Here is a 72,089-nt window from a genome sequence, read left to right on the forward strand (position 1 = left end):
GATGAACAGGGAAAATGCCAATCATTCACACAACAGTGGAGGATGGGGTAAAACCAAAGTAGGAGAAGGAGTGGAATTAGCACACACCGAAAACCTAGCAATAGTCTAAGATAATGTATGTATGTAAGAGTAGAGAATGGCATGTTCAAAAAGGATCAAGCACAATGGGAAATCAGCTACAAGCAGGCCACATAAATTAGGGAAAAACTCGGTGGTCACTTATGTGTAACATGACCAAACAGAGGAGACTATCAACATGGTTTTCCTGTGCAAAGTAGTGCTGCATATACATACAAAATAGGAATCTGTTGATGTTGGATCTGTCCAAGGATTTAAAAAGAAGTAATACCTAGTTTGCCTAATTTGTACAAATTTCTAACCTTTGACATATCCCAGTTTCAGTAGTGAAAGTACTGAGGTTTGAGTCTCCACTGACAGCTGAAGGAAAATTGTTGCATTTTGAAGCAGTTTTTCTTTAGGACTGAGCAAAGGCAATATTGCCTTCGGAAAGTTGCATATGTACATCACCGTTTCCGTTCTCGATAAGAGTCATCACCCAGAATCTAACCAATACAATTGAAATATCTCGAGGGACAGCGGATAGGACTATATTTACTGCTGTTACCTTCCACAGAGAATACAAGTAATTGATGTTGTTAGTCCTGGATGTACCAATTATCCTAAAGGTGCACACAGTTTTACCGGACGTAACTATAGCCTTTGTGTGTAACAATGATAGGGACATGTCATGCTCTGTGTGGAGTGTGGCAGTTGTCAGGCATGTTGACCATTACTTAGTAACATCCTCGACAAGGTAGTTGTTTGTACAAATAACCGTCGCCATTAGTGAGTCAAGAAACGTTCAAGAGCCTGTCGGAGAATTGGTTAAACATTGAGACTGAAGGTTTCTGTTCTCAGTGAGCAGATCCTATCCCTTGTGGTTTGGAAATTCAGAATTTGTTTCTTTTTGCTGTGCTGATGGATGGGGACACACGTGGCTATAGATAGGATGTCTTTGTGTTTTCTAAACACACCACAGTTCCTTTTCCCTGACTTTCTTTTTTCTCACGGTCTCTGAAAAGGTGATATGTGTGGGACTGCCTGCGTACAGGTGCAGATCAGATACTGAGGAAGAAGGAAAACCATTTCTTTCTTTCTTTCTTTTTTTTCCTTTTGTATTGTTTGGACTAAAAAAGAAAAGTTTTGTTTTTTTCTCAAAAGAGTTTAGAGTTTTTCTTAGTTAAATAACTCAAGCTTTGCTGAGAACTAAAGTGTGAGAAAGTAAGTCAAGCGAATAATTAGGAAAATTGTAAATATGCAAAACTATACGTTGGCAGAATGAAACTCAATTTTATGATCTGCATAGAACTCGAAGAATGAATGAATGCATTTAATGAGCTTGATGAAGTTCTAAAAATTGCAAACCAACATGTAAACTCTGAGCTTTCATTAACAATGCAGTGAGGGTATCAAAAATACAATGTGGGAACGGTTGTCAGAGTAGGTTTTATTCATCCAGTGTTTGGACATAAAGGGTTACAGTATACTGGATGTCCGGCCAGGGCCAAACAGCAATTACAATAAAATACAAATGATAGATACATATGCAAAGAACTGAAAAATGCAGGCTACTTTTCAAAACTTCAAGAAACCACAACTGATATACACTGTGTATATTCTCTTTAATGAACAATGTCAATGACAGACATGTTATGTATGGGTATACACATAAGGATCAATAAGGAAAAAAAGTCAAATTCCTCAAAAGAAAATATATCAAACTATAAAGCTTTATTAAAGGGAATCGGTCAGCAAGTTTTTAGTATGTAATCTGAGGACATCATGAGCTAGAAGCTGAGACACAGATTTCAGGGATGTGTCACTTATTAGGCTTTGTGCTGTTTCCATCCAATGAATGTTTTATTTTATCACCAGGAGATTATCACTACCCAGACTGATGCTTGCTTGAGCCCTGGTCCGACCACTCTCTCTAATAAACAGATGTCAATAAACAATGTACACAGAGAGCCGTGGTGTTGGCGGGGTTAGCTTTCTCAGCTCTGCTGCATGCTACATCTAATTCACTTGTTTCCAAGAGTCTGTATGAGACATAACAGTAATAACAATTCTAATAATGTATACAAATTCACAAGGACTTTTCTAACAAAAATGTCATTATACCAAGGTACCGTAATTAATAAGATTTATGTTCTGTTCACAAGCTTGTGTCCTCAGGCCACTTTTGATTTAAAGGGAAACTGTCACCAGGTTTTTGCTACCTTATTTGAGAGAAGCATGATGTGGAGGCAGAGACCCTGATCTCAGCGATGTGTCAATTAGTTTACTGGGTGCAGCAGTTGTGACACAATCAGAGACGGTTATCCTCATTATCGATTTTTTTTTTTCAACGTGTTTATTAAAAAACAGGTTTGAAATGTATTTTTATTAAAACTGCTCTCTGACCTAAAAAAGAAAGTCATTTTACTGTTTGATGCTCATTACCTAGACTACTGCACGCTGCTGCAGGCTATCAGAGGTGACCGGTTTCCTAGGCAAGGAGCTCAGAGATAGCATGCTCTTCACATCTTGCTCTAGCTGACTGCTCCTAGCTGTAGGAGGCACAGCACAGGCGGCACCTATCTAATGAGCCCAAGTATTGCTGGGGCTTGTGTCCCTCCAGTCAGTTTTTATTGTGTTTCTTCTGGAACCATACTAACTAGATGTAACTAATTTCTACTGGATCCATTGCAGGGATTCCTCCATACTTACATCTCCAGCAGTCAATCCCTGCCTGCCTGATGTAGGTTTATCTGATTAGACCTTTGTGTTTATAGTGAAATTCAGTTTTTGACCTTGACCTGTTTTCTGATTATTCATCTGCCTGACGACTGCCATATATTTGGACAATGTGCTTTGATGAGGCTTCCTTACCACACTTTGCCAGCATTGGAGCACACGCAGTGCTGGCCAGTGATGTGACCATAGCTGTCCTAACTGTCTATCAAGCTGGAGCACACCACATCCCGGTAGACGTTAAGAAAACCTGTTTCAGTCTCTTTAGAATATACTTCCTTGTGTTAAGGAAAATTGATGCATTTTAATGGCATGTTCATACTGCAGGGTTATGTGCATGAGCCCTTCAAATTACATTTTTTTCAATCATTATCTTAGGCTACTTTCACACTAGTCCGTCGGTACGGGCCATCGCAAACCGTCAGCCCGACGTACCAATGAACAGTGTGTTAATGTAGCACAACGTGGGCAGCGGATGCAGTTTTACAACACATCCGCTGCCCACTGTGAGTATCGGGGAGGAGGGGGCGGAGTTTCGGCCGCGCATGCTTGGTCGGAAATGGCGGGCTCGACGCACAAAAAAACGTTACATGGAACGTTTTTTGTGCCGAGTGTCTGCCAAAACATGACGCATCCGTCGCACGACGGATGCGACATATGGCCATACATCACAATGCGTCGGCTAATGCAAGTCTATGGAGACAAAAACGCATCCTGCGGGCACATTTGCAGCATGCGTTTTTTCTCCAAAACGACGCATTGCGACGTACAGCAAACAACGCTAGTGTGAAAGTAGCTTTACTGGCAATATTATGCACATGAGGTAGGTAAACACGAGGATAAAGGATTTAACTAAGAAAAAACTGCACAAACTCTACCCAATTCCTGTACATACTTTAGTATCCATTGACGCAAGCCCTAGCGGCTTCAGTGCAGCCTGAATAAATCCTGAAGGTGAAACTAGAGAAGACAACTAGGACCTGGGTCCCTAAAAGGCCGGCGAGCAGGGCCGGCATCACCACCCTTCGCACCCGGACAAGTGCCGGAGCCCTGGACAGACAGATGGGACCCACTCGCAGTTAGGGACACCACCAAGCTATGGGGTCTTTGAGCCGGGGAGTCTTGGTGGCAGCGCTGGCACCAGGCCCTCTCCACCTTGCACCTTAAACTCTTTAAAATATTCACCTCTTCCCCGCTGCTTCACTCTCCTCCTGACTTTCTGTGACATCTCAGTGCTGAGGGTGCGATGATGTCACTACAGCGCACCCTCTGGGTTGAGAGTCAGAAGACGCTGAGGATACAGGGTTAGTGGAGACTGGAGCAGAGGGGAACAGGGGAGAGGTGAGTATTTTTTTTTTTTTAATGAATGGAGCATTATATGAGGCCTATTATACTCTATGGAGCAATATATAGGACCCATTATACTGAATGTAGCACCATGTGGGGCCATTATACTGTATAAAGTAATATATGGGGCCATTATTGTGTACAGAGTAATATATAGGGGCTTTTTATACTGTATGGAGCAATATAAGGGGCCATTATACAGTATGGAGTAATATATGGGGCATTATACTGTATGGAGTAATATATGGGGCCCATTGTACTGTATGGAGCAATGTATGGGGCTATTATACTGTATAGAGTAATACATGGGGGCATTATAATTTATGGAGCAATATATGGGGCCCAATATACTGAACGTAGCACTATGTGGAGCCATTAGACTGTATGGAGTAATACATGGAGCCCATTATACTGTAGGGAGTAACATACAAGGCCCAATATACTGTATGGAGTAATATATGGGGCCCATTATACTGTATGGAGCTTAATATTGGGCCATTATACTGTATGGAGCACTATGTGGTGTTCATAATACTGTATGGAGCGCTATGTGGTGCTTATAACACTGTATGGAGGACTATACTGTGCATTCTAAAATTATAGGTCTGCAGTCACTCTGTGTGCTGTGCGCTGCGAGGATTCACCGATTTCTGAGCTACTGTAAAATATACAATAGATATCACTCAAAGATTAAAAAATCCAAAAAATACATGAATCCAAAGAAGAATGGAAGTACAAGACCGAGAAGTAAAATTAAGATATTTTATTCACAATAAGTTAAAATAAAAAATCATCAGTGTACATAAGGGACTCAAAGAGGGCAAAGTAAGCTCCAAGCAACCCATGGCATAGGTAGTGATAACAACCATATGCAAAATCCAAAATGCCAAGTGGTTTCAATACATATTACACACGGTGAAACAGCAGGCTCTGGATTATGAGGAATAGGTTTCACAGTAAATACACAAACTGCCTATAAAATAAAAACAGGGAACAGGGGAGAGGTGAGTATTTGATTTCCGCTCCAGAGAGATGACAGCAATGTCGGGTATTACCATGCAAGACTCGGACGTATTTCTCGCATGTGTTATCCCGGCCTTAGACTACAGGTGAAATCTCCAAAGATCTCTTTCCATGTTATGGGGAACAGTATGTCTAATCTGAAAGATAATAATAATCACAATATACAGCCAAAAAAAATTTAGAATAAAAGACAAGCAGCCTTTCCAAATCTCATAGACAAGACATTGCATGTGTTAGGAAATGTGTACTTTGTTCTAACAAACTAATAATATTTAATCATGAAAAAGATCAATTAACTCTCCTTACGTCAAAGTGTGATTAATATCCAAGGTACTCCCACAACTTAAACTCAAGAAAAGAACACAACGTTTCTTATTGCTTGGTACTAGTATTTCTACATCTGCAACTAATATTCAAGATACCGTACTCAAGTGAGGATCTAGATATACAACTTGGCAATAAGACATTTTTATGCAATGTTCTTTCTTGTAATTAACTGTTGAAGTTCTCTGATAGTAAGGCCGGGGTCAGCTGAGCATTTGAAAAATTGTCAGATTTTCATCCAGAAATTATTTTCATCCATATTATCATCTGTGTGCCATAATGCGTCTGTATTTTAGTATCCGTGTTATATCTGTTTTCATAAATCAACATTTTAAAATATTCATTATCAAATAAAGTTTCCTTGGTTAATAATGTCAATGTGTCCATAAAAATCTGATTCAATATGTTCCTCATGGGATCCATTTTTTTTTGTTTTTTGTATACTCATAAACCTGAATGGGCAGGGAAGAGAATAGTGCATGATGTGATTTTTCTGAAACGGACACTGTGTACTTGTTCCAAAACTGTCAACTGAACAGCCCTATTGATTATCACTGGTGTGACGCTAGTCACAACTCACGGACAGGCCGTGAGTCAGAGAAGTCAGACGTTCTGGGGTCAATACCAAAAGACCACATAGTACACCAAGGGAAAATACAAAGAAGTCGTAAGTCAGCTGACACACCAGGATCAGAATACCAGAGAATTAGGGGCTAAGCAAACGGGCAATAACAAACGGGTAGTCAGAACACAGCCGAAAGGTCAGCAGCAGAATATCAGATGCAAAGGGGCAATAATAAATGGGTAATTAGAAAGCGGTCCAAAGGTCAGCAGCAGAATAACAGATGCAAAGGGGCAATAACAAACGAGTAGTCAGGGCACAGTCTAAAGGTCAGCAACAGAAGATCAGAACTTACAGCACAGGGATCAGGCAAACACACACCAGAGAGCACAAGCTTAGAACACTCTTTTGACTGGCAGTGATCTGGGCCAGACAGCTCACCTAAATAGCAGGACAATTACCAAGAACAGGGAACACATTAAGCACATTCATTCTTAAGCACCATTATTTTTTATACGAAGAACAGTTCTTTTTACAAAAGTGGGGCACCGCTATGGGGACACGGTTTGCCCCTAGCTATGCAAACCTGTATGTAGCCAAGTGGGAGGAGTCTAAAATTTTTGTAAGTGGAAAACTGCATGAAAAGTTGGTATTCTGGCGTTGGTTTATCGATGATGTTTTATTTATCTGGGAAGGATCACAATACGACCTTGAAGTATTCATATCTAGTTTGAATGTAAATGAATATGGACTTGAGTTTACTCCAACTACAAGCACCACGAATGTAAACTTCCTGGACCTTAACATCTATATAGATGGCAATCAGCTGTGCACAAAGTGCCATCGTAAAGAAGTGGATGCCAATAGTTACATCCATATAACTAGTTGTCATCTTCCCGTGTGGCTCACCAATATCCCTAGGAGTCAATTTACACGGATTAAGCGTAATTGCACTAAAGAAGAGGATTACTATGTGGAGGCAGAATTCTTGTCACAACAGTTTTTGGATAAAGGTTACCCGAAACATCTAGTGGATCAAGCAAGACGGGATATGGAACATGTACCAAGAAATGAGTTAGTACATCCCGAAAAGATAATTGACACTCATGAAAACAATATCAGGGAACAAATTAATAAACTTCCACTCATATCTCAGTTCCATACAGGCTACAAACAGTTTAGGAGAATAATAGCCAAACATTGGGCAGTACTACAAGGGGACAAAACGGTGGGAGAATATTTGCCCAATGTCCCAAGGTTTATCTATAAAAAAGCCCAATCTTTAGGCCATATTATAGCTCCAACTACTAAACTAGCAATTATTGATGGGAACCAGAAACCCAAGACTTCCCTACCACCGAATGCGGGTTTCGTGCCTTGTGGAAGCTGCTTTAGCTGTATTAACACTAATTTTAAGAAAGTACTACAGACTTCATTTAAAGATGCCAGCGGAAAAAAAGGAATTTATGATTAGGGATAGGATTTCTTGCTTCTCTAAAGGGGTCATCTATGTGATCCGATGTCCATGTGATAAATTGTATGTAGGGCGTACCAAACGGAGTCTTAGGGCATGTGTCCACATTCAGGATTGCATCAGGATTTGGTCAGGATTTTATGTCAGTATTTGTAAGCCAAAACCAGGAGTGGGTGATAAATGCAGAAGTGGTGCACATGTTTCTATTATACTTTTCCTCTATTTGTTCCACTCCTGGTTTTGGCTTACAAATACTGATGTAAAATCCTGACCAAATCCTGATGCAATCCTGAACGTGGACACATACCCTTATGACCCGACTGAAAGAGCATATGAAGAATATTCAGAAAGGTCACTTAGGACATCCCCTATCCCGGCATTTTTTAATTAAACATAATAAATCCACTAAGGGAATATTTTTCGCTGGCATTCTACGTGTCCATCAGAACCCTAAGGGTGGGGATTATATTAAAAGCATGTCCAGGGTGGAGACACAATGGATATTCACCCTGGATAGTCTGGCCCCAAAGGGTTTGAACCATGAGGTGGAAATATTCGCCTTCTAAATAGTATTAAGGTGAATCGTTAATCAGATAGAATACTGGCAAAATAGGGTATTGGAGAGATGCCAATAGATAATACAAACTCGAGGATATGGCTCCTCTTTGGAGGCGATATTGTAGAGTGATTTTTTAAATATATTGTGTGAGTACATTTTAATATATGTCACTTAGTACTGTAGTGTTTTTTATTGTAATGTATTTATTGCTTAGGATCACTGAGAGTTTTTCAAATTGGTTTTATGAGTGTCATTGACACTGGAATAATTTTAAATGCGCTCTAATGCGGTTCTTGCAGATATATATATATATATATATATATTTTATATTTTTTATTTGTTAATAAAGTTAAGGTTTTAATATATGTATTCAGGTAGTTTGGGGTTTTTATGCAGCATACTGAGGGAGCCATCTGCAGCCTATTCCAATACAGGGAAAGGGATCCATATATACTGTACTCTGCGCTGCACTCTGTGAATACACAGTATTGGTGTGGCTGTTTCCAAGAGAGCTGGGACACCTGGGGATAAGGAGGGGGTGGTGCGCTGCACTCTGTGAATGCACAGTATTGGTGTGGCTGTCTCCAAGAGAGCTGGGAAACCTGGGGTTAAGGAGGGGGTGGTGCGCAGTAATGGCCAGACAGTATATAAGATAGGGTGAGCTAAGGGAGCGGTAACCCTGAAGAAGAAGAGCGTTGCTCTTTGAAACGCGTTGGTTGAATCCTCTCCCCCTTTTTGAGCGATCCAGCGCTCCTTACGATTAGTGACATCACTAGGTAGGAGGAGCTTATCGGCCATTGCTGTTTTGGTCTGCGGTATCCAGGGAACGCTACCGGCCGGGGCTTCCCTGGTTTACGCTGCATAGCATCATTTGACACGCACCACGCCGGAGCCCTTGATGGTCTATACCGGGCAGAAGGACTCCCACTTGCACTCAGCACGGACCCGCACGTAGCTGTGACAGTCTCATAATAGGTAAGCTGAAGACATTGGCACCTAATTTATTGTGAGATAGACTGTGCTGCTAGTGCGGCGCTGTAGTGGTGAGGGGAGTATCTGTTTCTGGTTCAGGGAGCCTCTGGTGATGTGTATCTACGGGGAGGTTTTGTTTGCTCTTTGTTTTTAAGCTGTTCATTTTGTACTATGTGATATTGGTTTCTGTATTTTTAAGCGCGGCATCTACTTGTTTATAAAGAACAGGGAACAGCTGTTGAAATCTCGGCACCTCCCATTCAGATAGGTCAACCGAGCTGTCAATCAAAGCACTGACAGCTCAGCACACCACAGGATAGGGTGACAGAGCTGTCCATCACTGAGTCCCAGACACTCTGAGCAGAGAAATAGTGACAGTACCCCCTCTTCAAGGAGGGGTCACAGGACCCCAAAGTTTCCCAGGAAACCTACAATGAAAATCTCCAACCAATCTCCAGTGAACAAGATATAGGAGAGAATTTTATTTTAGACCCTCCGAGAATCCACGATCCTCTGCACCTCGTACTCCAAACCTTCATCAACAGAGACTGGAAGAGAAGGAGAAGAGATAGACAACACAGAAAGAACAGACTTCTTAAACAGGGATTTGTGAAAAACATTGGTGACAGGATGGGACTGTGGAAGCTTTAATCTAAAGGCAATTGGATTTACAACCTCATGAATCTCGTAAAGGACAATGAATTTCGGACTCAACTTTGACGAAGGTACTTTTAGCCTAATATTCTTGGACGATAACCATAATTTTTCCCCAACTTTGAAAGTGGAACCCCCCCCGAACATTTCCTATCAGCCTTACGTGTTTGTCAAAACTGGGGCACTACCAATATTCCTTTGAACCTGCCTCCAAACATCCTCAAGTTTCTGAATGGTCACCACCACTGCAGGGCATCCAGAACTCATCCTAGAGAATTCACTAAAATGAGGATGAAAACCATAATTACAAAAGAAAGGAGAGGTTCCAGTGGACTGATTTACCCGACTGTTAAAGAGAACCTGTCACCTGAATTTGGCCGGACAGGTTTGCGGTCATATGGGCGGGGTAATCGGGTGTTTGATTCACCCTTTCCTTTCCTGCTGGCCGCAATATTAGGTTGAAGTTCATGCTGTGTCCTCCCTAGTACACGCCTGCGCAAGGCAAGATTGCCTTGCGCAGGTGTGTACTACAGGGGACACAGCATGAACTTCAACCCAATATTGCGGCCAGCATGCAGCCAGCAGGTAAGGAAAGGGTGAATCAAACACCCGATTACCCCGCTCATATGACCGCAAACCTGTCCCGCCAAATTCAGGTGAAAGGTTCCCTTTAAAGACAAACTCAGCAAGAGGCAAAAATGAGGACCAGTCCTCCTGCTGAGTCACCACAAAACATCTTAAAATTTGTTAGATGCCACTGGCGCCTGCCTGCTGCAGGTGATTTTTTTTAATCAATATATATAATATTCATTATGTAAAAAAAGAGACAGGACATTGAGGGATCAGTGACTTGTCAGAAGCCATACAGATGGACAGCTAAGCAGAGCACCACATAAAGACCCCCCCCCCACAAGCCCACCCCAAACCACAAGCATATCATAAACTCAAAACTGAAAATAAAGATTAAACAACAACCACAAGACGGATTGCATTAACCAAGGTATCATTTTAAACAGTATTACGGCGCAGACCTGACACTGTAAGTTAACTCAGCACAATCCTGCTGACGGGTTTCCTTTAATTAGTATGGAACACATTTTGACTCGCCTCACTTGTGATTAATTGTCAGTGCCCATGTGATATGAATTAGCCAATGAATGATGACTTCAGTGTTTTAAAAAGCCACATGGTAGGCTCTGTTCCTTTGTCACAATGGTGAAGACAAGGGAGCTGTCTGAGGACATCAGAACTGCTATTATTAGCAAACACAAGACTTCCAAAGGGTTTAAGGCCATCTCTAAAGACTTTGGTATCCCAGTTTTCACGCTGCACAATGTTATTAAGAAGTTTGCCCAGCATATAACCGTCAAGAACTTCCCTGGACGTGGGGGAAAGAGGAAAATTGACAAGAGATGTCTTCAAAGGTTGGTGCGAATGGTGGAAAAAACACCACGTCAAACATTCAAAGACCTGAAGGCCAACCTGGAACAGTCTGGACTCATGGTTTCAACCATTACCATACGTCACACACTAAACCAAGCAGAGCTTTATGGGCGAAGGCCAAGGAAGAAACCATTACTAAAGAAAGGACATAAAAAGGAACAACTGATCTTTGCCAAAATGTTCCTTGACAAAGCACAATCCTTTTGGGGAAATATTCTGTGGACAAAAATAGAGCATTTTGGAAATGCTAAGCAACCGTTTGTTTAGAGGCGCAATTAAGCTTATAAGGAAAAGAACACCCTACCAACAGTTAAGCATAGTGGAGGATCCATAATGCTGATGGGTTGCTTTGCTGCATCTGGTACTGGAGGCCTTGAGCATATCACAGGAATCATGAAATGAGAGAATTATCAAGAGATTTTAAAGCAAAATGTCCTAGCCAGTGTAAGAAAACTTGGTTTGAGTCGAAGATCATGGGTCCTCCAGCAAGACAATGACCCAAATCACACATCCAAAAGTACACCAGAATTACTGAAAAAGAAAAAATGGACTTTTAAAATGGCCAGCAATGAGTCTTGACCTCAATCCCATTGAAAATCTTTTGGGTGAGGTGAAACCTGCCATTGGAAAAAAGAACCCTGCAAACATTCAAGAGCTTGAACAAAGTGCGAAGGAAGAGTGGGAGAAAATACCAGCTGAGAAGTTCAAGAACCTTGTTGATGGCTACAAGAAATGTTTTGAGGCTGTTATCAATGCTAAAGGGCGTGCAACCAAATATTAAATAGGAGTGCCTTTATTGCTGCACATGCTGTTTATTCTGTTTCTTCTTTGAAATTGCAACAAAGTTAAAAAACAATGTTTTATTGTTGTATTACTTTGGACCACTAATTAAAAAATCCTGAGGCTATAACTTTGATACATTTCCATTTATTTCTGAAGATATTGTACAGTCTATAAAAAAAATGAACAGGTGTCAATAAAGGAGAGCAGCACTGTACTTGGTCTATACCATCGGGAGGGTAAAATCAAGCCGCAAGTGAATAAGGTAGAGACGATCCAGAATTGGCCCAACCCGGCTCCAAGAAACAGATTAGGGTGTTTCTGGAAATTGTGAGATATTACTGACGATTCATTACGATTTTTACCAATTAGCCGCCCCCTGACTGATCTTATGGGCACGAAGACGGTGATGGCCAAATGGTCTTCTGAAGCGGAGATGGCATTCCAAGGGTTGAATCTCGTCCAATGCAAACAGCTGGTCTTGGTCACACCTGACTTGAGTTAGGAGTTGATGGCCCAGACGGACGACTCAGAGGTCGACTTGGTAGCCATGTTATCTCAGGAAATCGATGGGGATGAACATTCAGTCTTATATCTGAGTAGAAAACTGGTAAACATATGCATATACAGTGGGGCAAAAAAGTATTTAGTCAGTCAGCAATAGTGCAAGTTCCACCACTTAAAAAGATGAGAGGCGTCTGTAATTTACATCATAGGTAGACCTCAACTATGGGAGACAAACTGAGAAAAAAAAATCCAGAAAATCACATTGTCTGTTTTTTTAACATTTTATTTGCATATTATGGTGGAAAATAAGCATTTGGTCAGAAACAAACAATCAAGATTTCTGGCTCTCACAGACCTGTAACTTCTTCTTTAAGAGTCTCCTCTTTCCTCCACTCATTACCTGTAGTAATGGCACCTGCTTAAACTTGTTATCAATATAAAAAGACACCTGTGCACACCCTCAAACAGTCTGACTCCAAACTCCACTATGGTGAAGACCAAAGAGCTGTCAAAGGACACCAGAAACAAAATTGTAGCCCTGCACCAGGCTGGGAAGACTGAATCTGCAAAAGCCAACCAGCTTGGAGTGAAGAAATCAACAGTGGGAGCAATAATTAGAAAATGGAAGACATACAAGACCACTGATAATCTCCCTCGATCTGGGGCTCCACGCAAAATCCCACCCCGTGGGGTCAGAATGATCACAAGAACGGTGAGCAAAAATCCCAGAACCACACGGGGGGACCTAGTGAATGAACTGCAGAGAGCTGGGACCAATGTAACAAGGCCTACCATAAGTAACACACTACGCCACCATGGACTCAGATCCTGCAGTGCCAGACGTGTCCCACTGCTTAAGGCAGTACATGTCCGGGCACATCTGAAGTTTGCTAGAGAGCATTTGGATGATCCAGAGGAGTTTTGGGAGAATGTCCTATGGTCTGATGAAACCAAACTGGAACTGTTTGGTAGAAACACAACTTGTCGTGTTTGGAGGAAAAAGAATACTGAGTTGCATCCATCAAACACCATACCTACTGTAAAGCATGGTGGTGGAAACATCATGCTTTGGGGCTGTTTCTCTGCAAAGGGGCCAGGACGACTGATCCGGGTACATGAAAGAATGAATGGGGCCATATATCGTGAGATTTTGAGTGCAAACCTCCTTCCATCAGCAAGGGCATTGAAGATGAAACGTGGCTGGGTCTTTCAACATGACAATGATCCAAAGCACACCGCCAGGGCAACGAAGGAGTGGCTTCGTAAGAAGCATTTCAAGGTCCTGGAGTGGCCTAGCCAGTCTCCAGATCTCAACCCTATAGAAAACCATTGGAGGGAGTTGAAAGTCTGTGTTGCCAAGCGAAAAGCCAAAAACATCACTGCTCTAGAGGAGATCTGCATGGAGGAATGGGCCAACATACCAACAACAGTGTGTGGCAACCTTGTGAAGACTTACAGAAAACGTTTGACCTCTGTCATTGCCAACAAAGGATATATTACAAAGTATTGAGATGAAATTTTGTTTCTGACCAAATACTTATTTTCCACCATAATATGCAAATAAAATGTTAAAAAAACAGACAATGTGATTTTCTGGATTTTTTTTTCTCAGTTTGTCTCCCATAGTTGAGGTCTACCCATGATGTAAATTACAGACGCCTCTCATCTTTTTAAGTGGTGGAACTTGCACTATTGCTGACTGACTAAATACTTTTTTGCCCCACTGTATACAGTAGGTATGGAAAGTATTCAGACCCCATTAAATATTTCACTCTTTGTTTCATTTCAGCCATTTGGTAAATTCTAAAAAGTTAATTTTTTTCTCATTAATGTACACTCTGAATCCCATTGACTGAAAAAAACAGAAATGTAGAAATGTTTGCAAATTTATTAAAAAAGAAAAACTGAAATATTTCAAACCCTTTGCTCAGACAATCATATGTAAGTCACATGCTGTCCAATTTCTTGTGATCCTCCTTGAGATGGTTATACTCCTTCATTGGAGTCCAGCTGTATTTAATTAAACTGATTGGACTTGATTTGGAAAGGCACACACCCAGGGGTGGATTAAGGGTAGCCAGGGCCCCGGGCTGTTCACACACTGTGGGCCCCCCCCCCCGGTCATGTGACGGGGGTCATGTGACGGGGGTCACGTGAGGGGGGTCACGTGACGGGGTCATGATATACCCGAACCAGATTATTCCAGAAAAAGGGCCGGGCCCTACTCTACTGTAACCTAGGAAATATTTGTTAAAATCTGCAATACAATTTAGGTATATCTTGACCAATAATATCACATACAAGGAACAAATACCACCGCACCATGACCAGACCACAAATTACAACCACAGTGATCGAATAATAGCACATACAAGGGACAAATACCACCGCACCATTTCCAGACCACATATTACCATACCTCCCAACTTTTGAAGTTGGGAAAGAGGGACAAAGTTTGCGTTGCGCGCCGCAGCAAATTTTAGAACACACCTCTGACCACACCCATTCACTAGTCACACCCATATCCATGTCTCAACCACACCCATTTAGTACTGCTGATCACAATGTTCATAAAGAATAATTATAAAAAAAAAATATGGCCACACAGTGCTCGATACTGTATAATGGCCACACAGTGCTCCATACTGTATAACGACCCCACATGACCACATGATGCTCAATACTGTATAATGGCCACACATGATGTTCAATACTGTATAATGACCCCACATGATGCTCAATACTGTATAATGGCCACACATGATGCTCCATACTGTATAATGGCCACACATGATGCTCCATACTGTATAATGGCCCCACATGATGCTCAATACTGTATAATGACCCCACGTGATGCTCAATACTGTATAATGGCCCCACATGATGCTCAATACTGTATAATGACCCCACATGATGCTCAATACTGTATAATGGCCACACATGATGCTCAATACTGTATAATGACCCCACATGATGCTCAATACTGTATAATGGCCCCACATGATGCTCAATACTGTATGATGACCCCACATGATGCTCAATACTGTATAATGGCCACACATGATGCTCAATACTGTATAATGACCCCACATGATGCTCAATACTGTATAATGGCCCCACATGATGCTCAATACTGTATAATGACCCCACATGATGCTCAATACTGTATAATGGCCACACATGATGCTCCATACTGTGTAATGGCCACACATGATGCTCCATACTGTATAATGGCCCCACGTGATGCTCAATACTGTATAATGACCCCACGTGATGCTCAATAATGTATAAGTGCCCCACATGATGCTCAATACTGTATAATGACCCCACATGATGCTCAATACTATATAATGGCCCCACATGATGCTCAATACTGTATAATGACCCCACATGATGCTCAATACTGTATAATGGCCCCACATGATGCTCAATACTGTATAATGACCCCACATGATGCTCAATACTGTATAATGGCCACACATGATGCTCCATACTGTATAGTGACTGCACATGATGCTCCATACTGTATAATGACCGCACATGATGCTCAATACTGTATAATGGCCACACATGATGCTCCATACTGTATAATGGCCACACATGATGCTCCATACTGTATAATGACCGCACATGATGCTCTATACTGTATAATGACCACACATGATGCTCCATATTGTATAATGACCGCACATGATGCTCCATAATGGCCACACATGATGCTCCATACTGTATAATGACCGCATATGATGCTCCATACTGTATAATAGCCGCACATGATGCTCCATACTGTATAATGACTGCACATGATGCTCCATACTGTATGACAGCACATGATGCTCCATACTGTATAATGACTGCACATGATGCTCCATACTGTATGACAGCACATGATGCTCCATACTGTTTAATGACAGCACATGATGCTCCATACTGTATAATGGCCACACATGATGCTCCATACTGTATAATGACCGCACATGATGCTCTATACTGTATAATGGCCACACATGATGCTCCATACTTTATAATGACCTCACATGAGGCTCCATACTGTATAATGGCCACACATGATGCTCCATACTGTATAATAGCCGCACATGATGCTCCATACTGTATAATGACCGCACATGATGCTCCATACTGTATAATGGCCACACATGATGCTCCATACTGTATAATGACCGCACATGATGTTCCATACTGTATAATAGCCGCACATGATGCTCGATACTGTATAATGACCGCACATGAGGCTCCATACTTTATAATGACCGCACATGAGGCTCCATACTGTATAATGACCGCACATGATGTTCCATACTGTATAATAGCCGCACATGATGCTCCATACTGTATAATGACTGCACATCATGCTCCATACTGTATAATGACCGCACATGATGCTCCATACTGTATAATGACCGCACATGATGCTCCATACTGTATAATGACCACACATGATGCTCCATAGTGTATAATGACCGCACATGATGCTCCATACTGTATAATGACCGCACATGATGCTCCATAGTGTATAATGACCGCACATGATGCTCCATACTGTATAATGACCGCACATGATGCTCCATACTGTATAATGACCACACATGATGCTCCATAGTGTATAATGACCGCACATGATGCTCCATACTGTATAATGGCCGCACATGATGCTCCATACTGTATAATGGCCACACATGATTCTCCATACTGTATAATGACCGCACATGATGCTCCATACTGTATAATGACCGCACATGATGCTCCATACTGTATAATGGCCACACATGATTCTCCATACTGTATAATGACCGCACATGATGCTCAATAATACTGTATAATGACCACACATGATGCTCCTTACTGTATATTGGCCGCACATGATAATGGCCACACATAGCTACTCCTACACACGCGGCTGCGCTCCGTAAACTTTGCATACACGGCTCCGCTCCGTACACACGGCTCCACTCCATACATCTCATACACACACGGCTCCGCTCCGTACACATTCAGCTCCGCTCCATACACCTCATACACGGCTCTGCTCCATACACCTCATACACACACGGCTCTGCTCCATACACCTCATACACGGCTCCGCTCCATACACCTCATACACACACCGCTCCGCTCCATACACATTGCACACACTGCTCCGCATACCTTGCACACACACAGCTCCGCTGCGTACACCTCATACACATATGGCTCCTCTCCATACATCTCGTACACACACGGCACTACTCCGTACACCTCATACACACGTGGCTGTGCTCCGTACACCTCGTACACACGCGGCAGTGCTCCGTACACCTCGTACACACGACTACGCTCCGTACACCTCGTACACACGCGGCTGTGCTCCGTACACCTCGTACACATGGCTCCGTACACCTCTTACACACGACTCCGCTCCGTACACCTTGTACACATGCGGCTGTGCTCCGTACACCTTGTACACACGCGGCTGCGCTCCGTACACCTCGTACACACGCGGCTGTGCTCCGTACACCTCGTACACACGCGGCTGTGCTCCGTACACCTCGTACACATGGCTCCGTACACCTCTTACACACGACTCCGCTCCGTACACCTTGTACACATGCGGCTGTGCTCCGTACACCTTTGTCACATGGCTCCGTACACCTCTTACACACGACTCCGCTCCGTACACCTCGTACACACGCGGCTGTGCTCCGTACACCTCGTACACATGGCTCCGTACACCTCTTACACACGGCTCCGCTCCGTACACCTTGTACACATGCGGCTGTGCTCCGTACACCTTTGTCACATGGCTCCGTACACCTCTTACACACGACTCCGCTCCGTACACCTCGTACACACGCGGCTGCGCTCCGTACACCTCGTACACACGCGGCTGTGCTCCATACACCTCGTACACACACGGCTGTGCTCCGTACACCTCGTACACACGACTCCACTCCGTACACCTTTCACATGCTGCTCCGCTCCGTACACCTCATACACACGCGGCAGTGCTCCGTACACATCGTACACACGGCTCCGCTCCGTACACCTCATACACACGCTGCTCTGCTCCGTACACCTCATACACACGCGGCAGTGCTCCGTACACCTCATACACACGGCTCCGCTCCGTACACCTCATACACACGCTGCTCTGCTCCGTACACCTCATACACACGCGGCTGCGCTCCGTACACCTCATACACACGACTCCACTCCGTACACCTTTCACATGCTGCTCCGCTCCGTACACCTCATACACACGCGGCTCCACTCCGTACACCTCGTACACACGGCTCCGCTCCGTACACCTTTCACATGCTGCTCCGCTCCGTACACCTCATACACACGCGGCTCCACTCCGTACACCTCGTACACACGACTCCACTCCGTACACCTTTCACATGCTGCTCCGCTCCGTACACCTCATACACACGCGGCTGTGCTCCGTACACATCGTACACACGGCTCCGCTCCGTACACCTCGTACACACGCGGCTGGGCTCCGTACAACTCGTACACACGCGGCTGTGCTCCGCACACCTCGTACACACGCGGCAGTGCTCCGTACACATTGTACACACGGCTCCGCTCCGTACACACGCGGCTGGGCTCCGTACACCTCGTACACACGCGGCTGTGCTCCGTACACCTCGTACACACGCGGCTGTGCTCCATACACCTCGTACACACGCGGCTGTGCTCCGTACACCTTGTACACACGACTCCGCTCCGTACACCTCGTACACACGTGGCTGCGCTCCGTACACCTCATACACACGCTGCTCTGCTCCGTACACCTCGTACACACGCTGCTCTGCTCCGTACACCTCGTACACACGCGGCTGCGCTCCGTACACCTCATGCACACGGCTCCGTACACATCGTACACACACGACTCCGCTCCATAGACCTTTCACACGCTGCTCTGATCCATACACCTCGTACACACACGGCTCTGCTACATCCACCCTGTAAACACCTCCTGACCTCACACATACACTGCCTTACCTTCCTGCGGCGCCATGGCAACCAGCAAAGTCCTGTACACGGAGGTCCTCCTCCCGATCATGTGACCCCTGACTCCTCCCATCCTGTGACCTCATCACAGGTCCTGTGCACAGAGCAGCCATTATGTGGTGTGCTGCTGTGCAGGGACTCGGAGCTCTCAGCTGACCGGCTGATACACGCACCTCCCAACCAATGCGGGCCCCCTCTCTCTGCCCACCGGGTCCGGGGGCACACAAATGCCGGCGGGCATTCAGACAATTAGTGGAGGGTCAATCTGTGCGGTAGCCCAGGGCCCCCCAGACCACTGGAGCTGGAGCATATGCAGAGCTGTATATACTTATGTTTACCAACTCCCACTAGAGTATTTACTATTGTCATTGTATGCCATGGCAGATATTGGTCAGTCTCTTGTGATACGGGTTTTAATGTGGGTGTGCAGCAGCAGTTGAACCTATATTTGTATTGTTACTACTCATTGCTGCAGTCCATTCACTACTAATATGCAGTTTCACCTGTCTTTCACTAGGGGGACTTGTCAGGGAGTCACAAAAACATTGAACTTTAGGAAGGCAAAGTTTGAACAGCTTAGAGATGCCCTTAATCTGGTAGACTGGGACAATATCCTCAGAAATGAGAATACAGATAATAAATGGGAAATGTTTAAGAACATCCTAAATAGGCAGTGTAAGCGGTTTATACCTTGTGGGAATAAAAGGACTAGAAATAGGAAAAACCCAATGTGGCTAAACAAAGAAGTAAGACAGGCAATTAACAGTAAAAAGAAAGCATTTGCACTACTAAAGCAGGATGGCACCATTGAAGCTCTAAAAAACTATAGGGAGAAAAATACTTTATCTAAAAAACTAATTAAAGCTGCCAAAAAGGAAACAGAGAAGCACATTGCTAAGGAGAGTAAAACTAATCCCAAACTGTTCTTCAACTATATCAATAGTAAAAGAATAAAAACTGAAAATGTAGGCCCCTTAAAAAATAGTGAGGAAAAAATGGTTGTAGATGACGAGGAAAAAGCTAACATATTAAACACCTTCTTCTCCACGGTATTCACGGTGGAAAATGAAATGCTAGGTGAAATCCCAAGAAACAATGAAAACCCTATATTAAGGGTCACCAATCTAACCCAAGAAGAGGTGCGAAACCGGCTAAATAAGATTAAAATAGATAAATCTCCGGGTCCGGATGGCATACACCCACGAGTACTAAGAGAACTAAGTAATGTAATAGATAAACCATTATTTCTTATTTTTAGTGACTCTATAGCGACAGGGTCTGTTCCGCAGGACTGGCGCATAGCAAATGTGGTGCCAATATTCAAAAAGGGCTCTAAAAGTGAACCTGGAAATTATAGGCCAGTAAGTCTAATCTCTATTGTTGGTAAAATATTTGAAGGGTTTCTGAGGGATGTTATTCTGGATTATCTCAATGAGAATAACTGTTTAACTCCATATCAGCATGGGTTTATGAGAAATCGCTCCTGTCAAACCAATCTAATCAGTTTTTATGAAGAGGTAAGCTATAGACTGGACCACGGTGAGTCATTGGACGTGGTATATCTCGATTTTTCCAAAGCGTTTGATACCGTGCCGCACAAGAGGTTGGTACACAAAATGAGAATGCTTGGTCTGGGGGAAAATGTGTGTAAATGGGTTAGTAACTGGCTTAGTGATAGAAAGCAGAGGGTGGTTATAAATGGTATAGTCTCTAACTGGGTCGCTGTGACCAGTGGGGTACCGCAGGGGTCAGTATTGGGACCTGTTCTCTTCAACATATTCATTAATGATCTGGTAGAAGGTTTACACAGTAAAATATCGATATTTGCAGATGATACAAAACTATGTAAAGCAGTTAATACAAGAGAAGATAGTATTCTGCTACAGATGGATCTGGATAAGTTGGAAACTTGGGCTGAAAGGTGGCAGATGAGGTTTAACAATGATAAATGTAAGGTTATACACATGGGAAGAGGGAATCAATATCACCATTACACACTGAACGGGAAACCACTGGGTAAATCTGACAGGGAGAAGGACTTGGGGATCCTAGTTAATGATAAACTTACCTGGAGCAGCCAGTGCCAGGCAGCAGCTGCCAAGGCAAACAGGATCATGGGGTGCATTAAAAGAGGTCTGGATACACATGATGAGAGCATTATACTGCCTCTGTACAAATCCCTATTTAGACCGCACATGGAGTACTGTGTCCAGTTTTGGGCACCGGTGCTCAGGAAGGATATAATGGAACTAGAGAGAGTACAAAGGAGGGCAACAAAATTAATAAAGGGGATGGGAGAACTACAATACCCAGATAGATTAGCGAAATTAGGATTATTTAGTCTAGAAAAAAGACGACTGAGGGGCGATCTAATAACCATGTATAAGTATATAAGGGGACAATACAAATATCTCGCTGAGGATCTGTTTATACCAAGGAAGGTGACGGGCACAAGGGGGCATTCTTTGCGTCTGGAGGAGAGAAGGTTTTTCCACCAACATAGAAGAGGATTCTTTACTGTTAGGGCAGTGAGAATCTGGAATTGCTTGCCTGAGGAGGTGGTGATGGCAAACTCAGTCGAGGGGTTCAAGAGAGGCCTGGATGTCTTCCTGGAGCAGAACAATATTGTATCATACAATTATTAGGTTCTGTAGAAGGACGTAGATCTGGGGATTTATTATGATGGAATATAGGCTGAACTGGATGGACAAATGTCTTTTTTCGGCCTTACTAACTATGTTACTATGTTACTATGTTAATATGGACATAGTCATTTGACTAAGAGATGATTACAATATTCAAACCAGCGTGCATACATTACCCTATGGGCTTTCAATATACATAGCACTCCCTGTCTAATTTACTTGGGTTCTACTGTCACTGACCTCACCTTTTGTTATTATAGTTTTGCTCAAAAATATTATATGTTATATGTTACTATATGTATTTGTATGTGCTTATTGTGTTCTTTGATTTTTACATTTTTTCTAATAAAATGTAAACAGTTTTATTGACATAGCACAAACTCATTGGTCTATTCATATCTAATATACTGTATAGTTTTTGTTTTAAGCTATGAAAACAAAATTCAGAAATTTCTAAAGAAAAAAAAAAAATGTTGCTTGTGTTGCGAGTTTCCGAGGGCAGTAACTAGAGATGGGCCAACCCCTATCACAGACATATGTGCTTATCATCTGGCCTCCCACTTTACAGAGAAAATTGAAAATATTCCTCAGGAAATTAGCTCCCAGCCACTAAGTGCCATGACTCCCATCCCTCCTCACATCTCCTCTGGCTCACTCTCCACATTTGACCCAGTCACAGAAGAAGTCTCCAGGTTCCTCTCTTGTTCTCGTCCTACTACATGCACTACTGACCCCATTGCCTCACACCTAATCTTGTCTCTCTCTCCAGTCGTCACTGCTCACCGAACTAACATATTCAATATCTCCCTCTCTTCTGGTGTCTTCCCCTCTTGCTTCAAACACTCTATCATTGCTCCATCATAAAAAAAAAATCCTATATTGACCCATCCTGCACCATTAGCTACAGATCAGTCTTCAATCTTCCCTTCATCTCTAAACTCTTTGAGAGCTTGGTTCTACTCCTGTCTTACCTATTACCTCTCCCCTCACTCTCTCCTAGATCCATCACAGTCTGGCTTCCGCCCCCTACCCCCTACGTTCTACAGAAACTGCACTCATCATCATGACCAATGACCTTTTGACAGCAAAACATAAAGGTGACCACTCTCTGTTCATTCTTCTTCACCTCTTTGCAGCTTTCAACACTGTTGACCACCATCTCCTACTCTCTATGTTCCACTCAATCAGCATAAAGGACACTGCTGTCTCCTGGTTCTCTTCCTATCTTTCTGACCTATCCTTCAGAGTATTGTTCGCTGACTCCACTTCTTCCCCTCTTCCCTTCACTACTGGGGTCCCTCAGGGTTCAGTCCTTGGTCCCCTTCTCCTCTCTCTCTCTACATGACCCCAATTGGACTGACCATCAGCAAATTTGGCTTTCAGCACCAACTTTATGTTGATGACACACAACAAATACTTCATTTCCTGATCTTATCTCTGCTGTACTACAGAACACCAGTGACTGTCTGTCTGCAGTTTCCAATATCATGTTGGCTCTCTATCTGAAACTCATCCTTTCCAAAACTGAACTTCTTCTGCTCCTGCCATCTGCTGACCTCGCTAAATCTGACATCTTCTTCTCACAGCACAATAACGCCTAGGCAGCAGGCGCGCTGTCTGGATGTTATGTTTGACACCAATCTTTCCTTCACCTCCTTACAATTTCTTGCCCACTCTTGTTGCTTGCACCTGAAGAATATCTCTACAACCTGCCCCTTTCTCACCATGGAAACAGCAAAGACCCTCACTGTTGCCCTGATCCACTCCCGTCTTGACTACAGTAATTCTCTATTAACTGGCCTCCCTCTCACTCGACTTTCCACACTCCAGTCCATCCTTAATGCAGCAGCCAGGGTCATCTATCTGACTAATCATTATTCGGACATCTCTGCTCTGTGCCAGTCATTGCACTGGCTGCTCATACATTATGGGATCCAATTGAAATTGGTTAGTTCTCATCCACAAAACTCTCCACAGTGCAGAACCCCCCTATATCTCTTCCATCATTTCTATGTATCGGCCTACCCGTTCTCTATACTCCACAAATGACTTTCAACTAACATACACAATAAACCGTACCTTCCACGCCAGAGTCCAAGACTTCTCTTGGGACTAACCATAACTTACACAGTTTTTAGTGCTCTCTAAAAACCCATCAGTTTAGGGCAGACTATCATGTTCCCTAATCAAAGTCCTTTTATATATAGCCCATTCTCTGAACATAATTCTGTATCAAACTCCATCCGCACCCAAAAGCACTACAAATACTGGCTGGTGACTACCTCATGCAGCCTTTATCTACCCCCATTTCCTCAAGATAACTGGACCATCATTGTAAATACGCACCTGTACTTTGTGTCACCCCCACCACATTGTAGACTGTAAGCTCTCACAAGCAGGGTTGCCATTATTTTCACTGTAATTATTGTATTATCTTTAACGTTGTTACCTATGACTGTTGTATATGAACTACGGAATTGTAAAGGCACTGCGGAATATGTTGGCGTTATATAAATAAAGATTATTATCGAGGGGTTCAAGAGAGGCCTGGATATTCTTCCTGGAGCGTAACAATATTGTATCTTACAGTTATTAGGTTCTTTAGAAGGACGTAGATCTGAGGATATATTATTATTATTATTATTATTATTTATTTATATAGCACCATTGATTCCATGGTGCTGTACATGAGAATGGGTTACATACAAGTTACAGATATCACTTACAGTAAGCAAACTAACAATTACAGTCTGACACAGAGGGGCAAGGACCCTGCCCTTGCGGGCTTACATTCTACAGGATGGTGGGGAAGGAGACAGTAGGTTGAGGGTTGCAGGAGCTCCGGTGTTGGTGAGGCGGTAGCTTCGGTAGTGATGAGGAGGCGGTGGGGTCAGTCCAGGCTGTAAGCTTTCCTGAAGAGATGGGTTTTTAGGTTCTGTCTGAAGGATCCAAATGTGGTTGATAGTCGGACGTGTTGGGGCAAAGAATTCCAGAGGATGGGGGATATTTGGGAGAAGTCTTGGAGGCAGTTGGATGAGGAGCGAATAAGTGTGGAGGAGAGAAGGAGGTCTTGGGAGGACAGGAGATTATGTGAGGGAAGATATCGGGAGATTAGTTCAGAGATATATGGAGGAGACTGGTGGTGGATGGCTTTGTAGGTCAGTAGTAGTAATTTGAACTGGATACGCTTAGGGAATGGGAGCCAGTGAAGAGATTTGCAGAGGGGGAAGTGGAGGAGTAGTGAGGAGAGAGATGAATTAGTCGGGCAGCAGATTTAACGATGGACTGGAGAGGTGCAAGGGTGTTAGCAGGGAGACTGAATATAGGCTGAACTGGATGGACAAATGTCTTTTTTCGGCCTTGCTAACTATGTTACTATTATGTGTTTCCAGATCTAACATCTCAATGTGGTAGTGTACTATTATGACTTAATTCGTTTATTTAGAACACATTACGCCAATGTAGATATTCAATTAAATCTTGTAAAATCCCATTGACCTGAATGGGAAAAATGTCCTTTCTGCAGCAGTACATATGAATGTGGTTAGAAACAGGCAGAAATGTGTGTGAGAACTGGGAAGAGAAACTGCTAACAATGCCCATGGCAGCAATACAAACACTTAATATCACACCCACTTGGAAACCTTGACACACTTCTCACTTTGATGCCACAGACCTCATGATACTTCACACTTTCCAAATGTCATTGCTTTTGATGTCATGTGAAAATCTCTGCATTTTATTGCTCTAGATAACAATGTATCTTCTACACAATGTCCCTGTGCCAAATGTATATCAACTGTGTATTTTGCTAGTGGTTCTTTTGACAAAAGGCTCCATTGTCCCAGAACAGACATAGATTTATTGATACTTTTGACTCCTACCACACATACTGTATAACATAGAAACTTACACAGACTGACACATCCCAGCCCTACACACACACACACACACACACAAATACACACACACATACATATTAACACACACACACACATACACACACACGCGCACACACATACACACACAGTTATGTGCTATGTAACAACATTTTGCTCTCCAATGGAGGCACAAGGTGGAAAATATCACCTGTTTCCTAAATATGGTTATAGATTCCACACTTCATTTTTTTATTTCACCTAGTTTGAACCAGATTTTTTTTTCTGGATCAACATCTGAACTTCAAAAAACAACTGTCACAAAAAAACTACATGGCTGATTCCTTCCAACCTTAAAATATTTATATACAGCAATTTTCTTTTCTTTTTAAGCTGATATTTTTTTCACATAGACACTCGGTCTGAGTGAAAAATTACTATCTGAACAACCCTTTTGAATGACATCTGTCAGTGTGCTGTCCGATATTAACAGACAACACAATCTGATCATTCATTTGTCTGAACCAGCCCTTATACTTCAGCTTGGTGGATCAAAAACATCAGTGGTGCAAAGTGTGGCAACTCAAAGATTGGTTTTGCACAAGTCTGTCATTCGTGGATCGAGTACAGACTGTGTTGTTTTGAATCGGTGCGGACCTCCTGACCTGGTCAACAATTTTAAAGGCATTTGAGGGGGTACCCCCAAAAAACGGGAATTAGTTTCTTCTTTTTATTCAAGATAACATATTGAAAACATTAATCCCCTTTAAAAACCTGTCCATTAGATAATATGCCCTTGGCCCAATGGTTTTTCCACTGTTCAAAACATTTTTTATACTTTTCTGAACTAATGCTGTACGTTTCCTCCAGCTATTATTTGTGAACCTTTTCTATGTCCTGAAAATTCTTTTCCATTTAGGTTTTTCTTCATTATTGGGAATAAGGAGTCGCAGGGGGCAAGGTTGGGCTGTAAGTTGGGTGAGAAACTGTTGTCATGCTGGTTGTCGCCAAAAACTGGTTCATTTTCAACGTTGTGTGGGCAGCCAGTCCCCCGATCGCCACAATTCAGGTGTTTTTTTTTTCAGGTGTTTTTTTCTCACTAACACAATCGCTTCAGCACCTGCAGATAGTAATGATGGTGCCAAAAACGTTGGCACAAGTGCATATCATCTAATAGACAGTAGTTTGAAAATGATTAATGTTTTCAAGATACCTTAAAAAAAAAATGAAATAGGTACTTCTGTTTTTTTGGGCACCCCCTCGTATATGAGGCTCTTGAGTCAGGAGACCTGTGGTAGGCCAGGACATTGCAGTCCGTACTTGAACCATGAATTTCCATCCTCTGCTCCTGTGGTGACGGGTTGTAGAGTACATGTGGTCATTCTCTATTAAAGTCTATATGGAAAATTTTAAGTCAGCATGCTGCAAAGCATACAAGAACTGAAATAGCAAAGCATATACACCAAGCTAATACCCACAAATTATACCACTAATCACATGGCCAATGTGTAGGGGTGCAAAGATGTGTGCAGGAAAGGTTAAGTGCATGACAGGAGAATCAAAACAGAAAGAAGCACCAAAAGAACCAAAATACTAAAAGTACAAAACTTTGTTGATGTAAAAATAAATACAAAATATAAAATTAGAGAAAGTAACAGGGAAATGACAATGACGCACCAGACCAGGAGTGGATCCACAATGAAAAAAAACAGGCAAACAGAACCACAGGCAAAGTAAATACATGAAAAGATATTGGTCAGCTCAAAAGTGCAAGTGCATAGTGCAATAAAGGGTACCCATAAGAGTTAATGTAGATGGGACATGTAACCAATTTAAGGGTGCACTTCGATCACAGGTATAGTGCATGCAGGCAGAGCAGCCATAATCAAAAATCATGTGGAGCAAAGACCATAAGCCAAAAGTATAAAACAGCCTGGGAGTTTACCTGGGAGAGTCAAGGAACCACCCACCCCAATGCACGTTTTGGCACAGTGTCTTCTTCCGGGGGTAGGCATCAAAGATAATTAGGGGCCTTATTTATTTGCAAATAGCCAATCCAGATGATCGTGCAAAGAAGGATGTGACGCTTCTCCATCTGTAGAGCATGCGCTGTCGGCCGCAGCCAGGAGCATAACGTCACCGAGGGCATCACTGGATGAGGGAGCCAACATCACTCAGACACACCCACAATGGCCATGTGAGCAGGACCAAGGATGCGAGCCTGCCCAGAGCCAGAAGGAGACGCCATCGGCGATGCCAAGCAACGGGCATCGGCGCGCATGCGCAAGGAGCGATAATGTATGCAGTACGCACAAGGGAGAATGTAAGTGAAGGACAAATAGCAGTGTGTGGAGCACAATAAAAATGAATGTGTAGATGTGAAAAAAGTGTATAAATACAATTATATATGAAGATGAAGTTACAGTATATACAGTGGGGCAAAAAAGTATTTAGTCAGTCAGCAATAGTGCAAGTTCCACCACTTAAAAAGATGAGAGGCGTCTGTAATTTACATCATAGTTAGACCTCAACTATGGGAGACAAACTGAGAAAAAAAATCCAGAAAATCACATTGTCTGTTTTTTAACAATTTATTTGCATATTATGGTGGAAAATAAGTATTTGGTCAGAAACAAAATTTCATCTCAATATTTTGTTATAAATCCTTCGTTGGCAATGACAGAGGTCAAATGTTTTCTGTAAGTCTTCACAAGGTTGCCACACACTGTTATTGGTATGTTGGCCCATTCCTCCATGCAGATCTCCTCGTTATACAGTATGGAGCACTGTGTGGCCATTATACAGTATCGAGCACTGTGTGGCCATATTTTTTTTTTATAATTATTCTTTATGAACATTGTGATCAGCAGTGCTAAATGGGTGTGGTTGAGACATGGATATGGGTGTGACTAGTGAATGGGTGTGGTCAGAGGTGTGTTCTAAAATTTGCTGCGGCGCGCAACGCAAACTTTGTCCCTCTTTCCCAACTTCAAAAGTTGGGAGGTATGGTAATATGTGGTCTGGAAATGGTGCGGTGGTATTTGTCCCTTGTATGTGCTATTATTCGATCACTGTGGTTGTAATTTGTGGTCTGGTCATGGTGCGGTGGTATTTGTTCCTTGTATGTGATATTATTGGTCAAGATATACCTAAATTGTATTGCAGATTTTAACAAATATTTCCTAGGTTACAGTAGAGTAGGGCCCGGCCCTTTTTCTGGAATAATCTGGTTCGGGTATATCATGACCCCGTCACGTGACCCCCCTCACGTGACCCCCGTCACATGACCCCCGTCACATGACCGGGGGGGGGGCCCACAGTGTGTGAACAGCCCGGGGCCCTGGCTACCCTTAATCCACCCCTGGGTGTGTGCCTTTCCAAATCAAGTCCAATCAGTTTAATTAAATACAGCTGGACTCCAATGAAGGAGTATAACCATCTCAAGGAGGATCACAAGAAATTGGACAGCATGTGACTTACATATGATTGTCTGAGCAAAGGGTTTGAAATATTTCAGTTTTTCTTTTTTAATAAATTTGCAAACATTTCTACATTTCTGTTTTTTTCAGTCAATGGGATTCAGAGTGTACATTAATGAGAAAAAAATTAACTTTTTAGAATTTACCAAATGGCTGAAATGAAACAAAGAGTGAAATATTTAATGGGGTCTGAATACTTTCCATACCTACTGTATACAGTGGGGCAAAAAAGTATTTAGTCAGTCAGCAATAGTGCAAGTTCCACCACTTAAAAAGATGAGAGGCGTCTGTAATTTACATCATGGGTAGACCTCAACTATGGGAGACAAACTGAGAAAAAAAAATCCAGAAAATCACATTGTCTGTTTTTTTAACATTTTATTTGCATATTATGGTGGAAAATAAGTATTTGGTCAGAAACAAAATTTCATCTCGATACTTTGTAATATATCCTTTGTTGGCAATGACAGAGGTCAAACGTTTTCTGTAAGTCTTCACAAGGTTGCCACACACTGTTGTTGGTATGTTGGCCCATTCCTCCATGCAGATCTCCTCTAGAGCAGTGATGTTTTTGGCTTTTCGCTTGGCAACACGGACTTTCAACTCCCTCCAAAGGTTTTCTATAGGGTTGAGATCTGGAGACTGGCTAGGCCACTCCAGGACCTTGAAATGCTTCTTACGAAGCCACTCCTTCGTTGCCCTGGCGGTGTGCTTTGGATCATTGTCATGTTGAAAGACCCAGCCACGTTTCATCTTCAATGCCCTTGCTGATGGAAGGAGGTTTGCACTCAAAATCTCACGATACATGGCCCCATTCATTCTTTCATGTATCCGGATCAGTCGTCCTGGCCCCTTTGCAGAGAAACAGCCCCAAAGCATGATGTTTCCACCACCATGCTTTACAGTAGGTATGGTGTTTGATGGATGCAACTCAGTATTCTTTTTCCTCCAAACACGACAAGTTGTGTTTCTACCAAACAGTTCCAGTTTGGTTTCATCAGACCATAGGACATTCTCCCAAAACTCCTCTGGATCATCCAAATGCTCTCTAGCAAACTTCAGATGGGCCCGGACATGTACTGGCTTAAGCAGTGGGACACGTCTGGCACTGCAGGACCTGAGTCCATGGTGGCGTAGTGTGTTACTTATGGTAGGCCTTGTTACATTGGTCCCAGCTCTCTGCAGTTCATTCACTAGGTCCCCCAGCGTGGTTCTGGGATTTTTGCTCACCGTTCTTGTGATCATTCTGACCCCACGGGGTGGGATTTTGCGTGGAGCCCCAGATCGAGGGAGATTATCAGTGGTCTTGTATGTCTTCCATTTTCTAATTATTGCTCCCACTGTTGATTTCTTCACTCCAAGCTGGTTGGCTATTGCAGATTCAGTCTTCCCAGCCTGGTGCAGGGCTACAATTTTGTTTCTGGTGTCCTTTGACAGCTCTTTGGTCTTCACCATAGTGGAGTTTGGAGTCAGACTGTTTGAGGGTGTGCACAGGTGTCTTTTTATACTGATAACAAGTTTACACAGGTGCCATTACTACAGGTAATGAGTGGAGGAAAGAGGAGACTCTTAAAGAAGAAGTTACAGGTCTGTGAGAGCCAGAAATCTTGATTGTTTGTTTCTGACCAAATACTTATTTTCCACCATAATATGCAAAAAAAAAATGATAAAAAAACAGACAATGTGATTTTCTGGATTTGTTTTTCTCAGTTTGTCTCACATAGTTGAGGTCTACCTATGATGTAAATTACAGACGCCTCTCATCTTTTTAAGTGGTGGAACTTGCACTATTGCTGACTGACTAAATACTTTTTTGCCCCACTGTAAATATTAGGATACTCCTGAACACATCATGCATATACAATTAATATTGGAATAAAAAAAGATATATGATATATACATAAAGTGAAATAAAAAGAACAAAAGTAAATATGAAGAAAGCCCCATAAATACATTATATTGAATAAAAAATGAGGCAAAGTATATATACCAAACATTATACAGTAATGCCCATAGAATGTAAGTCCAGAAGGGCAGGGTCCTCTCCCCTCTGTACCAGTCTGTCATTGTAAATTTGTTTACTGTAAACGATATCTATAACTCTGTATGTAACCCCTTTTCTCATGTACAGCACCATGGAATTAATAGTGCTATATAAATAATAATAATAATAATAATAATAATAATAATAATAATGCAGTGCAGTGCTTTCTTGTTATGAAAGAAACATTAGTCCCTTGATAGAGCATACATCCGGAATGGCAGAATTACACAGGCTCCGTGAATAGCTACATACAAAGGAATGACAAAAAAAAAACAATATTGAAATAAAAAACACATATAAAATATGAGAAATAAGATAAAAAATAACAATAAAAGATGCCAATAAAAGACATGGGACTGGTAGATCAAAGGATTTGGGCAAAACTCAAAGTTTCGTTAAGGCCAAGGGGTTGTAAAGTATGGAGCCTCCAGATCCAACTCTGTACTAGGAGACTACCCAACTTACCCCCTCGAAGATTAGAGACTATCCGTTCTATCCCCTTAATGCTGAAAACAGTAGGATCACAAGAATGATGAAGCTTAAACTGTCGAGGGATTGTTTTGAGGGACTCGACATTATCCTCTTTGGCAGCTGCCAGGATGTCCCTCACATGTTAACGCGCCCGAACTTTGGGGGCACGTGTCGTGAGGCCCACGTAGATTTTATTACATGGGCACGTCCCGTGATAAACAACCATAGTGGTTGAACACGAGATTGTTTGAGAGATAAGAAAAACCTTTCCATCAGAGGAGAAATGACTAGCGTGAGCAATTTTAGGACATGCCACACATTTCCCACAGGGTCTGTAACCCCATGTGGGAGCACGGTGAGCAATCTCAGTGGGAAAAATAGGAGGCGGAGTCACAGGTGTAAAGTAGCTCCTAACTAAATGGTCACCCAAATTCTGCGACCTCCGTGCTGTTACCGAAGGTCGTGATGATAGATATTGCCTCAAAGTGGGGTCTGCAAGTAATATGGGCCAATGTTTGACTATTGAATCCTGCATCTCCCTCCAATGTGACAGATATTGTGTCACCAGTCTTATCTGGTTACAGGTCTTGGTTTTGATAGAGGAGTATAGGAGTTGATGTCTATCAGCATTCTTAGCCCTGTTGTAGGCCTTTTTAATACTCCTCTTGCTATAACCATGCGTTACGTGCACACGGAGGAGAGTGCACACTGTTCTCCGTGTGCATGTGTGCGGGACGCTTTGCGGACCGTGTTGCCGGTGATAAACGGACATGTCTCCGTGTTTTCAACATGGGCACACAGTCCATGAAAACACGGAGACATGTGCATAGACCCATTCATTTAAATGGGTCTACGTGTGTCAGTGTCTCCAGTACATGAGACAACTGTCAATACACGTACCGGAGACACTGACGTGTGAAAGAGGCCGAAGCCAAAACCAGGAGTGGAACAATTAGAGGAAAAGTATAACAGAAACATGTGCACCACTTGTTGTTGGAGCATAATTATGACATGGTGGGGATATCTGAAACGTGGCTGGATGAGAGCCATGACTGGGCTGTTAACTTGCAGGGCTATAGTCTGTTCAGAAATGACTGTACAGATAAGCGAGGGGGTGGGGTGTGTCTATATGTAAAATTGTCCTTAAAACCCATCCGGCGTGATAATATAGGTGACTTTAATGAAAATGTAGAATCCCTGTGGGTTGAGATAAGGGGAGGGGGAAAAAATAATAAATTACTGATAGGGAATTGTTATAAATCTCCAAAAATAATGGAAGCAATGGAGAATATCCTCGTAAAGCAAATAGATGAAGCTGCGACTCAAGGAGAAGTGATTATTATGGGGGACTTCAACTACCCTGAAATAGATTGGGGAACAGAAACCTGCAGTTCCAGCAAAGGTAATCGGTTTTTGACAACTATGAGAGACAATTACCTTTCACAACTGGTTCAGGACCCAACAAGAAGGGGGGCACTGCTAGACCTAATATTAACCAACAGGCCAGACCGCATAGCAAATATAGGGGTTGGGGGTTACTTGGGAAATAGCGATCACAAAATAATAAGTTTTCATGTATTCTTTAAAAAGATGTGTAATAGAGGGGTTACAAGGACACTAAACTTCAGGAGGGCAAATTTCCAACGGATGAGAGAGGATCTTGGTGCAATTAAATGGGACGATATCCTGAGACACAAAAATACACAAAGAAAATGGGAGACGTTTATTAACATCCTGGATAGGACCTGTGCACAGTATATACCGTATGGGAATAAACATACTAGGAATAGGAGGAAACCAATATGGCTAAATAGAGCTGTAAGGGGCACAATAAGTGACAAAAAGAAAGCATTTAGAGAATTAAAGGAAGTAGGTAGTGAGGAGACATTAAATAAATACAAAAAATTTAATAAATTCTGTAAAAAGCAAATCAAGGCAGCAAAGATTGAGACAGAGAGACTCATTGCCAGAGAGAGTAAAAATAATCCCAAAATATTCTTTAACTACATAAATAGTAAGAAACTAAAAAATGATAGTGTTGGCCCCCTTAAAAATAGTCTGGGTGAAATGGTGGATGAGGATGAGGAAAAAGCCAGTATGCTAAATGACTTTATTTCATCAGTATTTACACAAGAAAATCCCATGGCAGACAAAATGACTAGTGATAAAAATTCCCCATTAAATGTCACCTGCTTAACCCAGCAGGAAGTGCGGCGGCGTCTAAAAATCACTAAAATTGACAAATCTCCGGGCCCGGATAGGATACACCCCCGAGTACTGCAGGAATTAAGTACAGTCATTGATAGACCATTATTTTTAATCTTTAAAGACTCCATAATAACAGGGTCTGTACCACAGGAGTGGCGTATAGCAAATGTGGTGCCAATATTCAAAAAGGGGACAAAAACTGAACTCGGAAATTATAGGCCAGTAAGCTTAACCTCTACTGTGGGTAAAATCCTGGAGGGCATTCTAAGGGATGCTATACTGGAGTATCTGAAGAGGAAAAACCTCATGACCCAGTATCAGCACGGGTTTACTAGGGACCGTTCATGTCAGACTAATCTGATCAGCTTCTATGAAGAGGTAAGTTCCGGACTGGACCAAGGGAACCCAGTGGATGTAGTGTATATGGACTTTTCAAAAGCTTTTGATACGGTGCCACACAAAAGGTTGATACATAAAATGAGAATAATGGGGATAGGGGAAAATATGTGTAAGTGGGTTGAGAGCTGGCTTAGGGATAGGAAACAAAGGGTGGTTATTAATGGAGCACACTCGGACTGGGTAGCGGTTAGCAGTGGGGTACCACAGGGGTCAGTATTGGGCCCTCTTCTTTTTAACATATTTATTAATGACCTTGTAGGGGGCATTCAGAGTAGAATTTCAATATTTGCAGATTACACTAAACTCTGCAGGGTAATCAATACAGAGGAGGGCAATTTTATATTACAGGATGATTTATGTAAACTAGAAGCTTGGGCTGATAAATGGCAAATGAGCTTTAATGGGGATAAATGTAAGGTCATGCACTTGGGTAGAAGTAATAAGATGTATGATTATGTGCTTAATTCTAAAACTCTGGGCAAAACCGTCAATGAAAAAGACCTGGGTGTATGGGTGGATGACAAACTCATATTCAGTGGCCAGTGTCAGGCAGCTGCTACAAAGGCAAATAAAATAATGGGATGCATTAAAAGAGGCATAGATGCTCATGAGGAGAACATAATTTTACCTCTATACAAGTCACTTGTTCGACCACACTTAGAATACTGTGCACAGTTCTGGTCTCCGGTGTATAAGAAAGACATAGCTGAACTACAGTGAGTGCAGAGAAGAGCGACCAAGGTTATTAGAGGACTGGGGGGTCTGCAATACCAAGATAGGTTATTACACTTGGGGCTATTTAGTTTGGAAAAACGAAGACTAAAGGGTGATCTTATGTTAATGTATAAATATATGAGGGGACAGTACAAAGACCTTTCTGATGATCTTTTTAATCATAGACCTGAAACAGGGACAAGGGGGCATCCTCTACGTTTGGAGGAAAAAAGGTTTAAGCATAATAACAGACGCGGATTCTTTACTGTAAGAGCAGTGAGACTATGGAACTCTCTGCCGTATGATGCTGTAATGAGTGATTCATTACTTAAATTTAAGAGGGGACTGGATACATTTCTGGAAAAGTATAATGTTACAGGGTATATACACTAGATTCCTTGATAGGGCGTTGATCCAGGGAACTAGTCTGATTGCCGTATGTGGAGTCGGGAAGGAATTTTTTTCCCCAAGGTGGAGCTTACTCTTTGCCACATGGTTTTTTTTTGCCTTCCTCTGGATCAACATGTTAGGGCAAGTTAGGTTAGGCTATGGGTTGAACTAGATGGACTTAAAGTCTTCCTTCAACCTTAATAACTATGTAACTATGTAACTTCTGCATTTGTCACCCACTCCTGGTTTTGGCTTACAAATACTGATGTAAAATACTGACCAAATACTGCTAGTGTGACCACAGCTTTCACAGCGGTCATGTGGTACCGCTCATTAAGGTCATGAATATGTGCAAATTCATGACCTTAATGGGCGGTACCACGTGACCGCTCACTCAGGACGCGCTACAGACGCTGAGATCAGGCATCGCTGGAGCAGGGTGAGTATCGTCTTCTAGGAGGGTGGGTGGGAGGCAGGCAGGTGGGTGGAGGGCGGGCGTGGGGGAGGTGACCCAGAACTTTATAAAAAAAAAAAAAACCTTGCTCAGGTGCCGCCCCCCCCAACCCTTCGCATCCACCCACTCTAGGCACGTGCCCTCAAGTGCCTAGTGGCAAATACGGTCCTGCCAACCACTGAGGCACCGTGCTGCCATAATAGCTATACAAGAATATTTTTGCTGGCAGCATTGTGTATTAGCTCTTTCTTTGCACATCATATGCACTAAACATCTGTTTTTAATTTATTTATTTGATGATTTAATATTGATATCCTATCCATATAATAGGCCATCAATATTGACACCAGCAGTGATCAGTTGACGGAAGGAGTTGCAGCGCTTCATGGAATAATGGCAGCTATTTTACCATACTTCTACGCTATGTTCCAATGGTCATTTGTTGATTTTGCAGCATTAAGGCTGGAAACACGGACTGAGAGGCATGCGATATACTTGCATGTCTCACACGGGACGGATGCAGGCTCTCTGGACGGGAGTGCTTCAGCGGTATAGAGACACATACAGCTGACGTGCTCTCTCCTGCAGCCGTCCCAGGGGAGTCATGTAAGACTCGTACAAGTATCTCGCATGCATCTCACACCGTGTGTTTCCAGTCTCAGAGGCCACATTTACTGAATTCACATGCTGTTTCAATCAAAAACATCTTAGGGTGCTTTCACACTGCTAAATTTCTAAAACGTATCTATTAGTTTTAAAACGGATAGCCACGGATCAGTTTTGGCCTCCCATGTATCCCTATGTGCATGGATTAGTCCTATATGGCCATCCATGTGTGTCAGTTTTGTAATTGATCTATTTGTGTCAGTTTTGTTCATGCACCCAGAATCGGAGACTGCTCCGGTTTTGGGCTGCCTTGAAAAACGCCTACACAAACGGACAGACACGGATCCATAGCTGTCCGAGTCAAATAACATGGATGCCTATGGAGACAGATCCGTACAGATCCGTGAAAGAAACAGATCTGTTTTGCTGATACTGAGCATGCTCAGAAGCAAGGTACAGCTCCTCCCAGCCCTATCTCTGGTCACTGATGACAGATTCGTTAAAAAACGGTCGGTGGACATACGTTGGCATAGATCAGTCCCTGTCCAGGGATTCAAACAGAATGGAAAATATGAATCGTCTTTGAAAGAGTTACATGGGCACATACATAGATTTGGACCCTTTACTCATTCCCTATGGGACTTGCGAACATGTGCAGCACTTGCGGATTTGCACTTACAATGAGCCAAAAAAAAACACTGCTAGCAGCATTTTTTTTCTGTTGCTGCAAGTACCGCATTTACCAGATCGCGGCAAAACCGCAAGTGCCGCACATGTCCGCAAGTCCCACAGGGAATGAATGAGGCCGAAAGCAATGTTGCCGTAAGTGATCCGTTACGTGGCAGATGCAGAAAAACTGCCGGATCTGCCGCAAATGGTAAAAATCGCTGATGTGAAAGTAGCCTAAGTCCCTGCCGACAGTGTATGCATTAGTCATACTCACCAATGGTGGGAGGCAGCACGAAAAGTGCCTAGGGCAGCACAAACTCCAAATATAATACGGCCCTGCCTTTATTGCACTATGCACTTGCACTTTTGAGCTGACCAATATCTTTTCATCTATTTACTTTGCCTGTGGTTCTGTTTGCCTGTTTTTTCATTGTGGATCCACTCCTCGTCTGGTGTGTCATTGTCATTTCCCTGTTACTTTCTATGATTTTATATTTTGTATTTGTTGTTATATCAATAAAGTTTTGTACTTTTAGTATTTTGGTTCTAAGAACTGAAATAGGTCGTCTGTTTACCGTTTTCACATTTTCTGCCCCAGAGGAGCACAAACCTCTAGGACGATGCACTGTCTGGCCTTAGAATAGTTCCATGGTGGGCTCATCTAGTGGTCGTACATCTACACTACAGCTGCCAGTGTATCGTGCCATTAGCACTCTTCTGTCTGACATGTACACCATGATATTGTACCTTTTTCTGGCCTATTTTCTTTTTGCACCTGTACACCTCAGGCTTGGATGCAGCTCATTGTGATGCATACTAAGTGAACCTCACATTACTGACACTGAGTCACTTATCACAAGTACTTGTCAGTGATAACACAGCAATGATTCCTGGCACCTACAGTGGTGTGACAATGGCTCCTCGTTTATCTGCCCATTATCTTTACTCATCACCTAATCCTCTCCGCTGCCCTGGATCTGTTGTTAGAATATTTCTGGTTTCCATTAAAGTGTTAATGTGAGACAACTCTGCCAGAGGCAGTTAACAGGCTGTTTTCCCTAAATCACACCCCTGGGTTTGTGTTATCAGAAAGTAATACAATCCAATTATGCCACAGCTTGATGAAATGTGATGGATTTTAGGGGACATTCACTGCAGTCTGCAATGATTAGTGTGTGGGGAACGGTTTGGCGGCACTTTTTTTTCAAGGTCTATAGCAGGGGTCCCCAACTCCAGGCCTCGAGGGCCGCCAACAGCGCAGGTTTTCAGGATATCCTTAGTATTGCACAGGGGTTGGAATCATCGCCTGTGCAGATGATCACATTACCACCGATGCAATACTAAAGAAATCCTGAAAACCTGCACTGTTGGCGGCCCTCGAGGCCTGGAGTTGGGGACCCCTGCTCTATAGTCACACAGAGAAGGCCATACAGTATATACACCCGATACTGAGTTTTCGGGAAAATGCCAAAGGTCTTTGTCCTGACGTTGCTGCAGTGTCGGTTTTGCTGATTTTTTTTCTCTGTACTTTTCATTATAGTGATGAGTGACTTCCTAGGAAAAGCTGCGCAAAGTATGAACGTGCTGCTTCTATTAACCGCTTCATGGTTTCCGGACCCTGCTGTGGTTAGAAGACGACCATGTGCACAGCAATAACTTTTTATCCATCGCTGTGCACTATGCTTTGCAGCGATTCAGTCGGAATCTGTTCGATAACGTCGCCGTGCTCACATTACCAGTCATGGCGTGTTCACATTGACTTTTTTGCTGAGGTTTTCAGAACAGAAACTCTCCAGTTCTCCAATCAACACCCAGAGTTTTTTTTACTCCTCGTGGTTTCTGGAGAGTTTCTATCCAACAATTCCGCCAGAAGCTCCGCGCGCCATAGTGTAGCCGGCACTCACTGCTAGAGAGCGCTCACTGCTGCTGCGGGTGAGAACAGCTCTTGGGCGCCACCTACCGAGCACCACGGAGACCAGCTTGTGCTCCGCCAATGAGCCTGATCCATCTCGCGGGGGGCGTGGTTTTCCCAGGCTTCAGGGCAGCAGCTGCTATTTGCCTTCTCCCGGCATAATCTAAACCATGTCCCCCCCCCCTCCTTCCCACACACATCCAGCCGCCCAGCCTCAGCCACCGCGGCAATAAAGCATCCTGGCACGTGCTCCAGCTCCGGCCTGCCCCCCTCCCCGGCCCCCTCGTGACTGCAGGCAGGCTTAAAGGGATACACACCCGTCCTGAGCCTGGAGCTGGAGTGATGCCTGGCACGGCGAGCTGTGTGCAGCCTGCGGCCCCCGTGCGTTATTTCTGGAGATAGCAGTGTGATAGCTGTGAGAAGTCCCAGTATTGGGGGTGTATAATGGGGCACGGCATATATAGGCAGGGGGGGGGCAATGAATGGGCAGAGGGAGAGATACAGCGATGTCAGAGCGATAATAAATAATGGATACATAAAAAATAGTAGATAATTGATAGTAAATGATAGATACATAAATAATAGACTAGATAGATACTAACTAGAATAAACTAACGGCTCTGCGGAGACAACACTCGCCAACCATGGCAGAAATGGACTTCTGAACACAACTTTATCCCTTTTGAACATCTGGCAAAGAGAGAGAGACCATATAAAACCCGCCATGGGCAGCCCAATCTCCAGACCTGAACCCCATAAAGAACCTCTGGAATGTAATCAGGAGCCTGATGGACAGTCACAAAGCAGAAGACTGGTGGAAGCTGCCGAGAGCCATGAATGCTGGGATTAACAAGCATGGTGATTCCACAACACATTGATCTCTGACCTCTTCCTGAGTTAGAACATTAGCATTGTTGTTTCTAAACGATTATGAACTTGTTTTCTTTGCATTATTTGAGTTATGAAAGCGCTGGGTTTATTTTGTTATTTTGACCATTTCTCATTTTCAGAAAACAAATACAAAATGTATTGCTTGGAACTTCGGAGACAAGTTATCAGAAGTTTATAGAATAAAAGAACAATTTACATTTTACTCAAAAATATAACTATAAAGTGAAAAATCAGACAAACTGACAATTTTGCCATGATCCCTTAATGTTTGCCGTCGCTGTGTATCGCTATGTGATATTATTATTAGTATAGATATGATGTAGTGATAGATCTATAGACGGTGGGCTTCTCCCTGACATTTTGCTATTCTCATTACCCGGATATTTCTCTAGAGGGCGCTGCTCCAATGTTTTACTAGCTAGATAATAGATGTATGGAATGATAATCGTGCCTTCTCTTGGGTCCTGTGACTGCTGCTTTGTACATAGTGTGCGCTATCACTATGGCCGCACACAGCCGGCAGCGGTTCCCGGAGACATTGCGTCTTTCGTCCGTTACGTGACCTATAGCTACAGACACATGACACTGATATGACGCGTCCTGTCGCCTTCTATCATCCGTCCGTCTGTCCGTCCTTCCCAGCTCCCATGCAGCCATTATCCCGCCCCCGTGGGACGCGGTGGCGCGCGGCAGGACGTGTCCTCGGGGCAGACCCCGGTGCCTTATCTTTCAAGGGTTAACTGCGGTGCCGCTGATTGACAGGATGCTTCCATGGCCACGCCTCTTACACGCTCCGTGACTTGTTATTGGTCGCTAGCGGTGACGCCCTGCAGCCAATGGCCTGGTGCAGCCCACGCGTGTGCCCCGCCGCCATTGGTTGAAAGTTACTGTGGGAAAGAAAGTTTGGGAAGTTTCACACGAGCCGTTCGCGTGCAGATAGCGCTATATAAAGAAGGAGCCAAGCGGAGGGCAGTCACAGGCGCACAGGGCAGCACGCCAGGCGGAGCAGCACCCGCACCCGTGTGACACGCAGCCCGCACACTGCAGGGAGCGCGGGGCCGCACCGTACCGTACCGTACCTCACCGCCCGGGAGCCGCGCGCAGCCAGAAGATGCCAGCAGACATGATGGAGAAGAACGCCTCTCCCCCTGTGGCGGCCACCCCGGCCAGCATGAGCAGCACCCCGGATAAGCCCAGGACTGCCTCCGAGCACAGGAAGGTACGCGGGGTCCTGCTGGACTGGGGGGGTTCTGGTGGCTGTGTATTTGGGGGGGTCCTGCTGTACTGGTGGCTGTGTATTTGGGGGGGTCCTGCTGTACTGGTGGCTGTGTATTTGGGGGGGTCCTGCTGTACTGGTGGCTGTGTATTTGGGGGGTCCTGCTGTATTTGGGGGGGGGGGGTCCTGCTGTACTGGTGGCTGTGTATTTGGGGGGGGGGTCCTGCTGTATTGGTGGCTGTGTATTTGGGGGGGGGGGGTCCTGCTGTACTGGTGGCTGTGTATTTGGGGGGGGGGGGTCCTGCCGTATTTGGGGGGTGGGGTCCTGCTGTACTGGTGGCTGTGTATTTGGGGGGGGGGTCCTGCTGTACTGGTGGCTGTGTATTTGGGGGGGGGGGGTCCTGCTGTACTGGTGGCTGTGTATTTGGGGGGGGGGGTCCTGCTGTACTGGTGGCTGTGTATTTGGGGGGGGGGGTCCTGCTGTACTGGTGGCTGTGTATTTGGGGGGGGGGGTCCTGCTGTATTGGTGGCTGTGTATTTGGGGGGGGGGTCCTGCTGTACTGGTGGCTGTGTATTTGGGGGGGGGGGGTCCTGCTGTACTGGTGGCTGTGTATTTGGGGGGGGGGGTCCTGCTGTATTGGTGGCTGTGTATTTGGGGGGGGGTCCTGCTGTACTGGTGGCTGTGTATTTGGGGGGGGGGGTCCTGCTGTACTGGTGGCTGTGTATTTGGGGGTTCCTGCTGTATTTTGGGGGGGGGGGGTCCTGCTGTACTGGTGGCTGTGTATTTGGGGGTTCCTGCTGTATTTGGGGGGTGGGGGGTCCTGCTGTACTGGTGGCTGTGTATTTGGGGGTTCCTGCTGTATTTGGGGGGTCCTGCTGTACTCAGCCCAGACACTCACAGCTCTCTTCTTTCTAGTCATCCAAACCGATCATGGAGAAGAGACGGCGGGCGAGAATAAACGAGAGCCTGAGCCAGCTGAAGACCCTCATCCTGGACGCCCTGAAGAAGGATGTAAGTGTCCTGCCTGTGTGATCTGGATGGATAGGTGTCAGTCCCTGTGTGATAGAGAAAGATACATAGCCGTGTGATGTAGATGGATGGATGTTCTGTGCTGGGCATTAGAGCTAATACTACATGACAGTGTATGTGTCTTAGTCCTGCTGAGCTGGGGGTTAATGGCTGTATTGTCCCTGCAGAGCTCCCGGCACTCCAAGCTGGAGAAGGCTGACATCCTGGAGATGACGGTGAAGCACCTCCGGAACCTGCAGAGAGTCCAGATGACGGGTGAGTCCTGATCCTGCCAGACTTCCTCCTGCGGTGTGAATGGCATTCTCTCCGTCTTTCCCACGGTCTGGGCTTATTTATAGCTCCTGTTACGGCCTCGGGAGGGGAGGAGGGAGCGCTGCTGTGCCCTGCACCAGATCCACGGCGTGGTGCCCGGTTTCCCCCCTAATAACTGGCTGTCCTCTTCTCTCCGCAGCTGCTCTCAGCACAGACCCCACAGTCCTGGGAAAATACAGAGCGGGATTCAGCGAGTGCATGAATGAAGTCACCCGATTCTTGTCCACGTGTGAAGGGGTTAACACCGAAGTGCGGACCCGTCTCCTGGGACATCTGGCTAACTGCATGAATCAGATCAATGCCATGAACTACCCAGCGCAGCCCCAGATGCCAACAGCTGCCGCCCCACACCCGGCTTTTGGACAACCGTTAGTTCAGCTTCCTGCCAGTGCGCCACAAGGCAGCCCAGCTCCCATGGGTGGGGTGCCCTGCAAGATGGGGGGCCCACAAGTAGAAGCTGCCAAGGTCTATGGAGGCTTTCAGCTGGTGCCAGCATCTGATGGACAGTTTGCCTTCTTGATCACTAACCCGGCCTTCCCACACAATGGATCTGTCATCCCAGTCTACACAAACTCCGGTGTGGCCAGTGGACTACCTGCCGCAGTGTCCCCCTCCGTCATGCCCTCGGTCACTGCCGACTCCGTATGGAGACCCTGGTGATCGGACTTACAGGCGCTTTCTTTTAGAAAGATTAGTTCCTACTAGTAAATCCTTTTTGTAGCGAGAATGCACTATGTTTGTACATAGGAAATGTTCATATTGAATGTGCCCTTGTAATATAAGATTGCAATTTATATTTCGTTTCTACACGAAAGTTTCTTTTTTTTTTTTATTGAGATGCCAAAGACATTGAATAAGCTCTTATCGTTCTTCCTATTGTGGAAGCATTACATGTCATTAATAAAACCGCACAGTTATTATTTTGATGATCCTGGGCTTCTCCAGTGTTGGCTGTATGTGTTGGTGCTGACATTTTCATACCAAAACCTGCGAGAAATAACATAAGGGACCGGGTATAATGTGCGCATAGGCTGGAAGGATCCGATTATTATACCATATACAATGTGTGTATGTATATTAGTGTCTGATAATAGGAAATCTGCATCATTTACAACGTTATTTAATATTGGCTTATTAAACACAAGTGTTGCCGTCATACAACAGAAAGGTAGACCTTAAATTTACCTTCACAATATAGGATTTATAGACATAGGACCATGTATAATGTGCACATATGCAATAATTAGATTATATGTCTACACAGAAATGGGAAATAATTCTGCATAATTTGAAATATATGTATTTATTATTGACTTATTCTTCATTACAGCAGAAAGGTAGACGTGTAATAATGTTATTTATATAGCGCCAACATATTCCGCCACATTTTAGCAGGTACAAATAATAAACACCTCACAAAGTAACACACAGTTCATCAGATCCAGGAGGAATGAGTGTCCGGCTTACAATCTGTAAGGAAATGGTGCTTGTCATATATGGTCCAGCCGTCAATATAATAACTAGGGGATATGATATAACGGTGCATGATCCGGTCACCAGACCTCCAAATTACCCCCACAATGTAGGATTCCTAGGCCAAAGCCCAAGATAAGGCATTGCCACCATGGGAGAAATCACATAAAAGGCCATGAATAATGTGCACATGTAGAATAATACGATGGCATGTCTATAAACACTAAAGTCCGACCATAGGAAATAATTGTGCATTGTTTACAATATATGTGTTTAATATTGGTTCATTCTATAAAAGATACAGAAATCAAGATAATGCATGGGCACCATGTGAGACGATCTGGAAGGAAAGGGGTGACTTCATGATCGACTATTTCTAAATTTGATATCTACGACCTTTTTATTTGTAACTTTTTTTTCCTGTCCTGGAGATGTGGTTTCCAGTCCTCACTCATTTTGGCACGTCTGATCCCACGAGTGTCATTTTAGGTGTCTTTGTGGTCATGTGTGACCTTTGTGGCAGCCGTGTTCTGGAGCGTTTGGGATCTCCTAGTGAGGTCCCCGCTATGCCGTAAGGAGCCACATCTCCGGTTTCGGCTCCTCTGGAAGTTTGGGACAAGCCTGAACCGAATGGGACAATTTCAGACAGTCGGGGATCTGCAGGGAATTCCTCGTCAAATCCCAGCATCCAGACGTGTTGTGCTCTGTCTGGAGCAGCCAGGTGTCTGACAAATCCAGGTGTTTAGGAAGTAAAAGCCACAATGAAAACCAACGAGACGAGACAGATCCGAGCCGAGACCCAGGCAGCCCCGGGCTGTGCCGTCTGTATCCTGTAACACTGACATGTCCCGGGAAATATGCTGCAAACTATTCCACATTTGTGTTATCATCCATAAGCCCATGGCTTCGGTGAAATACTTCTAAACCACAAGTGTGCTACTCTGAGGTATTCCAAGAAGTCGCTCACTTCAAGGTACAGTTACTTAGATCAGATTGTAACAGGCTGACACTGCCCCCTACTGGTACACACAGCTAACAGCAAGCACATGAAAGAACTCCAAAAGTAACTGCCAAGTTTGTCCCTGTACAAACCAAGACCTTGTGCCCTTTCTACCTCTGCTTCTAAAAGGAACAATAGAAATGGTGCTAAATAAGGTTTTAATCCAAACTATTCTAAACGTATGTTGCAGCTTGTAACTCATCTATATTTTCCTATCAATGGGGAGATCAAATTAAAAAATCTGCCTGTAAAGAAAAGAAAACAAGTGACTGCACTTACCATAGATTCCATCCATATGGATAACTTATATAAGACACAAATGTAACAATGGCTAATCGAGGGTGGATGGCGGCATTCACTACATTCATATAGTACATATAGCGGGATGATTTACACTGTCTACATAGCAGATGTCGGCTCTAGTCTGCAAAACTCAAGGGTTTATGTTGTATTCTCATAATAACCGCAGCTAAATTCCGTGGCTCCATTCTGCTCTCCAGCGTGACCTTTCAGCACGTTTCTAAGCAAGCAGCACTATTCGGGTCAGTCAGATGACACCATGATGGAAAACTGATGGACCCTGACAACAGTCTGTCCTGATCCCATAGTGGATCCCTAGCATAGTACACATAGGGGTCTGTGCGCACAACATGTGTTACACGAGGGCGAGCTCCTCAGGTTTGCCAAGAAGAAGATGCTCGGACACACCAGCTATTTTTGTCCTGAACCGCCTTTTAGCTTATCGTAATTTCCTGACCGCTTGCTCATCGTTTTTGACCACTGTTAATTTTTTTTGAGCGTTTTTCCATCATTTTTGAATGATCTTTTCCACTGCCGTTTTCTGGTGTTTTTATTTTCTTCATTCAACAATGACGAAACCTGCTAGTTTCTGAAGCAAAAATGCTGAGCGCGCGCTCAAAAAGACACCCATGGGTCTTCTGGGCAACGCTGGAGCCTTCCCCTTGAGTTGTATAATAAAGCTTGAAGGAAAAAAAAGGTGCTGCATGGTAGAAAAATATAAAATTTCGTCTTTAATGGAAAAAATTCATAAAAACAGGCACAATGTGGACAACATATAGATCCCAGAGAGCTACCAGCCGACCCGTTTCGACACTCCCGTCTTAATCATGGTTAAGATCGGAGTGTCGAAATGCGTCGGTTGGTAGCTCTCTGGGATCTATATGTTGTCCGCATTGTACCCGTTTTGATGAATTTTTTCCATTAAAGATGACCTTTTATATTTTTCTACACTGGGGCACCTTTTTTTCTTCATGTTTCCCCTGTGTAAAGTGGACACCCCATGGTGCAGTAATATCATCAGAGCATCTTCTGCAAACGCTGATCACTAGGAAACCTCTTTAGCGGTAGAAGCTGCAGGGGTTCCATGTGTTTGGCTTTTAGCATGGGCTGAAATGTGTGACTAATAATATAGTCCTGCTTCCCTGGGCTTCCCTCTTCACTGTTCCAAGAGATCATCTGTCAGCGCACACATCCATCCCCTGTAATAATAAGAGGCGGAGGGCACAGAGCAGAGGGTCTGCGGCTGCATTTACTCTACTGACTCACAGCACAATCATAGGTCAATGGTGTGATGTCAGTACTTATATGCCGAGATATATACTATTAATATTCGCATCATAGAAAAATGAAGACCTAATATTCTCCCAAATAACCAGCTTTTCACAAATCCTTTTTAAGTACGTCAGTTAAAAGGAATATGGCAGTAGGATCACCAATATGAACATACAGATCATAGAAAATGGAACAAAATGATACCGTTATATCTGTGATCCAATGTCTTATTCCTGAAAAATTCCCACTTTTCTTAATATGTAAATGAGCTGTTAAGATCTACGGGCCGGACATAGATCTCCCTTCAGAGCTTATCTGTCTTCAGAGCTTATTATGAATGACAGGCAGCGTTACCAGTGTGAGACATGAAATGACTGACAGCCTGCTCTCCTGTTCTACATGTCTCACACTGGTAGCACTCTGTTTTCATTTATTATAAACTCTGGAGGCAGATTCTTGGGGAGATCTATGTCCGGCCCGTAGATCTTAACAGCACATTTACATGTTAAGAAAAAAGTATATTTCTCTGGAATAAGACATCGGATCGCAGATATCAAGGTATCATTTTATTCAACCTTCTCTGACAAACATGCCCATATAGACAGCTTAGCATGGTTGATCATACTGACAGATTCCATTTAACCCCTTCACTTCTGTGCCTGTTTTCACCTTCCTGACCGGGCCGATTTTTACAGTTCTGACCAGCGTCACTTTATGTTGTAATTACTCTGGAACGCTTTAATGTATCCCACTGATTCTGATACTGCTTTTTCACGACACATTGTACTTTATGTTAGTGGTAAATTTAGGCCGATATTTGTTGCGTTTATTTGTAAAAATATGGAATTTTGGCAAAAATGTTGAAAATATGGGAATTTTCAAACTTCTAATTTTTATGCCCTTAAACCAGATAGTTATATAACAGAAAATAGCTAATAAATAATATTTAACACATGTCAGCTTTATATTTGCATCATTTTTGATTAGTGATGAGCGAATATACTCGTTGCTTGAGATTTTCCGAGCATGCTCGGGTGACCTCCGAGTATTTTTTAGTGCTCGGAGATTTGGTTTTCATCGCCGCAGCTGAATGATTTACATCTGTTAGCCAGCATAAGTACATGTGGGGGTTCCCTAGCAACCAGGCAACCCCCACATGTACTTATGCTGGCTATCAGATGTAAATCATTCAGCTGCGGCAATAAAAACTAAATCTCCGAGCACTAAAAAATACACGGAGGACACCCGAGCATGCTAGGGAAATCTCGAGTAACGAGTACATTCGCTCATCACTATTTGTGATACATAATTTATTTTTGTCAGAAGGGTTCAAAGTTGATCAGCAATTTCTCAACTCCTGGTTGTCCTATGACAGCACACAATGGGTTAATACTCTAACCCTAGATGAAACAAGCTGAGAGTGAGAAATAATGAGGAATAAACATAACAATCAATGAAGCAGACACCCCCACAACCCCTCCCTTAGGGCAGTCTCACACGTCCAGATAATTCCGGTACCGGAAAAATCGGTACCGGAATTATCCGTGTCCATGTGCCGGTGCGTTTCTGTGGCACATCAGTGTGACACACGTGCGGCACACGTTGTACATTGTACAGGGGGTGGGAGGGGGGTGGGCACATGGAGCTTTATTTTAAACACGATTATTCATATCTTCTCTACAGGAAACGCTGCTGAAGGGAAGATATGAATCGCGGCTTCAGCACCAGTGGGGGGGACAGCGCTTACAGTAGCGCTGTCTCCTGCACGGCACACGGACAACGTCCGTGTGCGGTACGTGTTTTACACGGACCCATTGACTTTAATGGGTCCGTGTAATCTGTGCTCTCCCACGAACACTGACATGTCTCCGTGTTTGGCACACGGAGACACGGTCTGCAAAAAATCAATGATATCTGCACAGATGCATTGATTTCACTGTGTCTACGTGTGTCAGTGGCTCCGGTACGTGAGGAAACTGTCACCTCACGTACCGGAGCCACTGACGTGTGAAACCGGCCTTAAAGGCAGTAAGGAGACCCGTAAACCATGTAAGTTCTTACAGCAATAATATGTTTAATTAACACAGGGAGGGAAGTCTACAGATCTCAGCTGCCAGGTGACGGACCCCCATCAATCTCATATTGATGACCCACCCTATATTCAAACTAACCGAGATAAACATCAGGGTAGTGACAATCTTTTCCCCACCCTGATAGTTTGCTGCATCGTATCACTGTAGATGGAATGTATCATTGGAAACTCCAACCAATTCATCTCACAGAGGACTGGACCTAATGTAGCAAAATCTCAGCTGTGAGAAGAATTAGGACTGGATTTGTAAACAATAATATTCCAATGAATTGATGGTAATCAGGTTCCTTGAATATGCCGACAGGACATCAGACTTACAGTATGAACTCAGGCAATTGAGAAACCCATAGAATAATCATTAGTAGGGTTTGTGTACTAATTTCCACTGCAGCCTGTTCACACTTGTATAATATTGGGCAATGAGCTGCATTTATAACAGTTTTCCTTGTCTGGGAATGGTAGTTCCAAAAGTAACAATCTGAATAATTTCCTGTATCAATAACTCACCTCCAGTAATATTGTATACTTAATAATAATCTTTATTTTTATATAGCGCTAACATATTCCACAGTGCTTTACAGACATTATCATAGCTGTCCCTGTTGGGGCTCACAATCTAAATTCCCTATCAGTATGTCTTTGGAATGTGGGAGGAAACCGGAGAACCCGGAGGAAACCCACACAAACACGGGGAGAACATAAAACTCCTTGCAGATGTTGTATACTTCATTTGGAATATTATTGTACTTCGGGCTCATGCAGACAAGCGTGTAAGTCTGACAATATCTGATTAGACAGCACACTACTATTCAATAGGGCTGTTCAGATAAACGATTTTTCTGTCGGACAGTCTGACTGCCCACGGGAGACAAATCGCAGCATGCACTGGCATCCAATTTCTATATATACATTCCTATTAATAACCTAGGAACCTACTTGATCATGTACAATTTTTAATGTAGATGTATAAAAACGGATCACACATGGACATAACACAGACATCAGACGAATGTAAAAAACGGACACACAAATGAAATTTGGATGAAAATGAGGCTGAATTCCTGGATGACACTCGGACAATTTTTCATATGCTCTTCTCCAGCCGGCCTAAAGGAAAACATCTGAGACCCTTCTGAACTCTCTCAATGAATTGGAGATGACAACGTCTTGTGGCAGAGCTCTATAGTCTAAGGCTATGTGCACACGTTCAGGTTTTTTCGCGATTTTTTTCGCTATACAAACGCGATAAAAATGCATAAAAACCACATACATATGCATCCTATCATTTAGAATGCACTCTGCAATTTTTGTGCACAGGATGCGTTTTTTTCCGCGAGAAAAACGCATTGCGGTAAAAAAGCAGCATGTTCATTAATTTTGTGGATTTTTTGCGTTTTTCACGCTATTTAATGCTTTGGGGAAAAACCGCGCTAAAAACCGCGTAAAAAACACATAAAAAAACGCGAAAAAAACGTGAAAAAAACGCATGCGCATGCGGATTTCTGGCAAAAATGTCCGTTTTTTCTCAGGAAATTTCTGCAAGAAATCCTGAACGTGTGCACTTACCCCAACACTGTAAAGAATCTTCTCATCTATGTTGGTGTAGATAGAGCATTTCCTTGCATCAAGGAATTCCCACAGTTCGGGGTATAATGTGGGTGTCCGTGCCAGAGATACACATACTTACTGTATGCTAATGCTTATCAGTCATACATTGCTTGATTTGTTATTGTTGAGCCAACAGCAGTTTAGGTCACAATTCAGATTGGTGAATGTTCACCTTCTGGAAAGGCTTAGTTGGCTGTCAGCTGAATGATAAGACACAAGGAGACAGCTTTGGGGAGCAATTAGAGAACACTTGTACATCACTTGCAACAGACTTTATCGTCACTGTGATTGATAGACAACTATATACTAAAAGTCAGATAAGCATGTCATAACCGAGTGAGCATGTTCTCTACAGGTACAGCCTGGGGCAAAATAACAGTAATCTGACAAGGATGTACGGAATAAAAACACAACACCAAGGTTACAGCTCACCACCCCGCTACTATTAGGATCCACTTAAGCAGAAACCTGAAGGTGCCCTTTCACAATCCGTTCTTCGCCACTTTCAGTGGTCCCGTCAGGGCTTACATCTGAACCCCCAAGTAGTACTTCAGATGTCATGGTGTCTGCCTACAGTAGGTGTAAACTGATGGACGAGAGAGCACGCGGTGACCCGTCTGCACCATTATAGTCAATGGTCCCATCAGCGCATAAGCTCAAATCCCATTTTTCAGGGGACTCTGACATAAGCCCCAACGGGGCCGCGGAATGTGGCGAAGATCACAGTGTGAATACACTTGTAGATACAGTATGTGTTGGCTGACAGCTTCCGTCCGACCCTCCATACATAGGCAAGCTCAACTGATATTGAAGGCAACCTGCTATTAATTTTTCAGCTTATATATAATATTATGGGTACAGCAATAAGCTAGACCAATATGCCATATAGTTGTCATACGTTTTGCTATTTATGGGCACAAGGTAAAATAACTACATTCCGTATCAGTGAGCAGAGTCTGATTTTACAGCATAAGGGTATGTTCACATGTGGGGATTATGTAGCATTTTTTTTTTACCTTTTTTTGGGGCATTAAAGAGGCTGCCTTTTACAGTGGCAGCAAAAGCAATTATATTTTAGAAATCTCATGCACACAAAGTGGTTTTATATTTTTCCTGACTGAATTTCAGCACTGCAGCATTTTTGAAAATCTGCAACATGTCAATTCTTACAGAATTTCTGCGCCATTTTTTATCCATTGAAAATAATGAGGAAATGCAAAAACGTTGAAAAAAAACGTAGTATTCCATTTGTGATGCAATTTTTGCAGCCGTTTTGGTGAATACAACTAACTTTATTAACATGTACGCTAGACTATTCACAAATGTCATCCACTTGAAACATTGAGCAAAATCGCAGCTAATAGTTGTGTTTTATGCAGAGGTTTTTACTGCCAAGAGCAAAGTTTGGGCTGCAGAAAAAATGCTGCAAAAACGCAACATGTGAGCAAACCCTAAAGCATAGTGAATTCATAAATGAACATATCATTGTTTTGTATATTATATGTCCCCAAGGTTATTATGTATTGAATTTCTGATACCATACTGGATTGGAGATTCCTAAGTATTGAAATCTCTAGTGCTGAGGGGCATACAGATGTTTAGATTGTTCCGCTGCCCCTTTATGCTTAGAACTGATGGAAGATCAGCTCATAGACTCAACTCTCTATGACATGTTGAAAGTTGTTTTATGAGGAGTAAAGCCAAGAAGTCGTGTCTATGTCGAGTCGTGTCGAGTACCAACGACAGTGAGGAAAGTATAACATAATCCAACAAACGGTTGCACCTTACACTGATCTGTAGCCGACAGTCTTTAAGATAGAGAACACATTTTTAGCGTGTTCATATATGTCTAGAAATATGTATTTAAAAGTTCTTTTTGTAGCTCTAAAAATAGTAGGGAAAGATAAGTGAAAGAAGGAAAGGACATTTTAGAGGCTTGAAACTCGCCATATACGTAAACTATTGATTGGCTGGCTGATATTAATTATTCTCCAAGTATCTTGAAAAATATAAAACAGCCAATCATGGGACAGTTACTGTACACTAAGTGGTAAATGATTGGCCGCTTTCAGCTGATCAAGAAGAAAGGCAAAAAGTTTGAGCCAATCACAGAAAAAATTTCCAATTTGGCCGCTTATATCTTTAGAAGACAAAAGTCTGCCATTGGCCATTGCATCAAATTTTCAAACTGTGATCGGTCGAAATTGTCCATTTTGTACAACTTTTATCTCTACATGGACTGCTTAAGATGGTTGTCCAGGTTTATCACGAGAGTCTGCAGTCATTCTATGTGACAGCACACTTGCAATCCTCACATCACGTGCACTGCGTGATGAGAGAATTCTCCGGCAGCGAGAACAGTCATGTGACCACAAGTATGCAATACTCCGGGACACATTACGACTAGATGTGCGCGGCCTTCCTCAGTTCACTGGTATTGCACGTCTAGTTGGAATGTGGCTGGGAGTATTGCATATTGAATATTTGCAGTCACACGACAGCTTGGTCTCGCCGCAGGCACTGGAGAATCCTCACAGTATGTGCTGAGTGCGATGTGAGGATTGAAAAGTTTGCAGTCACGTGAACTGACTGTAGACTTTCCTGAAAAACTTGGACAACCCCTTCAAAAAACTCATTAGGGGACAATTGTAGATAACAGTGTTTAGAGGTAATAGGGTTAAGTGAATTCAGGAGGGGAGGTGACTTTTCTAGGGAAGATCCTGTGATTGAATATTTTATGCTCTGTTTACACATAAATAGATCCAGTGAAGCCTCTCTCAGCAATGCACCCAGGCCGACCTCATTTGGTTCCCATTGAATCAGTCTTTCCAATGATTAATGGCTGCAGTTAGAATGCAAAAATTATTTTTATTCAGAAGCAAGATGAAAATAAGACGGCACCAAATGACAAGTTTACAAATTATGGTATGAGTCCCTGCTGTGTAGAATAAGTGGTGGCACACATACAGTTCAAACCAGAAGTTTACATACATTACATAAAAAGACACATATGCATGTTTTTCTCAATATCTGACATGACATCAGAATAAACCTTTCCCGCTTTAGGTCAATTAGGATTACCATAATTACAATAGAATTCAACACCAGAACAACAATCACTACAGGACTGTAACCAAAACCACCATCAGTATAAGAATATGACACCAGGATTTTTTTATGTTTGCTGGTATTCTTTGATGAAAAAAAAATAAAAATGTTAGTGTGTTTGTCAGAACTTGTTACCTGACCGATTAGAGGGTGAGGGAGTTGTGCGTTAGAGGTCCTGTTACCTTAGTCTCTGACCCATTCCTGTGGTGAGCGTTCATCAGGGAGGGCACCATTGGCTTCATCTGTTTAGGGCAACAAAATACATTGTCCCGGCGCTTTTGGCTTGTATAAGCAGAGCAGCAAGTATCTGACCAACAAGCAAAGCGCTAGTTCGTAGAGTGAATCCATGTTGGCATTAAAATATTGTTTTGGCAGCGCATCATCCTGTGTACGGGACTGTTCAGACAAGCGTATTTAATGACTGGGTGCTGTCCATAAGTAAAATGGATAGCATATGGACAGTACAATAAAAAATGCAAGTCAGCGGTGGTTCACATGAGTGTTTTTATACACCAACTGATAGTCTCAGTATAAGCATGCACTACTTTGATATTTTTTTCAGATCTGACACACCCATTAAAAATCAATGGGTGCACAACAATGGGATCACAAATGGGTTATTATACAAACATGATCAAAATTATTGGTATCCCTCGTTTAATGCCAAAAAAAAAACCCACAATGGTCACAGAAATAACTTGAATCTGACAAAAGAAATATTAAATAAAAAATCTATGAAAATGAACAAATGAAAGTCAGACATTGCTTTTCAACCATGGTTTCACAGAATTAAAGAAAAAATAAATAAAACTCATGAAATAGGCCTGGACAGAAATGATGGTACCCCTGAAAATAATGTGACAAAAGGGACATGTTAAATCACGGTGTGTCCACTAACTAGCATCACAGGTGTCTACAATCTTGGAATCAGTGAGTGGGCCTGTATATAGGGCTACAGATACTCACCGTGCTGTTTGGTGACATGGTGTGTATCACACTCAACATGAACCAGAGGAAGCGAAGGAAAGCGTTGTCTCAGGAGATTAGAAAGAAAATTATAGACAAACATGTTAAAGGTAAAAGTTATAAGACCATCTCCAAGCAGCTTGATGTTCCTGTGACTACAGTTGCACATATTATGCAGTAATGTAAGATCCATGGGACAGAACAAGCAGGTGAGTGCATTTGTTTGCATAGGAGACTTGATGCGTTGAGCACTTCAAAGAACACAAGATACTTTATTTTTTTACTTAACTTTCCGGAGCAGTTGGCTTTTACTTCAGGTCATTTTATCCCCCTCATCTCTGTGTCACCGTGACATCCTCCTCCAGCTTCTGCAGGTGTGCATTCAATATATGGTACTCACAATGACCTTCATACTGCTACAGTCTTTTTGCAGTGACCCTCTTCCTGCCCGTCATGGGTCTGATTGTTGGCAATATACTGTAGAATAATGGGTAGATTCACCTTGAAATTATATCTCCATTAGAAGTTGCCTATATAGTGCAAATTATTAGAGTCTTGACTCCAAACTAGAAAAACAAGGTACTTTTCTTGGGATAAAGAGTTAAAATATTAATATCGTTTGTGAAAATTGCACATGTACCCCTTTAGGCTGTAGGCCATGGGCTGTGTCTTTCTGTATTCTCAATGTGAAACCACATATACATTTTGGAGAAGTCGTTAGGAGACCGTCATAGAAGAATACATCCCACAAGGGCTACAATGAGCAATATTACTAGTGTAACAATCGATTATGGCTTTCTAGTCAGCTGGGGTAATGTAACACTAAATCTGATACACTTTTAGATCACACTTTACAATGTATTGTAACATACCATGACTGTAAAAACTGATCATTATCGCAACATACTCATTGCAATAATAAGTAACAATAATCTTTCCGGTGTATCATTACCAATTATCATTGTGTATATGGGCACCTTAGACTATGTATTATCTAGGAAATGGAGGGAACAACTTTTTTCATGACAATTTGCCCTAAGCATAAAGGGGGATGGGACAGTCATTACAACAGGGCTCAGACTGAAAAGAAAACAATGGGGAGGAGGGAAACTCAGGAAACCGAAGAAAAGAAAGTAACTGTCAAACTCTGGATTATATATTATCAATGCCCAACACCCACACCCAAACCTCCTCTGACCAGATACCTCCGGCTTGGACATTATAATGTCATTTCTCTTCAAATCTCCCAGCAAATAGCTAAGCGGACATGCATCCAATTACATAAAAATACCATGAACTTTATTTATGGTGATGAACAGTTTCCTATATACAGTCATACAGTGTTGGCACCACCCTTGAAATTGTTTCCGAAAATGAAGTATTTCCCCCGGGAAATTATTGCAATTACATATGTTTTATTATACACATGTTTATTTCCTTCATGTGTATTGGAATAACAGATAAAAAAAAACAGGAACAAAAGCAAATTTGACATAATTTCACACCAATCCCCAAAAATGGCCCAGACAAAATTGTTCGCGCCTTTCCAAAAAATGTAGGTGGACAACTTTCTTTATCAAACATGTGATGCTTATTCAAACTCACCTGTAGCAGGTAACAGGTGTGGGCAATATGAAAATCACACCTAAACTCAGCTAAGAAGGGAATAAATTGACTCTAGCTTTGTGTGTCTGTGTGTGCCGCTTTAAGCATGGAGAAAAGAAAAAGGAGACGAGAACTTTCAAAAGGACATGGAAACATTTTTTTTTTTTTTAAATATTAGCAGTCTCAAGGTTACAAGTCCATCTCCGGAGATCTTGTTGTTCCTTTGTCTATAATGCGCAACACAATCAAGAAGTTTACAACCCATTGAAAAGTAGCTAATCTCCCTGGACGTAGACGACAGTGAAATTTGATGAAAGGTTGCAATGCAGGAAAGTCTGGATGGTGGATAAACAGCTCTAATCAAGTTCCAAAGAAATATGAAATGTCCTGCAGGCTCAAGGTACATCAGTGTCAGCGCAAATTATCTGTCGACATTTGAATGAAATGAAGTGCTATGGCAGGAGTCCCAGGAGGACCCAACTGTTGACACAGACATTAAAAAGCTAGACTGTAGTTTTGAGGGTGCCAACAATTTTGCCTGGCCCATTTTTGAGGTTTAGGCCTCTTTCACACTTCAGTCGTTTGGCGTCAGTCTAAAACCGCCATTTTCCTCAAATAACGGATCCGTCAATTTTTTTTTGATGGATTTGTTATTAGACTTGCATTAGCGACGGATTGTGACGCATGGTCGTCCGTTCCATCCGCCATGCGACGGATCCGTCGAAATATGGCGGACGTTTTCTGGACATAGACGGACATTGAAACGTTTTTTGTCAACGGCAAAATGGCGGATCGCGTCCGCCATTCCATAGAATGGCCGCCTATGGGCGACGGATACGTCACAACCGTAATTTCGGCGGATCCGTCACCCTAATCCGTTTTTTCAATTGCGCATGCTCCAAAAAGAAGATACTTTTCCCAGACAACCCCCAAGTAACGGATCCGTCAAAAAAACGGATCCGTTAGAACCGTTTTATCAACAATTGTGACGGATCCGTCAATCCGTCACTATGTCGGTAGTGACTGACGCCAAACAACTGAAGTGTGAAAGAAGCCTTAGTGTGAAATTATGTCCAATTTACCTTTTTTTTCCCCTCTGTTTCTTTGTATTGTTCCAATAAACGCAAAGAAAATAAACAAGCATAACAAAACATGTAATTGCAGTAATTTTCTGCGGGGAAATACTTCATTTTCTGGAACAATTTCAATGGGGAAAACAGTTTCGCCCATGACTTTAATATAAAGTGGACACAAATAGTCTACATACCCCTGTTAAAACGCCAAGTTTTTGTCATGTAAAATAAAATCATACCAAGAAGAATTATTTCAGAACTTTTTCCATCATTAATGTCACCCACAGTCTGTACAGATCTATTGGGAAACAAATTAAGATAATTTTGAAGTGGGAAATAAAAATATAAAAACTAAAATAATGTGGTTGCATTAGTGCGAACACTTCTATAATTGGAAACTGTTTGTATTCTGAATAAAGGTACCGTCACACTTAGCGACGCTGCAGCGATACCGACAACGATCCGGATCGCTGCAGCGTCGCTGTTTGGTCGCTGGAGAGCTGTCACACAGACCGCTCTCCAGCGACCAACAATGCCGGTAACCAGGGTAAACATCGGGTAACTAAGCGCAGGGCCGCGCTTAGTAACCCGATGTTTACCCTGGTTACCATCCTAAAAGTAAAAAAAAGCAAACACTACATACTTGCCTACAGCCGTCTGTCCTCCAGCGCTGTGCTCTGCACTCCTCCTGTACTGTCTGTGTGAGCACAGCGGCCGGAAAGCAGAGCGGTGACGTCACCGCTCTGCTTTCCGGCTGACCGACGCTCACAGCCAGTACAGGAGGAGTGCAGAGCACAGCGCCGGGGACAGACAGCGGTAGGTAAGTATGTACTGTTTGTTTTTTTACTTTTAGGATGGTAACCAGGGTAAACATTGGGTTACTAAGCGCGGCCCTGCGCTTAGTTACCCGATGTTTACCCTGGTTACCAGTGAAGACATCGCTGAATTGGTGTCACACACGCCGATTCAGCGATGTCTACGGGAAGTCCATCGACCAAATAAAGTTCTGGACTTTCTTCCCCGACCAGTGACAGCACAGCAGGGGCCTAATCGCTGCTGCCTGTCACACTGGACGATATCGCTAGCGAGGACGCTGCAACGTCACGGATCGCTAGCGATATCGTCTAGTGTGACGGTACCTTTAGCCAATCACATTTAAATTCATGCTAAATAGTAGTCAGTTCACAGCTGCCATCATTTATAGTGATGCTGATTAACCTATATTACGTTTAGCTTTTCTACTAGAATTTTTGTGACATTTTCTTTGTTGAATTTTACAACAAAATGGTCCACAAACAGCTTACAACACAGCAAAGAGATCTCATTTTAGAAAGTTATTAGTCTGGAGAAGGGTACAATTTTTTATAGGCATTAGATATATCATGGAATACTGTGAAGACAGTTATCAAGAGGTGGCTTAAATTTGGCACAACAGTGACATGACATTACCTAGAACTGAATGTCACAAAATGATGAATAGACAAAAAGAAAATTGGCTGAGTAAGCTGACAATAGGATTACAGCAACATTAAAGGAGCTGCTGGAATTTCTGGCAAGCACTGGTTATGTACTGCATGTGATAAAAATCTCCTGTGTTCTTCATATGTCTGGCGTGTGGGATGGCAAGACAGGAGCATATTCTTTTAGAGAAAAACTTTCAGGCCCGACTTTGTTTTTTGCCAAAACCAATATCAAGTCTGGCAAAATCATACAGAGAATGTGTTATGGTCTTATGAAACCAAGGTTGATCGCACTGTGCATCATCAAAAGAACACCATACCCATATTGAAGTATGGTGGAGGCAGCATTTTGTTTGGTGCATGTTAAAGCAGGCTCACTGGGGAAGGTGAATCCCTTTAGCACAAGGTCCAGGTAGACACATGAGCCACAGGTGTCGGTGCAGTAGCTATCTGGAGCACAAGGAACACGAACAGCTGAGGGACTGGAATCCACAGGTAGACAGGTGGAATGCTGGTTACACAGGCAAACAGGAGACATCCAGGAAACCACGAGCAAAGCAGGTGGGATGATGGAAACCGCAGACAGGCGGGAAACATCCAGGAGACCTCAGGCAAGCAGGTGAGATGCTGGAAACGACAAGAAAGATTCAGAAGACTGCAGACAAGAAATTGGGATGCTGGAAACCGCTGGTAGGTGGCAGACGTACAGGAGACAACAAGCAAGCAGGTAGGATGCTGGAAGCCGCAAGCAAGCAAGAAACATTCAGGAGACCACAGGCAAACAGGGGGGAACTGCTAGGCGGGAGAAATTCAAGAGATCACAGGATGATTGCAAAGTTACTGAAGACCTTAGACAGATTGCAGAGTTACTGAAAAACACAGGTGGACTGAACACTCAAGGACTGGAAGCTGAGGGCAGACAGGAGGTGTTATGGAGATGCAGACAAAACTCTGGAATAACGAAAAAGTCCAATACCATTCAAGCCACAGGCAGCTAGGAGACATCTTGGATGCCAACAGAAATGCAGCAGAGATCCTAGAAGATTCAGAACAGGTAGCAGACAAAGAACAAGAAAGTCTGAAAACCATGGAAGCCGCAGGCAGATGGTAGAAGTCCTCCATTGACAGGAAGCAAGGTTACTGAAAACCCGCAGAGAAGCAGGTGAAGTTTTGAAGACCACTGACCATTAGCAAGGTTACTGGAAACTGCAGACAAGGAACCACACACACCCAGGAGATGTCCTAATGACTGTGGACTGAAACTGTGTACAGACAAACTAAAAATGTTACTAGAAAGTCTTAATGCAATACCAAGACTCAGCTGTGTGTCTTTGGAGGCTTTATATAGGCCCAGGAAATATAACACATGGGAGCATGCTGAGCTACTTGCAAATTCCGATGTGGAGCATAAGAAAATCTAACAGACCCGGGCATGTGTGTAACATTTAGTTCTTTATCTTTCCTTTTCCACCTGAAAATATTTTAGTTTGTTTCTGAATGGATTTGTACAGATTATAGTTGAGATATAAGCTCCATTCCTCCGATTAGTGAGTTTTTGGTGTTGCAAATTTTCTGCACCATTTCTTAACCTATTAACGCAAACTAGGTTACTCATGTTTTTCATTGCACTTTTTAGTGCATTTTTTTGACATGCGTTTTTATCATGTTTGCGATGCTGCATTTTTTGTCTCTTGTTGGCATGTCATGTATAAAGAAGCTCCGTTTCTGATACTTCCTGTCATTTGGCTTTGACAAAACTGTATTGACAGTCATGTGTAAATTACATTATGGGTGAGATTATTCCTTTATAACTCTTTATTTATTGTGAAAATGATATATGAGAATACCTTTTCTTTTCTCTCTTCTTTTTGATAATTTAGGATATACAAATGATATTCAACTTCTATGTTTCATGCCGCTGTTTTGTATTCCATAAACCGTGGAACATAGCAGGGGACAGAACTATATATTTTAAATGAGATTTATACCTCTGGATTGTACTCATTAATTTGTGGGACATAACTGTAGTAATAACCATTTTTTTTTTAAATAAACAACCTATTTTTTAATGATGTTAATAAAAGTAAATTTTTATCTCCCCACATTTTTTGTATATCTCTGTAATAATGTCCCCCATTCTGTAATAATGTTCCCCATCCTCGCCCTTATTCTGTGATAATGTCCCCCATCCTTGCCTCCATCCTGAAATAATGTCCCCCATCCTGACCCTCTTCCTATAGTCTCATAGGGACTGACATAGGGATTGTCATCTCCTCCGTTTTCTCCGGATCATGTTCTGACCAGAGACTATCCGGCGCTCCTGTGCCTACGTTGTGGAACTGGTGAGATTGTTCCTTTTACTTTATCTATATAGCCACCAGTAGCACTGCTTATACCACATGCTACTATTGATGGTATTTTTATTGTCTGTTCATGCAGCTAGGTTTGACGCTGAGTGTTATGGATGTTATTCCAACTCTAGCTTTTCCATAGGTCATAACCTAGGTTATTGTGATTTCTCTAACATTTTGTAGAGGAAATCTTACAGTCCTATGTGGGGACAACTAGTCTCTGTGGTCACCATACCATATGGTTGAGACTTTGCCCCAGCTTTTAATTCACTTGGGTGTTTGGTTTAGTTTTTGTGTGGCTTTAGTTTCAATAAAAGTTACGTTTTATTTTTTCCACTTATGCTTTGTTATATACAGTGGGGCAAAAAAGTATTTAGTCAGTCAGCAATAGTGCAAGTTCCACCACTTAAAAAGATGAGAGGCGTCTGTAATTTACATCATAGGTAGGCCTCAACTATGGGAGACAAACTGAGAAAAACAAATCCAGAAAATCGCATTGTCTGTTTTTTTAACATTTTATTTGCATATTATGGTGGAAAATAAGTATTTGGTCAGAAACAAACAATCAAGATTTCTGGCTCTCACAGACCTGTAACTTCTTCTTTAAGAGTCTCCTCTTTCCTCCACTCATTACCTGTAATGGCACCTGTTTAAACTTGTTATCAGTATAAAAAGACACCTGTGCACACCCTCAAACAGTCTGACTCCAAACTCCACTATGGTGAAGACCAAAGAGCTGTCAAAGGACACCAGAAACAAAATTGTAGCCCTGCACCAGGCTGGGAAGACTGAATCTGCAATAGCCAACCAGCTTGGAGTGAAGAAATCAACAGTGGGAGCAATAATTAGAAAATGGAAGACATACAAGACCACTGATAATCTCCCTCGATCTGGGGCTCCACGCAAAATCCCACCCCGTGGGGTCAGAATGATCACAAGAACGGTGAGCAAAAATCCCAGAACCACGCTGGGGGACCTAGTGAATGAACTGCAGAGAGCTGGGACCAATGTAACAAGGCCTACCATAAGTAACACACTACGCCACCATGGACTCAGATCCTACAGTGCCAGACGTGTCCCACTGCTTAAGCCAGTACATGTCCGGGCCCGTCTGAAGTTTGCTAGAGAGCATTTGGATGATCCAGAGGAGTTTTGGGAGAATGTCCTATGGTCTGATGAAACTAAACTGGAACTGTTTGGTAGAAACACAACTTGTCGTGTTTGGAGGAAAAAGAATACTGAGTTGCATCCATCAAACACCATACCTACTGTAAAGCATGGTGCTGGAAACATCATGCTTTGGGGCTGTTTCTCTGCAAAGGGGCCAGGACGACTGATCCGGGTACATGAAAGAATGAATGGGGCCATGTATCGTGAGATTGAGTGCAAACCTCCTTCCATCAGCAAGGGCATTGAAGATGAAACGTGGCTGGGTCTTTCAACATGACAATGATCCAAAGCACACCGCCAGGGCAACGAAGGAGTGGCTTCGTAAGAAGCATTTCAAGGTCCTGGAGTGGCCTAGCCAGTCTCCAGATCTCAACCCTATAGAAAACCTTTGGAGGGAGTTGAAAATCCGTGTTGCCAAGCGAAAATCCAAAAACATCACTGCTCTAGAGGAGATCTGCATGGAGGAATGGGCCAACATACCAATAAGTGTGTGGCAACCTTGTGAAGACTTACAGAAAACGTTTGACCTCTGTCATTGCCAACAAAGGATTTATAACAAAATATTGAGATGAAATTTTGTTTTTGACCAAATACTTATTTTCCACCATAATATGCAAATAAAATGTTAAAAAAACAGACAATGTGATTTTCTGGATTTTTTTTTTTTCTCAGTTTGTCTCCCATAGTTGAGGTCTACCTATGATGTAAATTACAGACGCCTCTCATCTTTTTAAGTGGTGGAACTTGCACTATTGCTGACTGACTAAATACTTTTTTGCCCCACTGTATAGTAATGTTCCCCATTCTGGCCCCCATACTGTTACATACCCCTGCCTGGCCTCCATCCTGTAACAATGTACACCGTACTGGTCCCCATCCTGTAATAGTGTCTTCCTTCCTGAAATAATGTCCACCATCCCGACCGTCTTCCTGTACTAACGTTCCCCATTCTGGTCCCCATCCTGTAATAGTGTCTTTCTTCATGTAATAATGTCCTCTATCCTTGCGTTGATTCTGAAATATTGTTCCCCATCATGATTCCCTTCCTGTAATAATATTACCTGTTGTGTAATAATAGCCCCCATCCAGTCATAATGTCTCTGAGGATGCACCTTCAGCTGAAAAAGTCCTTGGTCTCCGGAGCTCCAGTGTCCCACAGGATGCAGAAAGCAGCCTTGAGGCAACGAGAGACATGTTTAAGACTCCTGGTCTATGTCTACCTACTTACAACTGGAATAGTAAGCCTATGGTCATTTATTTGATAGTATAGAGATCAGAAAATTGATTTACTCACATAAGTAACAAAATATCGGGAGACCTCTGAGGGAGATACTTTTGCTCAGCTTGTAGGTCTACTCTACCATTAGCATTTCCGTGAAATAACAAATGGCCCCTTTCATTTCTGGTCATATCTGGCACAAAATTTTCTGTTATAATGTGCTTTTATCTACCTACAGCATATCTGACCATAATGTAGAGCTTCATATCATCTCTATATTGTGTTTATATATACTATGTAACATTAATATGAAAAATGAAAAGGTGACCACTATAACAAACCCTAAGACACATTGAATTGACACATTGAAGAATGAATCATGTTGCTAACTCACTTGTTTCCAAGTGCTTTGTGTACTTCAGTTGTGGATTGTGTTTCCAGGTTGCAGGTTTGACTTGGGTCTTTCATCACTACAACAGCAAACTGCCAGTGGCCCCCTGCAGCCTGGGGGTGGAGGTGATTTGTGCAGGAATTAGGTGCTGAAAGTCTCAATGGATTTGGATGGAGGGAAAATAAAGAAAAAGAGGGAAGAAAATGCAAATTGTAGCCAACAAAAGGCATGCTAATACATAATGGAAGAAGGCACACACAGCTGATTCTAAAATCAACTCTGGAGAAAGATCTGATTTGCTATTCTCATTGTTTCAGTTGAGAAATCTCTGAGCTGGGCACTCCCGGGGGACAGCTGACACTACAAAGAGTGTGGCCTGCCTTTTCTTTCAGCTGGACATTACATTCATGTAGTTCCCCATGGCTGGGTGTCATCAGCTCGGTCTCTGTCCTTCTCAGACCTTATTCACATTTTACATCGCTTGACAAATGGAAAGGTTTTAATACTAGAGGTTAGGACCATCCCGAATAGGGTCACCTTGACGTGGTGGGATAGCTTTTTATTTTTTATATTAAATTATGTTAACTATCTACCCTGCGCTATTTTCATCCACTATTGCCATTTATTTATTTACTGCAGGATAGTTGAATATTATGGTTAGCGAAGCATATAATTGATACTATTCATCTATTTTTTGGGATAGGTTGTATTTCAATAATTCAATACTGATGAATTATGGAAACTTTTGGGGTCAAAATCTGATATATTAGTAAAAAGTCAATAAGGTTTAGGTTGCGTGTCAATAGGTCAACACTTGGGATGGTGTGTAATCCCAGTCTAAAGGTACCTTCACACTCAGCAACTTTACAACGAGAACGACAACGATCTGTGACGTTGCAGCGTCCTGGATAGCGATCTCATTGTGTTTGACACGCAGCAGCGATCTGGATCCCGCTGTGACATCGCTGGTCAGAGCTAGAAGGCCAGAACTTTATTTGGTCGTCAGGTTGGCGTGTATCGTCGTGTTTGACAGCAAAAGCAATGATGCCAGCAATGTTTTACATGGAGCTAACAACCAGCTACAACGATAAGTGAGTCGCCGTTACGTCACAGGATCGCTCCTGCATCGTTCTGGAGCTGCTGTGTTTGACGTCTCTACAGCGACCTAAACAGCGACGCTCCAGCGATCGGCTCGTTGTCTATATCGCTGCAGCGTCGCTGAGTGTGACGGTACCTTTAGGCTATATTCACATGTACTGTAATCATCAGTTAGAATGGATCCAGTGGAAATCTATTGATAAAAAAGTAGTTGTACAGACACAACTTTTCTGTCTGGCTAAAAAAATGGATGTTAACTGTATCCGTTTTTTTTTTACATTGAAGTTTATAAAAAACTGATCCAATTAATTGCCATCCATTTTTCTGCCATTTGAAAAAGATCTGCTTTTTGCTTACATGATCACTTTCAAATGAAGCAAAATGGAAGGCTGTTTAATGGTTCCGTTTTCTATAAACTTTCATGTTAAAAAAAAAAACAGATCTAGTTGAAATCAGATTTTTTTTTTTAGCAGTACGAAAAATTTGTGTCTGCACAACTAATTTTTTGTCAACAGATTGCTGCTCGATCGTCTAACGGATGCTTACTGGATATGTGAACATTGCCTTAAAGGTAATCTGTCAGTAGGATCAATCCCCCTAAGCCGACTATATGGACATGTAGATCATCATACGAAGCTGACTGAAATGATACCTTGATACCTGTGATCCGATGTCTTATTTCAGATAAATCTATTTTTTTTATATGTAAATGAGCTGTTCCAGGTTGTGGGCCAGACAATTATCTGAGAATCTGCCTCCAGAGATTATTCTAAATGAAAGGGGGCATTATCAGTGTGAGATATGTAACTTTCACAGAATATTAGAACTGAACTTTGTCTTCTTACAAACACATTAGCAGCTGCAACTCTCACAACTCTGCTGTATTACAACAATATTGCAATAGACGAAAGTTGGAAGCTGAAGCACATAGAAAACACCTGCAGATGTGTGAGTTGTAATGACACACAGCTCTACAGTGAGAGCAGAGAAAGGCCATTGCACATCACACTGATATTCGACTTTTATTTAAAACAATCACTGAAGGCGGAGTCTCAGGGAGATCAGTGTTTTAAAAGCTCATTTGCATATATGAAAAATGTGGATTTCTCTGGAATCTGACATCAAATTGCAGATAACAAGCTGTCATTTTTTTCAGCTTCCTATGACCTACATGCCTATATAGACCACTTAGGAGGGTTGATCTTACTGACAGATTCCCTTTAATGTCAACTGTGTGACTTGAAATTCACTCAGCCAAAACTTGTATTGAGCTTTTACGATTCTATAAAATTTTTGAGTCTAATGTATATACATGGCGATGCATTTTCCACAATACATTGATTTGCATTACACAAAACAAGCCACTGCAAAAGTACAGTTGCCGATTGTAAAGGTGGAGAAATCTAAACACCCTCTCTGAATACTTTGCATATGTTATTTTATTGATTTGTGTGATTTAGTGTCATGTGGCTGTTCTGCTTCACATCACCTGTCTTATCTATGGCATTTTTCTGTGCTGTGTTGTGTTATGCATAAATATGTGATTCTTTACAATTTCTATTAGTCTATGCCTGATGAAGAGACCTGTGTAGTCTCGAAAGCTTGCAATTTGTTACTATCTTTTCACTTAGCCATTAAAAGGTATCAACCACTGAGGACTCTCAATTCTAAGTAAATAAGCTATAATCTTTTTAAAACGGATCCTGGTCTCACTGTTTCATTGTGTTTACCAGGTTCCCACCTCATCTGAAACAGGAACAAGGGATGGCCACACAACAAGGGGTACAGCAACAAACAGCAGACATGCACAAAGATTAGATACTATAATATGAAAATTTACTAACCAGTTTATAAAACAAAGGGAAGGATGGTAGGTAAACAGGGCATAAGTAGCAATGACAGCAGTTACTCTCAATAACACCAACTACGAATTTGCACAGGTCTACTTAAAGAGAATAACAGTTATATGCAAGCTAAATACAACATGATTAACCCTCTCTATGCATATATCAATAAAACAACAGTATTGTGCCACTACTTTAGTAATTGCCTACTTGGAGCAGTTTTTGCTGTGTTTCTTACAGTAGAGAACTTTTCTCCTAACTAACTGGACCTCTATAAGGCTATTTATATATGCACATATATATTCAGATGTAAGATGGTACCGGTACATCCTGAAAGTGAAGTAGAAAGGTCCTTGTTGGGCTGAGTCTCGAATAATCAGAAACGCTGTCTTAAAGCTCTTAAGGAATGACGATCTCTCCAACGTAGGGCTTCCCTTAGAACTTAGAGATAAGAACGCCATCTTGAAGCTCTTAGGGAATGCCACTGTCTCCAATGCAGTGCTTCCCTAAGTCCTTAGAGATAAGGCAGGGTCCTCTCTTCTCCTGTACCAGTTGTGACTTATATTTTTCAAGATTATTGTACTTGTTTTATTATGTATACCCCTCCTCACATGTAAAGCGCCATGGAATAAATGGCGCTATAATAATAAATAATAATAATAATAATAATAATAAGGCCTCACATGGTCTTGCCCAAGATGCTGTGTACTAGGTTCGGCTCATGTCAAGCAGAACAATGCATCCCAAAGTCACCAACAGCAGATAGAGTCACACCACCCTATCCTGACTTTCTCCAATGATCTGCAGCTTCACTTCCACCCTGGACTCTCCTTCATCCACTCCCAAAAAACTCCACGCTCCAAGTACAGCCTCTCGCAGCTGCCCTCTACTGGTCAGATCATATATTACATCACAAATCTCCAATAATACAGTGAACTGTGATTAACCCTCACACCATCAAATTATTTGTGGCTTGAAAATGGGTAAACCGCAAACCCCCAAATCACAAACACACTCAAGGGTATCACAACTGGGTGTTTTGAGACCACAATGTAATTCTCAACAGAAAAATCCCTTACAAGAGCAAAGGTATTTTATAAAAAAAAAGTATAAACTTGAACTGGTGGCATGTGTCAAATAATGCATCATACATCATACAGAATTATTGGTAGATACAAATGAAGGGAGGGGATCATGCTCTGCCTCAGTATGTCATGGTACATGGTGGTATTCATGGTTCCCTCAATGAATTGTGGCTTCCCACAGTCAGCAGCACTCATGCAGCTTTAAACTATGACACTCCCATCACCATGATTAAATGTAGGCAAGTCACGCTTGTCTTTGTACTCCTCACCTTGTTGCTGCCACACACGCTTGACACAATCTGAACCAAAATAAGTTTTTCTTGGTCTCATCAAATCACAAGACATGGTTTCAATAATCCATGTCTTTACTCTGCTTGTCTTCAGCAAACGGTTTGCAGGCTTTCTTCTGCATCATCTTTAGAAAAGACTACCTTCTGGGACCACAGCCATGCAGACTAATTTAATGCAGTGTGTGGTGTATGGTCTGAGCACTGACAGGCTGACCCACCCTTTTAACCTCTTCAGCGATGCTAGCAGCACTCATACGTCTATTTTGAAAAGACAACCTCTGGACATGATGCTGAGCTTGTGCACTCATCTTCTTTGGTTGCCCATGGCGAGGTCAGTCCTGAGTGGAACCTGTCATGATCCAGACCAGGTTTTGAATCCTGTTTTCCATTTTCCTCGCTCTGGTCATGTCAAGAGTTAACCTTTCTCAGCCTCTGTCTGGGTTTAGGTTGGCTATTTATCGCCGCTGCTTCCTGCAGGCGATGTAAGTTATAGTTTCTGCCTAGTGCTGCTGTAGCTGTCTCTGATGGCTCTGATTGGTCTTGCTGCATTTGCTGTCTGAACTCTCTGGTTTTGACTTGGCTTGTATCCCGACCTGTTTCTGTCCTTTGTCTTTTGGCTTATCCGCTCCTGACTGTTACTGAACCCCAGGCTTGTCTCTGACCGTGAGTTTGTTTATTCCTTTTGTACTGTGCTACAGTCTAGGATTTGACCCGGCTTGTTTGACTTTTCTGCTGCCACCCTTGGTAGCCTTACTGCTGCTAAGCAGGTCAGCTCTGTTTAGGTGCAGACCTGCTTCCTCTCTACTGCCATCTAGTGTAGCCTGCACCTACCTGCATTGCAGCAGCTTGACAGAACCTGTCTTGTTAAACCGCTGTCAGGTCTTGACCACCGTGCTGCAGCTCAGTGTCAGGGTGTTGGGAATCTTCTTATTGCCTTGGCCATCTTTATGTACAGCAACAATTTTTGTTTCAGATCCTCAGAATTATTTGCCATGAGGTGCCATATTGAACGTCCAGTGACCAGTATGAGGGTGTGAGAGCAATAACACCAAATTTAGCACACTTGCTCCCCTTTCACACCTTAGACCTTGTTACACTAATGAGTTACATGACAACGGGGAGGGTAAATGAATAATTGGGCACAATTTGGCCATTTAACATAGGGGTGTACTCACTTTTGTTGCCAGCGGTTTAGACATTAATGGCTGTGTGTTGAGTTATTCAGAGGGCACACCAAATTTACACTGTTAAACAAGCTGTACACTGACTTCTTTACATTGTATCAAAGGGTCATATCTTCAGTGATGTCCCATAAAACGATATCCTTCTATATTATTTCAAAACACTCATTTTGCAATGATTATTTTGTATCTCCGTTCATACTGCACCCTCACACACAAATGATACACCATTTGAAAGGTAAACTTGCCCGCTTCGGCAAGAAAATAGCCAAACAAACCACATATTCACGATGTGATTGCAAAATACATTTTAAACATTAATTTTCATAAAACTGCAGTAAGGAAAAATGACCTGCAGGTGGCACCACACTACCCCAAAGCACAATACCACAAGGCTGAAACAAATCCTAACATTTGCCTTGAGGGCTTTCCAGCTTGTTGAACTCCTTACCTAGCCTTGCCTTTCAGTCAGATACATATAAAATATTTGCTACATATGTGGAAGTAAAATAAAAGTAAAACCTTACCTGTTTAAGACTTCAGCTTTAAAACTGAAGATATAAATGAATGCAGCCTAAAAGGGACCGGACAGGTTCTGAATAGTGTTGAGCGATACCGTCCGATACTTGAAAGTATCGGTATCGGCCGATACCCGAAAAGTATCGGATATCGCCGATACCGATACCCGATACCAATACAAGTCAATAGGACACCAAGTATCGGAAGGTATCCTGATGGTTCCCAGGGTCTGAAGGAGAGGAAACTCTCCTTCAGGCCCTGGGATCCATATTAATGTGTAAAATAAAGAATTAAAATACAAAATATTGATATAATTACCTCTCCGGCGGCCCCTGGACATCACCGCTGGTAACCGGCAGGCTTCTTTGTTTAAAATGAGCGCGTTTAGGACCTGAGAATGACGTCGCGGCTTCTGATTGGTCGCGTGCCGCTCATGTGACCGCCACGCAACCAATCAGAAGCCGCGACGTCATTCTCAGGTCCTAAACTCCTCATTCTAGGAATTTAGGACCTGAGAATGACGTCGCGGCTTCTGATTGGTCGCGTGGCGGTCACATGAGCGGCACGCGACCAATCAGAAGCCGTGACGTCATGGAAGTCCCTAAACGTGCTCATTTTAAACAAAGAAGGCTGCCGGTTACCAGCGGTGATGTCCAGGGGCCTCCGGAGAGGTGAGCATATCAATATTTTTTATTTTAATTCTTTATTTTACACATTAATATGGATCCGATACCGATTCCCGATATCGCAAAAATATCGGAACTCGGTATCGGAATTCCGATACCGCAAGTGTCGGCCGATACCCGATACTTGCGGTATCGGAATGCTCAACACTAGTACTGAACCATCAGATTTTCTGTATTATTGGACAGTCATTGAAAAGCCTATCTTCCTTCTAAGGTTGCAGCTTATTCGTGACCTGGAGTCACCTCTGGTTCCAAATAGAAAACTGCAGCGTTGACATAACTCAAACTGATTCCATTACATTGATTCCCGATGGGAGAGATTGGTGGAAGCAACCGTACAAAACATGGAAAAAAAAAATCCAACCGTAGGGAAAAAAAGGTAAAATAATCTGCAGATATTCCTTTTTTTTTTTAAAGGGATATTCCCAATTATTATACAATGGTGTAAATACGCTCAGTTATGGGGTCAATTCTCCTTCATCATTTTTACTGTCAGTGGCACTGCTGTACAGGGATCTGCTCCGTTCACATACATAGGGCTGTGTGGCACTTCCCTACATTGCAGATAGATGGCAGTGCTGCTGTGGAGGGGAAAAAAATGCTGCTGCCCCTGTTCTTTTGCAAGGTCCTGACAATCAAACCCCTTCTGATCAGTAAGTAAAATACCATTATGTTTAATGTTGGGGAATCTCCATTAGGCTGGAGTCACACACAACGTATAAAAAAATCGGTCCATTTTATACAGATGACAATCGCAGAAATGTTCCCTGAACAGTGATCCATTTGTCATCCGTATGCAGTACGAGGATGCGATTTTCTCATATGTAAGCATCCGTGTGACATCTGTATGACATTCGTATGGTGAGATTTTCTTGCCGCCTTGCAAAATGGACATACAATGGATCCATGGGCTCAAATATTCATGAAAACATATATACAGCCTATATATATATATATATATATATATATATATATATATATATATATATATATATATATATTATTTATTGTTATAGCGCCATTTATTCCATGGCGCTTTACATGTGAGGAGGGGTATACATAATAAAAACAAGTACAATAATCTTAAACAATACAAGTCATAACTGGTACAGGAGGAGGGAGGACCCTGCCTGCGGGGGCTCACAATCTTCAAGGGAAGGGTGAGAATACAATATAATATATATATATATATATATATATATATATATATATATATATATATATATATATATATATATATATATATATATATATATATATATATATATATATATATATGAGTAAAAAAGGAAGACAGCACACAAAAAATTTTTTGGGGGGAAAGTATAACCCTTTGGGAATGTATCTATAGATGTAGAGATTATTTTACTCCATAGACGTTTTCCAGAAACTAGCAGCAATGGATGTTGCTGAGTGAAAATTGCATATCTGCTATTGTAGTGTCCAGTATATTATGCCCAGCTCGTTCTTCTCGAAGACATGCACATGTAAATTAGGCAGGTTCTCATTGCTACCGAATTGCAGAAGA

The 72,089-nt window shown here is 42.7% G+C and overlaps 1 protein-coding gene across 1 annotated transcript; it reads left to right on the top strand.

The window, feature by feature from the left end:
- The first annotated feature begins 41,098 nt into the window (after positions 1-41,098).
- Positions 41,099-43,699, top strand: HES1 (hes family bHLH transcription factor 1). Its single transcript, XM_069727172.1, has 4 exons — positions 41,099-41,431; positions 42,345-42,440; positions 42,626-42,713; positions 42,910-43,699. The coding sequence occupies exons 1-4, from the start codon at positions 41,324-41,326 to the stop codon at positions 43,428-43,430; spliced, it is 813 nt and encodes a 270-aa protein (XP_069583273.1). The 5' UTR covers positions 41,099-41,323; the 3' UTR covers positions 43,431-43,699.
- The last annotated feature ends 28,390 nt before the right edge of the window (positions 43,700-72,089 follow it).

Source organism: Ranitomeya imitator, chromosome 5 (assembly GCF_032444005.1).
Source record: "Ranitomeya imitator isolate aRanImi1 chromosome 5, aRanImi1.pri, whole genome shotgun sequence".
NCBI classification, from domain to species: Eukaryota; Metazoa; Chordata; class Amphibia; order Anura; family Dendrobatidae; genus Ranitomeya; species Ranitomeya imitator.

Coding starts and splice junctions, on each gene's coding strand:
- HES1 (XM_069727172.1), top strand. CDS start 41,324: ATGCCAGCAGACATGATGGAGAAGAACGCCTCTCCCCCTGTGGCGGCC. Junction 42,441..42,625: donor TGGACGCCCTGAAGAAGGAT/GTAAGTGTCCTG, acceptor TTGTCCCTGCAG/AGCTCCCGGCACTCCAAGCT. Junction 42,714..42,909: donor GCAGAGAGTCCAGATGACGG/GTGAGTCCTGAT, acceptor TTCTCTCCGCAG/CTGCTCTCAGCACAGACCCC.